This window comes from Muntiacus reevesi, chromosome 2 (assembly GCF_963930625.1).
Source record: "Muntiacus reevesi chromosome 2, mMunRee1.1, whole genome shotgun sequence".
Taxonomy (NCBI): domain Eukaryota; kingdom Metazoa; phylum Chordata; class Mammalia; order Artiodactyla; family Cervidae; genus Muntiacus; species Muntiacus reevesi.
The window spans coordinates 1-71,465 of record NC_089250.1 but is presented as its reverse complement, the minus strand read 5'-3'; the positions used below and the strand labels follow the sequence as shown (position 1 = coordinate 71,465).

Sequence of the window (71,465 nt, the reverse complement as noted above, 5' to 3'; positions counted from 1 at the left end):
GTGGTCCCATCTCAGGCCTTTGCCCATGAGCCTGGGAGACAGCTAGGGGCTCCACACACACAGGCCAAGGCAGAACCACATGCACACGTCTCTTCCGGCCCTCTGTACCGTCAGAGAGCTCGGGTGAGCAAGAGTCTGTCAGTCAGCTCCTGGGCAAGCCCAGCAGGAGCGCCTGTGTGTGAAGGGGCAGGGCTGACCTAGGGGCACAGTTGGTCACTTGCTTCTCCTGCTGCCCTGAGGCTGCTGGGCCAAAGAGGCCTTGGGCATCGACCCCCTTTCTGGCCTCTTCACTCTGACCAGGCCGTCCAGGCTCCAGTCCCTTGCAGTTTGGAGAGAGGCCCTGCCAGGTACCTCCCTTCCAAGTAGGCCTCAAATGAGGCCTAGGAATCATGGGAAAGGCGCTAAGGAAAAGAGACTGGGGAGGCGCCTTGTCATGTCTGGACACACTCCCCGCCGCCTGCCCATTCGTGACGCTGTACCCCCGGAGGCCAGAAAGGTCTGGTCAAGGCTGGCCTGGGGAAGGGTCCGTGCTGGGACCTGCCCCTGGTCTGTGGGGCCTCTGAGCAGAACCAGCACTGTGGTGATGGAAGACCTCCCCGGCAGCCTCCAAAGGCCGGTTTGCAAGCACTCTCGCCGGCAGTCCACCTCTCCCTCACCGAGGGATGACTGCGATTCCCGCAAGCCATGCACTCTGTTCCCAAGCCCAGGAAAAAAGCTCTTGTGTGGTCCCCTCTCAGGGCCTTACCCCTGAAACTGGGGTCAGCTAGGGGCTCCAAACTCCCAGGCCAAGACAGAACCACGTGCACACAATTCTTCCTGTCCCCTGTACCGTCAGAGAGGTCGGGTGAGCCAGAGTCTGTCAGGCAGCTCCTGGGCAAGCCAAGCAGCAGCGCCTGTGTGTGAAGGGTCAGGACCAACCTAGGGGCACAGTGGGCCACTTGCTCACCCTGCTGCCCTGAGGCTCCTGGGACAAAGAGGCCTTGGGCATCGACCCCCTTGCTGGCCTCTTCCCTCTGACCAGGCCGTCCGGGCCCTAGGCCCTTGCATTGTGGAGAGAGCCCCTGCCACAAACCTCCCCTCCAAGTAGCCCTCAAATGAGGCCTATGAACCATGGGAAAGGCGCGAAGGGAATGAGACTGGGGAGGCTTCTGGGCATGTCTTGACACACTCCCTGCGACCTGCCCCTTCGTGGGGCAGTTCCTGCGGAATCCAGGAAGGTCTGGTCAAGGCTGGCCTTGGCAGGGTCCATGCTGGGACCTGCCCCTGGCCGGTGGGTACTCTCAGCAGAATCAACATTGTGCCACTGGAAGACCTCACCGGCCGCCTCCAAAGGCTGGTTTGCAAGCAGTCTTACCAGCTGGCCTCCTCTCCCTCACCAAGGGAGGCCCGTCTTTCCCGCAAGCCGCGCACTCTGTTCCCAAGCCTGCGAGAAAAGCACTTCGGGGTGTTCCTCTCTCAGGCATTTGCCCTGGAGCCTGGGGACAGCTAGGTGTTCCACTCACCCAGGCCAAGGCAGAACCACATGCACACGTCTCTTCTGGCCCTCTGCACCATCAGAGAGCTCGGCAGAGCCAGAGTCTGTCAGGCTGCCCCTGGGCAAGCCCAGCAGCAGCACCTGTGTGTGAAGGGGCAGGGCCTACCTAGGGGCACATTGCGCCACTTGCTCTTCCTGCTGCCCTGAGGCTGCTGGGACAAAGAGGCCTTGGGAAACGACCCCCTTGCTGTCCTCTTTCCTCTGACCAGGCCATCCGTCCTCCAAACCCTTGCAGTGTGGAGAGAGCCACTGCCACAAACCTCCCCTGCAAGTAGGCCTCAAAAGGCCTAGGCAAGGGAAAAGGCGCTAATGGAATGAGCCTAGCAAGACGCCTGGGCATGTATGGACACACATTCCACAGCCTGCTCCTTCATGGGGCAGTACCCCCAGAGGCCGGGAAGATCTGGGCATGGCTGGGCTGGAGCAGGGTCCATGCTGGGACCTGCCCCTGGCCTGGGGGGCCACAGAGTAAATCCAGCACTCTGCCGCTGGAAGACCTCACCGGCCGCCTCCAAAGGCCGGTTTGAAAGTACTCTCCCCGAGGGAGACCCGTGTTTCCCGCAAGCAACGCACTCTGCTCCCAAGCCCAGGAGAAAAACGCTTGTGTGGTCCCCTCTCAGGGCCTTGCCCCTGAGACTGGGGGCAGCTAGGGGCTCCAAACTCCCAGGTCAAGGCAGAACCACATGCACACGAGTCTTCCTGCCCCCTGCACTATCAGAGTGCTCGGGTGAGCCAGAGTCTTTAGGCAGCTCCTGGGCAAGCCCAGCAGCAGTGCCTCTGTTTGAAGGTGCAGGGCGGAGCTAGGGGCACAGTGGGCCACTTGCTCACCCTGCTGCCTTAAGGCTGCTGGAAAAAAGAGGCCTTGGGCATCGATCCCCTTGATGCCCTTTTCCCTCTGACCAGGCCGTCCGGCTCCAGTCCCTGGCAGTGTGGAGAGAGGCCCTGCCAGAAACCTCCCCTCCAAGTAGGCCTCACATTAGACCTAGGAACCATGGGAAAGGCGTTAAGGGAATGAGAATGGGGAGGCGGATGGGCATATCTGGACACACTCCCCGCTGCCTGCCCCTTCATTGTGCAGTACCCCCGGAGGCCAGGAAAGTCTGGTCAAGGCTGGCCTCGGGCAAGGTCCATGCTGTGACCTGCCCCTGGCCTGTGGGACCTCTGAGCACAACCAGCACTGTGCCGCTGGAAGACCTCACCAGCAGCCTCCAAAGGCCGATTTGCAAGCACTCTCGCCGGCTGGCTGCATCTCCCTCACCGAGGTAGGCCCGCGTTTCCCGCAAGCCGCGCACTCTACCCTCAAGACTTGGAGAAAAGTGCTTCGGGGTGTTCCTCACTCAGGCCTTTGCCACTGAGCCTGGGAGACAGCTAGGGGCTCCACACACCCAGGCCAAGGCAGAACCACATGCACACGTCTCTTCCGGCCCTCTGCACCGTCCAAGAGCTCGGGTGAGCCAGAGTCTTTCAGGCAGCTCCTGGGCAAGACCAGCAGCAGCGCCTGTGTGTGAAGGGGCAGGCCGACCGTGGCGCACAGTGGGCCACTTGCTCTCCCTGCTGCCCTGAGGCTGCTGGGCCAAAGAGGTCTTGGGCATCAACCCCCTTGCTTGCTCTTCCCTCTGACCCTGCCGTCCGGGCTCCAGGCCCTTGCAGTGTGGAGAGAGCCCCTGCCAGAAACCTCCCCTCCAAGTAGCACTCAGATTAGGCCTAGACACCAGGGGAAAAGCACTCAGGGAATGAGCCTGGGGAGGTGCCTGAGCATGTCTGGACACACTCCCCGCTCCCTGCCCCTTTGTGGGGCAGCACCCCCAGAGGCCCAGAAGGTCTGTTCAAGGCTGGCCTGGTTCAGGGTCCTTGCTGGGAGTGTCCCCTGGCCTGTGGGTCCTCTGAGCAGGTCCAGCACTGTGCTGCTGGAAGACCTCACCAGCAGCCTCCAAAGGGTGGTTTGCAAGCACTCTCGAAGGCTGGCCGCCTCTCACTCACCGAGGGAGGCCAACATTTATCACAAGCAGCGCATTCTGCTCCCAAGCCTGGGAGAAAAGCGCTTCGGGGTATTCCTCTCTCAGGCCTTTGCCCCTGAGCCTTAGGGACATCTAGAGGTTCCACTAACCCAGGCCAAGGCAGAACCACATGCACACGTCTCTTCCGCCCCTCTGCACCATCAGAATGCTCGGGTGAGCCAGAGAATGTCAGGCTGCTCCTGGCAAACCCAGCAGCAGCGCCTGTGTGTGAATGGGCCTGACCGACCTAAGGGCACAGTGGGCCCATTGCTCTTCCTGCTGCCCTGAGGCTCCTGGGCCAAAGAGGCCTTGGGCATAGACCCCCTTGCTGGCCTCTTCCCTCTGACCAGGCCATCCGTGCTCCAGACCATTGGAGTGTGGAGAGAGCCCCTTCCAGAAACCTCCCCTCCAAGTAGGCCTCTAATGAGGCCTATGCACCAGGGAATAGGCGCTAATGCAATGAGCCTGTGGAGGCTACTGGGCATGTATGGACACACACCCCGCAGCCTGCCCCTTCGTGGGGCAGTTCCCCCGGAGGTCAGGAAGGTCTGGACAAGGCTGGCCTAGGGCAGGGTCCATGCTGGAACCTGCCCATGACCTGTGAGGCCTTTGAGCAGAACCAAGACTCTGCCGCTGGAAAACCTCCCCGGCTGCCTCCAAAGGCCAGTTTGCAAGCACTCTCCCCGAGGGAGGCCCGCGATTCCCACAAGCCCCGCACTCTGCTCCCAAGCCAGGAGAAAAGTGCTTCGAGGTGGTCCTCTCTCAGGGCCATTGCCCCTGAGCCTGGGGGCCAGCTAGGGGCTCAGCACACCCATGCCATGGCAGAACCACATGAGCACGTCTTTTCCTGCCCCCTGCACCGTCAGAGAACTTGGGTGAGCAAGAGTCTGTCAGGCAGCTCCTGGGCAAGTCCAGCAGGAGCGCCTGTGTGTGAAGGGGCAGGGCCGACCTACGGGCACAGTAGGCCACTTGCTTCTCCTGCTGCCCTGAGGCTGCTGGGACAAAGAGGCCTTGGGCATCGACCCCCTTGCTGGCCTCTTTCCTCTGACCAGGCCTTCCAGGCTCCAGGCCCTTGCAGTGTGGAGAGAGCCCCTGCCGGAAACCTCCCCTCCAATTAGGCCTCAAATGCGGCCTAGGCACCAGGGAAAAGCGCTCACGGAATGAGCTTGGGGAGGTGCCTGGGCATGTCTGGACACACTCCCCACCGCCTGCCCCTTCATGAGGCAGTATCCTCGGAGGCCAAGTAGGTCTGGACAAGGCTGGCCTGGGGCAGGGTCCGTGCTGGGACCTGCCGCGGACCTGTGGATCCTCTGTGCAGAACCAGCACTGTGCCACTGGAAGTCATCACCGGCAGCCTCCAAAGGCCGGTTTGCAAGTACTCTCTCCAGCTGGCAACCTCTCCCTCACCGAGGGATGCCCGCGATTCCCGCAAGCCACCCACTCTGCTTCCAAGCCCAGGGCAATAGCGCTTGGGTGGTCCCCTCTCAGGGCCTTGCCCCTGAGCCTGGGAGACATCTAGGGGCTCCAAACTCCCAGGCCAAGGCAGAACCACATGCACACGAGTCTTCCTGCCCCCTGCACCATCAGAGAGCTCGGGTGAGCCAGAGTATGTCAGGCAGCTCCTGGGCAAACCCAGCAGGAGGGCCTGTGTGTGAAGGGGCAGGGCCAACCTATGGGAACAGTGGGCCACTTGCTCTTCCTGCTGCCCTGAGGCTGCTGGGCCAAAGAGGCCTTGGGCATCGACCCCCTTGCTGGCCTCTTCCCTCTGACCATGCCGTCTGTGCTCATGGCCCTAGCACTGTGGAGAGAGCCCCTGCCAGAAACCTCCCCTCTAAGTAGGCCTCAAATGCGGCCTAGGAACCAGGGGAAAAGTGCTCAGGGAATGAGCCTGGGGAGGTGCCTGAGCATGTCTGGACACACTTCCCACAGCCTGCCACTTCGTGGGGCACTACCCTCAAAGGACAGGAAGGTCTGGTAAAGACTGGCCTGGGGCAGTGTCCATGCTGGGACCTGTCCCTGGAATGTGGGGCCTCTGAGCACAACCAGCACTCTGCTGCCGGAATACCTCACCGGCAGCCTCCAAAGGCCGGTTTGCAAGCACTCTCACAGGCTGGCGTCCTGTCCCTCACCGAGGGAGGCCCGCGTTTCCCGCAAGCCACGCACTCTGTTCCCAAGACCAGGAAAATAGCGCATCGGGTTCGTCCGCTCTCAGGCCCTTGCCCCAGTGCCTGGGGGACAGCTACGGGCTCCACACACCCAGGCCAAGGCAGAACCACATACACACGTCTCTTCCTGCCCCCTGCACCGTCAGAGAGCTTGGGTGAGCAAGAATCTGTCTGTCAGCACCTGGGCAAGACCAGCAGCAGCGCCTGTGTGTGATGGGGCAGGGCCGACCTAGAGGCAGTGAGAGCCAGTTGCTCACCCTGGTGCTCAGTGTCTGCTGGGCCAAAGAAGCCTTGGACATCTACCCCATTGCTGGCCTCTTCCCTCTGACCAGGCCGTCCAGGCTCCGGTCCCTTGTATTGTGGAGAGAGTCCCTGCCAGAAAGCTCCCCTCCAAATAGACCTCAAATGAGGCTAGGTATTTTGAGAAAGATGTTAAGGGAATGAGACAGGGTAGGTGCCTGAGCATGTCTGGACACACTCCCTGCTGCCTGCATCTTCGTGGGACAGTACACCCAGAGGCTAGGAAGGTCTGCGCAAGGCTGGCCTGGGGCAGGGTCCATGTTGGGGCCTGCCCCTGTCCTGTGGGCATCTGAGCAGAACCAGTATTATGCCACTGGAACACCTCACTGGCAGCCTCCAAATGCCAGTTTGCAGGGACTCTCGACGGTTAGGCACCTCTCCCTCACCGAGGGAGGCCCACGATTCCAGCAAGCCACGCACCTGCTCCCAAGCCCAGGAGAAAAGCGCTTGTGTGGTCCCATCTCAGGGCCTTGCCCCTGAGCCTGGGGGAGAGCTAGGGGCTCCAAACTCCCAGGCCAAGGCAGAACCACATGCACACGAGTCTCCCTGCCCCCTGCAACGTCAGAGAGCTCGGGTGAGCCAGAGTCTGTCAGGCAGCTCCTGGGCAATCCCAGAAGCAGCGCCTGTGTGTGATGGGGCAGGGCTGACCTAGGGGCACTGAAGGCCACTTGCTCACCCTGCTGCCCTGAGGCTGCTGGGATAAAGAGGCCTTGGGCATCGAACCCGTTCCTGGCCTCTTCACTCTGACCAGGCCGTCTGGGCTCCAGTCCCTTGCAGTGTGGGGAGAGGCCCTGCCAGAAACCGCCCCTCCAAGTAGGCCTCAAATGAGGCCTATGAACCAAGGGAAAGGCGCTCAGGGAATGAGCCTGTGGAGGACCCTGGGCATGTTATGACACATACCCCGCCGCCTGCCCCTTTGTGAGGAAGTATCTCCGGAGGCCAGGAAGGTCCAGTCAAGGTTGGCCTGGGGCAGGGTCCGTGCTGGGACCTGCCACTGGCCTGTGGAGCCTCTGAGCAGAAACAGCACTGTGGCCATGGAAGACCTCATCGGCAGCCTCCAAAGGCCTGTTTGCAAGCACTCTCGCTGTCTGGCAACCTCTCCCTCACCGAGGGAGGCCCGCGATTCCCGCAAGCCACGCACTCTGCTCCTAAGCCCAGGAGGAAAGTGCTTGAGTGGTCCCCTCTAATGGATTTGCCCCTAGGCGTGGGGGACAGCTAGGGGCTCCAAACACCCAGGCCAAGGCAGAACCACATGCACACGAGTCTTCCTGCTCCCTGCACCATCAGAGAGCTCAGGTGAGCCAGAGTCTGTCAGGCAGCTCCTGGGCAAGCCCAACAGCAGAGCCTGTGTGTGAAGGGGCAGGGCCGACCTAGGGGCACAGTGGGCCACTTGCTTACCCTGCTGCCCTGAGGCTGCTGGGACCAAGAGGCATTGGGTATCGACCCCCTTGCTGGCCTCTTTCCTCTGACCAGGCCGTCCAGGCCCCAGTCTCTTGCAGTTTGGAGAGAGGCCCTGCCAGGAACCTCCCTTCCAAGTAGGCCTCAAATGAGGCCTAGGAATCATGGGAAAGGAGCTAAGGAAATGAGACTGGGGAGGCGCCTGGTCATGTCTGTAGACACTCCCCGCCGCCTGCCCATTCGTGAGGCTGTACCCCCGGAGGCCAGAAAGATCTGGTCAAGGCTGGCCTGGGGGAGGGTCCGTGCTGGGACCTGCCCCTGGCCTGTGGGGCCTCTGATCAGATACAGCACTGTGCCGCTGGAAGACCTCACTGGCAGCCTCCAAAGGTCGGTTTGCAAGCACTGTCCCCAAGGGAGACCCGCGTTTCTCGCAAGCCACGCACTCTGCTCCCAACCCAGGACAATAGCACATTAGGTTCGTCCGCTCTCATGCTCTTGACCCAGTGCCTTGGTTACAGCTAGGGGATCCCCACACCCAGGTCAAGGCAGAACCATATGCACACGTCTCTTCTGGCCCTCTGCCCTGTGAGAGAGCTCGGGTGAGCCAGTCTGTTTGGCAGCTCCTGGGCAAGCCAGCAGCAGCGCCTGTGTGTGAAGGGGCAGGGCTGACCTAGGGGCACAATGGACCACTTGCTCTTCCTGCTGCCCTAAGGCTGCTGGGCCAAGGAGGCCTTGGGCATCGACCCCCTTGCTGGCCTCTTCCCTCTGACCAGGCCTTCTGGGCTCCAGGCCCTTGCAATGTGGAGAGAGCCCCCTGCCAGAAACCTCCCCTCCAAGTAGGCCTCAAATGAGGCCTAGGCACCAGGGAAAAGGCATAATGGAATGAGCCTGGGGAGGTGCCTGGGCATGTCTTGACACTGTCCCCGCTGCCTGCCCCATCGTGAGGCAGTAGACCCAGAGGCCAGGAATGTCTGGTCAAGGCTGGTCTGAGGCAGGGTCCGTGCTGGGACCTGCCCCTGGCCTGTGGGGCCTCTGAGCAGAACCAGCACTGTGGCGATGGAAGACCTCCCCGGCAGCCTCCAAAGGCCGCTTTGCAAGCACTCTCGCCGGCAGTCCACCTCTCCCTCACCGAGGGATGATTGCGATTCCCGCAAGCCATGCATTCTGTTCCCAAGCCCAGGATAAAAGCTCTTGTGTGGTCCCCTCTCAGGGCCTTGCCCCTGAAACTGGGGTCAGCTAGGGGCTCCAAACTCCCAGGCCAAGGCAGAACCACGTGCACAAGAGTCTTCCTGTCCCCTGCACCGTCAGAGAGCTTGGGTGAGCCAGAGTCTGTCAGGCCGCTCCTGGGCAAGCCCAGCAGCAGCGCCTGTTTGTGATGGTGCAGGGGGACCTAGGGGCACTGAGGGCCACTTGCTCACCCTGCTGCCCTGAGGCTGCTTGGCCAAAGAGGCCTTGGACATCGACCCCCTTGCTGGCCTTTTCCCTCTGACCAGGCCATCCGGGCTCCAGTCCTTTGCAGTGTGGAGAGAGGCCCTGCCAGAATCCTCCCCTAAAAGTAGGCCTCAAATGAGGCCTAGGAATCATGGGAAAGGCGCTAAGGGAATGAAACTGGGGAGGCTCAGGGGCATGTCTGGACACACTCCCCTCCGCCTGCCCCTTCGTGGGGCAGTACCCCCAGAGGCCAGGCAGGTCTGATCAAGGCTGGCCTGGGGCAGGGCCCTTGCTGGGACCTGGCCCTGGCCGGTGGGTACTCTCAGCAGAACCAGCATTGTGCCGCTTGAAGACCTCACAAGCAGCCTTCAAAGGCCGCTTTGCAAGCAGTCTCACCGGGTGGCCACCTCTCCCTCACTGAGGGAGGCCCGTCTTTTCCGGAAGCCACGCACTCTCTTCCCAAGCCTGGGAGAAAAGCGCTTCGGGGTGTTCCTCTCTCAGGCCTTTGCCCCGGAGCTTGGGGGACAGCTAGGGGTTCCACTCACCCAGGCCAAGGCAGAAACACATGTACACGTCACTTCTGGCCCTATGCACCATCAGAGATCTCGGGTGAGCCAGAGTCTGTCAGGCTGTCCCTGGGCAAGCCCAGCAGCAGCGCCTGTGAGTGAAGAGGCAGGACCAACCTAGGGGCACAGTGCGCCTCTTGCTCTTCCTGATGCCCTTAGGCTGCTGGGCCAAAGATGCCTTGGGAAACGACCCCCTTGCTGGCCTCTTTCGTCTGACCAGGCCATCCGTCCTCCAGACCCTTGAAGTGTGGAGAGACCCTGTGCCAGAAACCTCCCCTGCAAGTAGGCCTCAAATGAGGCCTAGGCACCAGGGAAAATGTGCTAATAAAATGAGCCTGGGGAGGCGCCTGGGCATGTATGGACACACACCCCACAGCCTGCTACTTCATGGGGCAGTAACTCCGGAGGCCAGGAAGGTCTGGGCAAGTCTGGTCTGGAGCAGTATCCATGCTGGGACCTGCACCAGGCCTGTGGGGCCACAGAGCAAATCCAGCACTCTGGCGCTGGAAGACCCCCCAGCTGCGTCCAAAGGCCAGTTTGCAAGCACTCTACCCGAGGGAGACCCGCATTTCCCGCAAGCCACGCACTCTGCTCCCAAGCCCACGACAATTGCGCATCGGGTTCGTCCGCTCTCAGGCCCTTGGCCATTTGCCTTGGGGACAAGTAGGGGATCCACACACCCAGGAAGAGGCAGAACCACATGAACACGTCTCTTCCTGCCCCTTGCACCGTCAGAGAGCTCGGGTGAGCCAGAGTGTGTCAGTCAGCGCCTGGGCAATCCCAGCAGCAGCGCCTGTGTGTGATGGGGCAGGGCCGACCTAGGGGCACTGAGGGCCAGTTGCTCACCCTGCTGCCCTGAGGCTGCTTGGCCAAAGAGGCCTTGGACATCGACCCCATTACTGGCCTCTTCCCTCTGATGAGGCCGTCCGGGCTCCAGTCCCTTGCAGTGTGGAGAGAGGCCCTGCCAGAAACCTCCCCTCCAAGTAGGCCTCAAATGAGGCCTAGGCACGAGGAAAAAGGCATAATGGAATGAGCCTGGGGAGGTGCCTGGGCAGGTCTCGACATTGTCCCCGCCGCCTGCCTCTTCGTGAGGCAGTACCCCCGGAGGCAAGGAAGGTCAGGTCAAGGCTGGCCTGGGGCAGGGTGCGTGCTGGGACCTGCCACTGCCCTGTGGGGCCTCTGAGCAGAACCAGCACTGTGGCGATGGAAGACCTCCCCGGCAGCCTCCAAAGGCCGCTTTGCAAGCACTCTCGCCGGCAGTCCACCTCTCCCTCACCAAGGGATGACTGAGATTCCCGCAAGCCATGCACTCTGTTCCCAAGCCCAGGAAAAAAGCTCTTGTGTGGTCCCCTCTCAGGGCCTTGCCCCTGAAACTGGGGTCAGCTAGGGGCTCCAAACTCCGAGGCCAAGGCAGAACCACGTGCACACGAGTCTTCCTGTCCTCTGCACCGTCAGAGAGGTTGGGTGAGCCAGAGTCTGTCAGGGAGCTCCTGGGCAAACCAAGCAGCAGCGCCAGTGTGTGAAGGGTCAGGACCGACCTAGGGGCACAGTGGGCCACTTGCTCACCCTGCTGCCCTGAGGCTCCTGGGACAAAGAGGCCTTGGGCATCGACCCCCTAGCTGGCCTCTTCCCTCTGACCAGGCCGTCCTGGCTCTAGGCCCTTGCAGTGTGGAGAGAGCCCCTGCCACAAACCTCCCCTCCAAGTAGCCCTCAAATGAGGCCTAGGAACCATGGGAAAGGCGCTAAGGGAATAAGATTGGGGAGGCTTCTGGGCATGTCTTGACACACTCCCCGCCACCTGCCCGTTCGTGCGGCAGTTCCCGTGGAAGCCAGGAAGGTCTGGTCAAGGCTGGCCTTGGGCAGGGTCCATGCTGGGACCTGCCCCTGGCCGGTGGGTACTCTGAGCAGAATCAACATTGTGCCACTGGAAGACCTCACAGGCCGCCCCCAAAGGCAGGTTTGCAAGCAGTCTCACCAGCTGGCCGCCTCTCCCTCACTGAGGGAGGCCCGTCTTTCCCGCAAGCCACGCACTCTGTTCCCAAGTCTGGGACAAAAGCGCTTCGGTGTGTTCCTCTCTCAGGCATTTGCCCCGGAGCCTGGGGACAGCTAGGTGTTCCACTCACCCAGGCCAAGGCAGAACCACATGCACACGTCTCTTCTGGCCCTCTGCACCATCAGAGACCTCGGGTGAGCCAGAGAATGTCAGGCTGCTCCTGGGCAAGCCCAGCAGGAGCACCTGTGTGTGAATGGGCAGGACCGACCTAGGGGCACAGTGGGCCACTTGCTCTTCCTGCTGCCCTGCGGCTGCTGTGCCAAAGAGGCCTTGGTATTCGACCCCCTTGCTGGCCTCATTCCTCTGACCAGGCCATCCATGTTCCAGACCCTTGAAGTGTGGAGAGAGCCCCTGCCAGAAACCTCCCCTCCAAGTAGGCCTCAAATGAGGCCTAGGCACCAGGGAAAAGGCGCTAATTGAAAGAGTCTGTGGAGGCGCCTGGGCATGTATGGACACACACCCCACAGCTTGCTCCTTCATGGGGCAGTAACCCCGGAGGCCAGGAAGGTCTGAGCAAGGCTGGTCTGGAGCAGTATCCATTCTGGGACCTGCCTCAGGCCTGTGGGGCCACAGAGCAAATCCAGCACTCTGGCGCTGGAAGACCTCCCCGGCTGCGTCCAAAGGCCAGTTTGCAAGCACTCTACCCGAGGGAGACCCGCATTTCCCGCAAGCCACGCCCTCTGCTCCTAAGCCCAGGACAATAGCACATCGGGTTCATCCGGTCTCAGGCCCTTGGCCAATTGCCTTGGGGACAAGTAGGGGATCCACACACCCAGGCAGAGGCAGAACCACATGCACATGTCTCTTTCGGCCCTCTATACCGTCAGAGAGCTCGGGTGAGCAAGAGTCTGTCAGGCAGCTCCTGGGCAAGCCCAGCAGGAGCGCCTGTGTGTGAAAGGGCAGGGCTGACCTAGGGGCACAGTTTGTCACTTGCTCACCCTGCTGCCCTGAGGCTGCTGGGACAAAGAGGCCTTGGACATCAACTCACTTGCTGGCCTCTTCACTCTGAACACGCCATCCGGGCTCCAGTCCGTTGCAGTTGGAGAGAGGCCATGCCAGAAACCTCCCCTCCAAGTAGGCCTCAAATGTGGCCTATGAAGCATGGGAAAGGCGCGAATGGAATTAGACTGGGGAGGCGCCTCGGCATGTCTGGACACACTGCCCGCCACCTGCCCCTTTGTGGGGCAGTACCCCCAGAGGCCAGGAATGTCTGGTCAAGGCTGACCTGGTGCAGGGTCCTTGCTGGGACCTGCCCATGGCCTGTGGGTCCTCTGAGCAGAACCAGCACTGTGCCGCTGGAAGACCTCACCGGCAACCTCCAACAGCTGGTTTGCAAGCACTCTCGCCGCATGGTTGCCTCTCCCTCACCGAGGGACGCCTGCGTTTCCCGCAAGCCGCGCACTCTGCTCCGAAGCCTGGGAGAAAAGCGCTTCAGGGTGATCCTCCCTCAGGTCATTGCCCCTGAACCTGGGAGAAAGCTAGCCCCTAGAAAGCTAGGGGCTCCACACACCCAGGCCAAGGCAGAACCACATGCACACGGCTCTTCTGGCCCTCTGCACCGTCAGAGAGCTCGGGTGAGCCACAGTCTGTTAGGCAGCTCCTGGGCAAGCCCAGCAGCAGCGCCTGTGTTTGAAGGGTCAGGGCCGACCTAGGGGCACAGTGGGCCACTTGCTCTCCCTGCTGCCCTGAGGCTCCTGGGTCAAAGAGGCCTTGGGCATTGACCCCCAAAGGGCCAATGGTTAGCGGGCCTCTTCCCTCTGACCAAGCCGTCCGGGCTCCAGGCCCTTGCAGTGTGGATAGAGCCCTTGCCAGAAACCTCCACTCCTAGTAGGACTCAAATGAGGCATAGGCACCAGGGAAAAGGTGCTAATGGAATGAGCCTGGGGAGGTCCCTGAGCATGTCTCGACACGCGCCCTGCCGCCTGCACCTTCGTGGGACAGTACGCCCCAGAGGCCAGGAAGGTCTAGGCAAGGCTGGCCTGGGGCAGGGCACATGCTGGAACCTGCCCGTGGCCTGTGGGGCCTCTGACCAGAGACAGGACTCTGCTGCTGGAAGACCTCCCCGGCTGCCTCCAAAGGCTGGTTTGCAAGCACCCTTCCCAAAGGAGGCCCGCACTTCCCGCAAGCTGGGCACTCTGCTCCCAAGCCCGGGAGAAAAGCGCTTCAGGGTGGTCCTCTCTCAGGGCCCTTTCCATTGAGCCTGGGGGCCAGCTAGGGGCTCCACACTCCCAGGCCAAGGCAGAACCAAATGCACACGAGTCTTCCTGCCCCCTGCACTATCAGAGAGCTCAGGTGAGCCAGAGTCTGTCAGGCAGCTCCTGGACAAGCCCAACAGCAGAGCCTGTGTGTGAAGGGGCAGGGCCGACCTAGGGGCACAGTGGGCCACTTGCTTACCCTGCTGCCCTGAGGCTGCTGGGACCAAGAGGCCTTGGGCATCGACCCCCTTCCTGGCCTCTTTCCTCTGACCAGGCCATCCGTCCTCCAGACACTTGCAGTGTGGAGAGAGCCCGTGCCAGAAACCTCCCCTGCAAGTAGGCCTCAAATGAGACCTAGGCACCAGGAAAAAGGCGCTAATAAAATGAGCCTGGGGAGGCGCCTGGGCATGTATGGACACACACCCCACAGCCTGCTCCTTCATGGGGCAGTACCCCCCAGAGGCCAGGAAGGTCTGGGCCAATCTGGTCTGGAGCAGGATCCATGCTGGGACCTGCCCCAGGCCTGTGGGGCCACAGAGCAATTCCAGCACTCTGGCACTGGAAGACCTCCCCGGCTGCCTCCAAAGGCCAGTTTGCAATCACACTATCCGAGGGAGACCCGCATTTCCCGCAAGCCACGCACTCTGCTCCCAAGCCAACGACAATAGCGCATCGGGTTCATCTGCTCTCAGGTTCTTGGCCAATTGCCTTGGGGACGACTGGGGATCCACACACCCAGGCCGAGGCAGAACCACATGAACACGTCTCTTCCTGCCCCTTGCACCGTCAGAGAGCTCAGGTGAGCCAGAGTGTGTCAGTCAGCGCCTGGGCAAGCCCAGCAACAGCGCCTGTGTGTGATGGGGCAGGGCCGACCTGGGGGAACTGACGGCCAGTTGCTCAGCCTGCTGCCCTGAGGCTGCTTGGCCAAAGAGGCCTTGGACATCGACCCCATTGCTGGCCTCTTCCCTCTGATGAGGCCGTCCGGGCTCCAGTCCCTTGCAGTGTGGAGAGAGGCCCTGCCAGACTCCTCCCCTCCAAGTAGGCCTCAAATGAGGCCTAGGTATCATGGGAAAGGTGCTCAGGGAATGAGACTGGGGAGGCGCCGGGGCATGTCTGGAGACACTCCCTGCAGCCTGCCTCTTCGTGGGGCAGTACACCCAGAGGCCAGGCAGGTCTCGTCAAGGCCGTTCTGGGGCAGGGTCCTTGCTGGGGCCTGCCCCTGTCCTGTGGGGCCTCTGAGCAGAAACAACACTGTGCCGTTGGAAGACGTCACCAGCAGCCTCCAAAGGCTGGTTTGCAAGCACTCTCGCAGGCTGGCTGCCTCTCCCTCACCGACGGAGGCCCACGTTTCCCGCAAGCCGCGCACTCTGCTCCCATGCCTGGGAGAAAAGCGCTTGTGTGGTCCCATCTCAGGCCTTTGCCCATGAGCCTGGGAGACAGCTAGGGGCTCCACACACACAGGCCAAGGCAGAACCACATGTACACATCTCTTCCGGCCCTCTGTTCTGTCAGAGAGCTCGGGTGAGCAAGAGTCTGTCAGGCAGCTCCTGGGCAAGCCCAGCAGGAGTGCCTGTGTGTGAAGGGGCAGGGCTGACCTGGGGGCACAGTTGGTCACTTGCTCACCCTGCTGCCCTGAGGCTGCTGGGTCAAAGAGGCCTTGGAAATCAACCCACTTGCTGGCCTCTTCACTCTGACCAGGCCGCCCAGACTCCAGTCCGTTGCAGTTGGAGAGAGGCCATGCCAGAAACCTCCCCTCCAAGTAGGCCTCAAATGTGGCCTATGAAGCATGGGAAAGGAGCGAAAGGAATTAGACTGGGGAGGTGCCTGGGCATGTCTGGACACACTCTCTGCCACCTGCCCATTTGTGGGGCAGTACCCCCAGAGGCCAGGAATTTCTGCTCAAGGCTGACCTGGTGCAGGGTCCTTCCTGGGACCTGCCCCTGGCCTGTGGGTCCTCTGAGCAGAACCAGCACTGTGCCGCTGGAAGACCTCACCGGCAACCTCCAAAGGCCGGTTTGCAAGCACTCTCGCCACATGGTTGCCTCTCCCTCACCAAGGGACGCCTGCGTTTCCCGCAAGCCGCGCACTCTGCTCCGAAGCCTGGGAGAAAACTGCTTCAGGGTGATCCACTCTCAGGCCATTGCCCCTGAACCTGGGAGACAGCCAGGGGCTCCACACACCCAGGCCAAGGCAGAACCACATGCACATGGCTCTTCCTGCCCTCTGTCCCGACAGAGAGCTCGGGTGAGCCACAGTCTTTTAGGCAGCTCCTAGGCAAGCCCAGCAGCAGCGCCTGTGTGTGAAGGGGCAGGGCCGACCTAGGGGCACAGTGGGCCACTTGCTCTCCCTGCTGCCCTGAGGCTCCTGGGTCAAAGAGGCCTTGGGCATTGACCCCGTTGCGGGCCTCTTCCCTCTGACCAAGCCGTCCGGGCTCCAGGCCCTTGCAGTGTGGAGAGAGCCTTGCCAGAAACCTCCACTCCTAGTAGGACTCAAATGAGGCATAGGCACCAGGGAAAAGGCGCTAATGGAATGAGCCTGGGGAGGTGCCTGAGCATGTCTGGACTCATGCCCTGCTGCCTGCACCTTCCTGGGGCAGTACCCCCCAGAGGCCAGGAAGGTCTGGTCAAGGCTGGCCTGGGGCAGGGCACATGCTGGAACCTGCCCGTGGCCTGTGGGGCCTCTGAGCAGAATCAGGACTCTGCCGCTGGAAGACCTCCCCGGCTGCCTCCAAAGGCCGCTTTGCAAGCAGCCTCCTCAAAGGAGGCCCGCGCTTCCCGCAAGCTGTGCACTCTGTTCCCAAGCCCGGGAGATAAGCGCTTCGGGGTGGTCCTCTCTAAGGGCCCTTTCCATTGACCCTGGGGTCCAGCTAGGGGCTCAACACTCCCAGGCCAAGGCAGAACCACATGCACACGAGTCTTCCTGCCCCCTGCACCATCAGAGAGCTCAGGTGAGCCAGAGTCTGTCAGGCAGCTCCTGGGCAAGCCCAACAGCAGAGCCTGTGTGTGAAGGGGCAGGGCCGACCTAGGGGCAAAGTAAGCCACTTGCTTACCCTGCTGCCCTGAGGCTGTTGGGACCAAGAGGCCTTGGGCATCGACCCCCTTGCAGGCCTCTTCCCTCTGACCAGGTCTTCTGTGCTCCAGGCCCTTGAAATGTGGAGAGAGCCCGTGCCAGAAACCTCCCCTGCAAGTAGGCCTCAAATGAGGCCTAGGCACCAGGAAAAAGGCATAATGGTATGAGCCTGGGGAGGTGCCTGGGCAGGTCTCGACACTTTCCCCGCCGCCTGCCCCTTCGTGAGGCAGTACCCCCGGAGGCCAGGAATGTCTGGTCAAGGCTGGCCTGGGCAGGGTCCGTGCTGGGACCTGCCCCTGGCCTGTGGGGCCTCTGAGTAGAACCAGCACTGTGGCGATGGAAGACCTCCCCGGCAGCCTCCGAAGGCCGGTTTGCAAGCTCTCTCGCCGGCAGTCCACCTCTCCCTCACCGAGGGATGACTGCGATTCCCGCAAGCCATGCACTCTGTTCCCAAGCCCAGGAAAAAAGCTCTTGTGTGGTCCCCTCTCAGGGCCTTGCCCCTGAAACTGGGGTCAGCTAGGGCTTCCAAACTCCCAGGCCAAGGCAGAACCATGTGCACAGGACTCTTTCTGTCCCCTGCACCATCAGAGAGGTCGGGTGAGCCAGAGTCTGTCAGGGAGCTCCTGGGCAAGCCAAGCAGCAGCGCCAGTGTGTGAAGGGTCAGGACCGACCAAGGGGCACAGTGGGCCACTTGCTCACCCTGCTGCCCTGAGGCTGCTGGGACAAAGAGGCCTTGGGCATCGACCCCCTTGCTGACCTCTTCCCTCTGACCAGGCCGTCCGGGCTCCAGGCCCTTGCAGTGTGGAGAGAGCCCCTGCCACAAACCTCCCCTCCAAGTAGCCCTCAAATGAGGCCTCTGAACCATGGGAAAGGCGCTAAGGGAATGAGACTGGGGAGGCTTTTGTGCATGTCTTGACACACTCCCTGCCACCTGCCCCTTCGTGGGTCTGTTCCCGCGGAAGCCAGGAAGGTCTGGTCAAGGCTGGCCTTGGCAGGGTCCATGCTGGGACCTGCCCCTGGCCGGTGGGTACTCTGAGCAGAATCAACATTGTGCCGCTGGAAGACCTCACCGGCCGCCTCCAAAGGCCGGTTTGCATGCAGTCTCACCAGCTGGCCGCTTCTCCTCACTGAGTGAGGCCCGTCTTTCCCACAAGCCGCGCACTCTGTTCCCAAGCCTGGGAGAAAAGCGCTTCGGTGTGTTCCTCTCTCAGGCATTTGCCCCGGAGCCTGGGGACAGCTAGGTGTTCCACTCACCCAGGCCAAGGCAGAACCACATGCACACGTCTCTTCTGGCCCTCTGCACCATCAGAGAGCTCGGGTGAGCCAGATCCTGTCAGGCTGCCCCTGGGCAAGTCCAGCAGCAGCGCCTCTGTGGGAAGGGGCAGGGCCTACCTAGGGGCACAGTGCGCCACTTGCTCTTCCTGCTGCCCTGAGGCTGCTGGGACAAAGAGGCCTTGGGAAACGACCCCCTTGCTGGCCTCTTTCCTCTGACCAGGCCATCTGTCCTCCAGACCCTTGCAGTGTGGAGAGAGCCCCTGCCAGAAACTTCCCCTGCAGTAGGCCTCAAAAGGCCTAGGCAGCAGGGAAAAGGAGCTAATGGAATGAGCCTAGCGAGGCGCCTGGGCATGTTTGGACACACATTCCACAGCCTGCTCCTTCATGGGGCAGTACCCCCAGAGGCCAGGAAGGTCTGAGCATGGCTTGGCTGGAGCAGAGTCCATGCTGGTACCTGCCCCTGGCCTGTGGGGCCACAGAGCAAATCCAGCACTCTGCCACTGGAAGACCTCCCGGCTGCCTCCAAAGGCCGGTTTGCAAGCACTCTCCCCGAGGGAGACCCGCTTTTCCCGCAAGTCACCCACTCTGGTCCCAAGCCCAGGACAGTAGCGCATCGGGTTTGTCCGCTGTCAGGCGCTTGGCCTGGTGCTTGGGGACAACTAGGGGCTCCACACACCCAGGCCAAGGCAGAACCACATGCACACATATCTTCCTGCCCCTTGCACCATCAGAGAGCTCGGGTGAGCCAGAGTGTGTCAGGCAGCTACTGGGCAAGCCCAGCAGCCACGCCTGTGTGTGACGGGACAGGACCGACCTAGGGGCACAGTTGGCCACTTGCTTCCCCTGCTGCCCTGAGGCTGCTGGGCCAAACAGTCCTTGGGCATCGACTCCCTTGCTGACCTCTTCCCTCTGACCTGGCCATCAGAGCTCCAGGCCCTTGTAGTGTGGAGAGAGGCCCTGCCAGAAACCTCCCCTCCAATTAGGCCTCAAATGCGGCCTAGGCACCAGGGAAAAGCGCTCACGGAATGAGCTTGGGGAGGTGACTGAGCATGTCTGGACTCAGTTCCCGCAGCCTGCTCCTTCGTGGGGCAGTTCCCCCGTAGGCCAGAAAGGTCTGGACAAGGCTCTCCTGGGGCAGTGTCCATGCTGGCACCTCCCTGTCGCCTGTGGGGCCTCTGAGCAGAACCAGCACTCTGCCACTGGAAGACCTCCCCAGCTGCCTCCAAAGGCCAGTTTGCAAGCACCCTCCCCGAGGGTGGCCCGCAATTCCCGTAAGCTGCGCACTCTGCCCCCAAGCCCGGGAGAAAAGCGCTTCGGGGTTGCGCTCTCTCAGGGACCTTGCCCCAAGCCTGGGCGCCAGCTAGGGGCTCCACACACCCAGCCAAGGAAGAACCACATGCACAAGTATTTTCCTACCCCTGCACCGTCAGAGAGCTTGGGTGAGCAAGAGTCTGTCAGGCAGCTCCTGGGTAGGCCCAGCAGCAATGCCTGTGTGATGGGGCAGGGCCGACCTAGGGGCACTGAGGGCCACTTGCTCACAATGCTGCACTGACGCTTCTGGGACAAAGAGGCCTTGGGCATCGACCCCCTTGCTGGCCTCTTCCCTCTGACCAGGCCGTCCGGGCTCCAGTCCCTTGCAGTTTGGAGTGAGGCCCTGCCAGAAACCTCCCCTCCAAGCAGGCCTCAAATGAGGCCTAGGAACCATGGGAAAGGCGCTCAGGGAATGAGCCTGGGGAGGTGCCTGGGCATGTCTGGACACACTCCCCACCGCCTGCCCCTTCGTGAGGCAGTACCCCCGGAGGCCAGGAAGGTCTGGTCATGGCTGTCCTGGTTCAGGGTCCATGCTGTAACCTGACCATGGCCTTGGGGCCTTTGAGCAGAACCAGGACTCTGCCGTTGGAAGACCTCACCAGCAGCCTCCAAAGGCCTGTTTGCAAGACCTCTCATCTGCTGGCCACAACTCCGTCACAAAGGTCCACTCTGCCCCTAGGTCGGCTCTGCCCCTTGACACACAGGCAGTCCTGCTCGGGCTGCGGAGTACGTGTCTGACAGACTCTGGCTCAAACAATCCCGCGGAAGGTGCAGGGGGCAGGAACAAATGTATGCATGTGATTCTGCCTCTTCCTGTCAATGTGGATGTCCAAGCTTGACTCCAGGCTCAGGGGCAAGGGCCCAGAGAGAGGACCACCCCGAAGCGCTTTTCTCCCGGGCTTCGGAGCAGAGTGTGCGACTGGCGGGAAAAGCAGGCCCCCCTCGTGCAGGGAGCGGCAGCAGTCTGGCGAGAATGTTTGCAAACCGGCCTTTGGAGGCCGTCGGGGAGGTCTTCCTGCGGGAGAGGGCTGGTTCTCCTCAGAGTCCCCACAGGCCAGGGGAAACACCCAGCAAGTTTCCTGCCCTTGGTCAGCCTTGCCCAGGCCTTCCTGGCCTCTGGGGCTGCTGCCCCATGAAGGGGCAGGCTGCGGGATGTGTGTCTAGACATGCCCGGTCATCTCCCTAGTCTCTTACCCAAAGCGCATTTCCCCTGGATCTAGGCCTCTTTTGAGTCCTACTCGGAGGGGAGGTGCTGGCAGAGGCTGTCTCCACACTGCAAGGGCTTGGAGCTCAGACGGCCTGCTGAGAGGGAAGTGGGGAGCAAGGGGGTGGATGCCCAAGGCCTCTTTAGACCAGCAGCCTCAGGGCAGCTGGGAGAGCAAGAGGCCCACTCTGCCCCTTGGTCGGCTCTGCCCCTTGACACACAGGCTGTGCTGCTGGGGTGGCCGAGGAGCTGCCTGACAGACTCTGGCTCACTCGAGCTCTCGGAAGGTTCAGGGCGCAGTAACAGACATGTGCATGTGGTTCTGCCTCAGCCTGGGAGTGTGGACTTCCATGCTTGACTCCAGGCTCAGGGGCAAGGGCCCAGAGAAAGGACAACCCCGATGTGCTTTTCTCCCGGCTTGGGAGCGGATTGCGCGACTTGCGGGCAAAACAAGCCTCCCTTGGGGTGGGAGGTGCGGCATCCGGCGAGAATGCTTGCAACCGGCCCTTGGAGGCAGCCGGGGAGGTCCTCATGCGGGAAAGGGGTGGTTCTGCTGAGAGGACCCACAGGCCAGGGGCAGCACCCAGCATGGTCTCTGCCCTTGGCCAGGGTTGCCCAGACCTTCCGGGCCTCCAGGGCTGCTGCCCCATGAAGGGCAGGCTGCGGGGAGTGTGTCCAGACATGCCTGGTCGCCTCCCCAGTCTCTTACCCCCTAGCGCATTTCCCCTGTGCTTGGCCTAATTTAAGGCCTACTCGGAGGGCAGGTGCTGGCATGGGCTGTTTTCACACAGCAAGAGCCTGGAGCTCAGACGGCCTGGTCACAGGGAAGTGCGGAGCAAGTGTGTGGATGCCCAAGGCCTCTTTGGCCCAGCAGACTCAGGGCAGCTGGGAGAGCAAGAGGCCCACTCTGCCCCTAGATCAGCTCTGCCCCTTGACACACAGGCAGTCCTGCTGGGGCTGCGGAGGACATGTCTGACAGACTCTGGCTCAACCAAGTCCTTGGAAGGTGCAGGGGACAGGAACAAACATATGCTTGTGATTCTACCTCTTCCTGGCAATGTGGATGTCCAAGCTTGACTCCAGGCTCAGGGGCAAGGGCCCAGAGAAAGGACCACCCCGAAGCACTTTTCTCCCGGGCTTAAGAGCAGAGTGCGTGACTTGCGGGAAAAGCAGGCCTCCCTCGGCAGGGAGCGGCAGCAGTCTGGCGAGAATGCTTGCAAACCGGCCTTTGGAGGCAGTTGGGGAGGTCTTCCTGCGGGAAAGAGCAGGTTCTGCTCAGAGTCCCCACAGGCCATGGGAAGGACCCAGCAAGACCCGTGTCCTTGGCCAGCCTTGCCCAGACCTCCCTGGCTTCTGGGGCTGCTGCCCCTTGAAGGGGCAGGCTGCGGGGTGTGTGTCTAGACATACCTGGTCGCCTCCCCAGTCTCTCATCCCCTAGCATATTTCCCCTGGCCTAGGCCTCTTTTGAAACCAACTCGGAGGGGAGGTGCTGGCAGAGGCTGTCTCCACACTGCAAGTGCTTGGAGCTCAGACGGCCTGGTGAGAGGGAAGTGGGGAGCAACGGGTTGGATGCCCAAAGCCTTTTTCTCCAGCAGCTTCACGGCAGCAATGAGAGCAATAGGCCCACTGAGCCACTAGGTCACAAGCGCAGATGAGCCTGGGTTTCGCCTGGGTATGTCTGGCCACAATCCCCGCAGCCTGCCCCTTCGTGGGGCAGTTTGCCCGGAGGCCAGGAAAGTCTCCGAAAGTCTGGCCTGGTGCAGGGACCATGCTGGGACCTGACCCTTGCTTGTGGGGCCTCTGAGCAGAACCGGCATTCTGTCGCTGGAAGACCTCCCCGCCTGCTTCCAAAGGCCTGGTTGCAAGCACTCTCGCCGGCTGGCTACTGCTCCCTCCCCAAGGGAGGTCCGCGTTTCCCTCAAGCCAGGCACTCTGCTCCCAAGCCCAGGAGAAAAACACTTCGTGGTGATCCTGTCTCAGGGCCCTTGCCCCTGAGCCTAGTGGCCAACTAGGGGCTCCACACTCCCAGGACAAGGCAGAACCACATGCACCCGTCTGTTCCTGCCCCTTGCACCGTCAGAGAGCTCGGATGAGCCAGAGTCTTTCAGGCAGCTCCTGGGCAAGCCCACCATCACCCCCTGTGTTTGAAGAGGCAGTTCCTACCTAGGGACACAGTGGGCCTCTTTCTCTCCCTGCTGAGCTGAGGCTGCTGGGCCAAAGAGGCTTTGGGCATCGACCCCCTTGCTGGCCTCTTCCCTCTGACCAGGCCGTCCGGGCTCCAGGCCCTTGCAGTGTGGAGAGAGCCCCTGCCAGAAACCTCCCCTCCAAGTAGGCCTCAAATGAGGCCTATGCTCCAGGGGAAAGGCGCTAAGGGAATGAGCCTGGGGAGGCGCCTGGGCATGTCTGGACACACTCCCCACAGCCTGCCCCTTCGTGGGGCTGTACCCCCGGAGGCCAGGAAAGTCTGGTCAAGGCTGGCCTGGGGCAGGGTCCATGCTGTGACCTGCCCCTGGCCTGTGGGTCCTCTGAGCAGAACCGGCCCTCTGCCGCTGGAAGACCTCCCCGGCTGCCTCCAAAGGCTGGTTTGCAAGCCCTCTCGCCGGCAGGCCACCGCTCCCTCCCCGAGGGAGGCCCGCGTTATCTGCAAGCCTCGCACTCTGCCTCCAAGCATGGGAGAAAAGTGCTTCGCAGTGGTCCTCTCTCAGGGCCCTTGCCCCTGAGCCTGGGGGCCAGCTAGGGGCTCCACACTCCCAGGCTAAGAACAGAACCACATGCACACGTCTGTTCCTTCCCCCTACACCGTCAGAGAGCTCGGGTGAGCCAGAGTCTGTCAGGCAGCTCCTGGGCAAGCCCAGCTGCACCGGCTGTGTGGGAAGGGGCAGGGCCAACCTAGGGGAACAGTGGGCCTCTTGCTCTCACTGCTGCCCTCAGGCTGCTGGACCAAAGAGGCCTTGGGCATCGACCCCCTTGCTGGCCCCTTCCCTCTGACCAGGCTGTTCGGGCTCCAGGCCCTTGCAATGTGAAGACAGCATATGTAACTCCTGTAACTCATTCATATGTAACTCCTGTGAGTTAATTTATGAAATGAGATTTTGGTCCTAAGCACATTTCTTAGAAGTAAATAAGAAATTTAGGTAAAGATTATGAAAGTTTGTTTGAAGCTACGACTGTACTTCCTCATCTATCAATTTTAGTAGCTGTTTTTCAAACACCATTGTTTGAAGGGAGCTTTGTTTTTCTCAGCTCCATCTCCCATCTGCTACATTTATTAACAAAGCCATAATCTGGGATTTATGATATTAGTTGCTGTCGAAATTAATGTAATGCTATGCTCTCAATGTTTTACTGAGACAGCATGGATCAGTAAAAGGGTTTGAAACATAAACTATAGTAAGCATTTGAGAAAAGTGAAACATTCAATGAATGGAATCAATTTTAGAATTAATATGTGCTCACCTTTGTACTCACATACTGTTTGGTTGCAGGTACAATTTAAAGGATTAGGTGAAAGAAAATTCTGTTAAAAAGGAAACAACCTATTACTTGGGAAATGAAATTGCCAACAAAAGAAAAGATGAAGCTATTGTATTTTAAAGTGGCCTCCAATCTATGTCCCAGGATAAAATGTTTTGACAAAGATAATTAATCTCTCTTCTGCCTCAGAATACTAGATTATTAATACTTGTTTGTGTGTGTGTGTGTGTGTGTGTGTGTGTTAGTTTAGTATTCAGCACTAAAGGAAATAAACTACCAAATCATTAAAAGAGGGGAGGGTGAACTAGTATAGGAGGAAAGACAGAGTCCTGTTATAGAAGACTTTTCTTGCTTTAATAGTTTTCTTAAAGCCTTTTATTCCTGCAACTAGAGTGAAAGGAAGCAACGCCTCTCTTCCTTGGCATCATTCCCTTAGCCTGCCTTCCCATTCCCTCTAGTTCAAGTCGAACAAGACTGGACCTGAGCCTTCCTCCAAGCTTCTTGCCTCACGAATTTACTAAACCCTGGAAAGCAGTGAGTAGTTTACAACATTCATGTCGAATAACAATAACAAAAAAGGAAAGTCTACTCTTCTCTTGTCCTATAAGCAAAAATAGATGGTAGACATAAATGTATTATACAACTTATAAACTATAAAACTTCTAGAAGAATTCATAGGAAAACCATTTTGTGACCTTGAGTGAGGCAAGCTTTTTTATTTTTTAAATTAATTTATTTATTTTAATTGGAGGCTAATTACTTTACATTATTGTGGTGGTTTTGCCATACATTGACATGAATCAGCCTTGGGTGTACATGTGTCCCCCATCCTGAACTCCCCTCACACCTCCCTCCCCATCCCTCAGGGTCATCCCAGGGCACCAGCACTGAGCACCTTGTCTCATGCATTCATTGAACCTGGACTGGCGATCTGTTTCACGCTTGATAATATACATGTTTCAATGCTATTCTCTCAAATCATCCCACCCTCGCCCTCTCCCACAGAGTCCAAAAGACTGTTCTATACATCTCTGTCTCTTTTGCTGTCTCATATACAAGTTTATCATTACCATCTTTCTAAATTCCATATATATGCATTAATATCCTGTATTTGGTGTTTTTCTTTCTAACTTCACTCTGTATAATAGGCTCCAGTATCATCCACCTCATTAGAGCTGATTCAAATGCATTCTTTTTAATGGCTGAGTAATATTCCATTGTGTATATGTACCATAGCTTTCTTATCCTATCATCTGCTGATGGACATCTAGGTTGCTTCATGTCCTAGCTATTATAAACAGTGCTGTGATGAATATTGGGGTACATGTGTCTCTTTCAATTCTGGTTTCCTTGGTGTGTATGCCCAGGAATGGGATTGCTGGGTCATATGGCAGTCCTATTTCCAGTTTTTTAAGGAATCTCCACACTGTTATCCATAGTGGCTGTACTAGTTTGCATTCCCACCAACAGTGTAAGAGGGTTCCTTTTCTCCACACCCTCTCCAGCATTTATTGCTTGTAGACCTTTGGATAGCAGCCATCCTGATTGGTGTGTAATGATACCCCATTGTGGTTTTGATTTGCATTTCTCTGATAATGAGTGATGTTGAGCATCTTTTCATGTGTTTGTTAGCCATCTGTATGTCTTCTTTAGAGAAATGCCTGTTTAGTTCTTTGGCCCATTTTTTGATTGGGTCGTTTATTTTTCTGGAATTGAGCTGCAGGAGCTGCTTGTATATTTTTGAGATTAATTCTTTCTGAGTTGCTTCATTTGCTATTATATTCTCCCATTCTGAAGGCTGTCATTTCACCGGCAAGTTTTTTTTAGATAGAGCACCAAAAACATATTTTATTAAAAAAAAAAACCAACATCTGATCATTTAGACTTCAAAATGTTAAACTTCTCTTCAAAAGAGACTGTTAAAATGAAAATACAAGATACGGACTGGGAGAAAGTATTTGTTAAATGCACATCAATTAAAAGATTTGTATCCAGGATATGTAAAGAATTCTCTAAACTTAAAAACAAAAGATACAAGTGCCACCATATAGTTATTAAAAGGACCAAATCTGGAGCACTGAAAACCCCAAATTTTGGCAAGGATGTAGAACAATAGGAACTGTCATTTATTCTTGATGGGAATACAAAATGGTGCAGCCACTTTGGAAGACAGCTTGGCAGGTTCCTACAAAGCTTAACATACTCTTACTATACAATCCATCAGTCATATTGGTATTTACTCAGCAGAGTTAAAAACTTAAATCCACAGAAAAACCTGCACACAGATGTTTATAGCAGTTTTATTCATAGTTGCCAAAACTTGGAAGAAACCAAGAAGTACTTCAGTAAATGAATGAATAAATTAATTGTAATAATTCATATAAAGGAATACTATTCAGCACTAAAAGAAACAAACTACCAAATCATTAACAGACACGAAAGAAACATTATGCTTATAACTAAGTAAGAGATGAGATGGTTGGATGGCATCACCAACTCAATGGACATGGGTTTGGGTGGACTCTGGCAGTTGGTGATGTACAGGGAGGCCTGGCATGCTGCGGTTCCTGGGGTTGCAAAAACTAGGACACAACTGAGAGACTGAACTGAACTGAAGTAAAAGAAGACAATCTGGAAGAGCTTCATACTATATAATTCCAGCTATATGACATTCTAGAAAAGGCAACTCTGTTGAGAAACATCATTGTTTCTTGAGGGACGGTGAGGGTGTGTGTGTGTGTGAGTCACTCAGTCATGTCCGAGTCTTTTCGACTCCATGGACTGTATAGTCTGTTTGGTTCTTCTGCCCATGGAATTTCCGAGGTGTGAATACTGGAGTGGGTAGCCAATTCCTCCTCCTGGGGATCTTCCTAACTCAGGAGTCAAACCCAGGTCTCCCACATTACAGGCAGATTCTTTACCAGCTGAGCCACCAGGACAGCCCCTGGTGGAGGTGCAACCAAAGCACTGAGTTTTAATGTCCATGAAAATCCTCCGTATGATCTTCTAGTTATGGCTGTATGTCACTATACATTGATCCAAACCCACAGAATGTACAGTACCAAGAATGACCCCTAAGGTAAATGCCAACTTTGGGTGGCTGTGCTGTGTCACTGGAGATTCATACTTGGTAACAAACTTATGTAACATTTTCATGAGTGATGGTAATAATGGGCAAGATGATTCATGTAGGGAGTACTTGAGGTTATATGGGAAATCTCTGTACTGTCCTCTTAATTTTGTTGTGAGCTTAACTCTGCTCTCTAATACACCGTGTTAAGTGAAAGTAGCTAGCCTCAAAAGGCTACATACTGTATGAGTCCGTCTTAGTGTCATTCTGGAAAACAAAACAAGAGGGTAGGAAAGTGGCTAGAGATGGGGAGAGGGGTTGGTCACAAACAGGCTCAAGTGAATTTGGGGAGATGATGGAAATGTTCTATGTCTTGATTGCAGTGGTAGTTGTGTGACTGTATGCATTTATCAAAACTCATAGAACTGTACTCTATGGTGACTTTTACTGTATATAAATTATACCTTTATTTTTTTTTTAATGTGAAAAACAAGCTAAAAACCCTAAAATGACCTCTGACCGAGTGTTAGCATGGTCACTGTTGCTGAAGACTTCTGGCTCCTTAGCTCTCTAAAAATAGGGTCACCAGCTAATCCCATGAATATTTGTGACTCCAGGTCACAATAGTTGTGCAATGGTTTGTCTCTTATCTTGTAGAGAGCTGCTGACTGATGATGAAAGACAAGACAGGGAGAACTTTCTTTTTTTCTTTCTTTCTCTTCTTGTTCTTCCTCCATTTTCTGCTTTCCACTAGCTCTTTTCCTTCACTTCTTTTCCCTATTTATCAGTCTGTGTGTAGCTGAAAGGGATCTGCTAGAGGCTATGGTGAGTGGGACAAATGGAAGCATTTGCTCTGGTCAAAAGTGTATTAGTAAATGATTAACAACCAGCTTTGTGAAGCACACATATTAACACACATGCAGATTTATTTTAAACTCTACTGATATAAAGGGTATAGAACACATAGTTTGCAAATCCTAATAAAATTTACATCATTCTTTAGTGTCAATTCCATATAACCAGTTGATTTCCATCAAATGTTTCACTGAGTTTTGCTGAACTTTGGTATCTGTAGGTTTCCCTAGTAGCTCACTTGGTAAAGAATCTGCCTGCAATGCAAGAGACCCTGGTTTGATTGCTGGGTCGGGAAGATCTGCTGGAGAAGGGATAGGTACCCAGTCCAGTATTCTGGCCTGGAGAATCCCATGGGGGAAATCCACGGGGCCGCAAAGAGCTGGACACGACTGAGCAACTTTCCCTTTCTTGTCTGTAGCCAACATGCCATTGTAAATAATAAACAAATGTGGTTTTGCAAGAATCTTGGCTGATATTTTCATTAACATTAATGATTGAGATGAAAGTGAAACAACAAGAGATATGTGTTGGATCCTGACTTAATCAGGTCATTAATCAGTGACCTGAGTGACTTGGATTCATTTGATGATAGTTTTTGAGTACTGGAGGAATAGTTCCTTGAACTTTGTGCTGGTCACAGTGCAACAGTTATAGACACAACATTTTAAGAATTTTATTCTACATTGTTAACATTTTCTCTGTCATTATACAATCAACAAAAATATGTGAGCCCAAATTTGGAGCTTTCTTCTGTTTCCATGATTTAAATACTCTCACCCTGAAGGATTCCAGACTACCAAGGTGAAAACACTGGATGAAGAGACGTCCTCCAGCACACCATTATACCCCATTTCTGCAATGTAGATGCAGTAGACAGAAACAGCATCAGGAACACAGACGCCAGCAAAATGTAAATGATTAAAAATGATGACTTGTATGTATTTATGGCCTTAGCTTTGAATAGAATTTATTTAACTGAAAGCATACATCCTTTAATTTTTAATAATGACTTTGTTTTAGAGCTAGCTCACAAAACTCCTGAAATTTAACAATCAGTTCTCTGGCACTTCTTTGAGTTGGCTCCAGTTCATTAAGGATTCAAGTGCAAGGCCACGAGCCCCCCGCCACCCCCCTACCACACACACACAGATTCCACAGCAGCAGAGGCAGCGTGAAGGGAGAGCGCGTGCAGACATATGTTGCTTCTCTGAGCCCTGCTACCCTCAATGTGCTGCCAGGGCTGCTCCAGCCTTATGTGATATTTTCCTGAGCTACTCAGACTGATTGTCAGGGCTAAAATATCCATTGTCATAAGCTACACTTTATATGAAAAATGGATATGAATTTCAGTGGAATAATGGTTTGACATTCTTCATTAAATTTCATCCATTAAAATATTGTGTCCTTAATGAGAACTTGTTGTTGAAGGAAAATATTGTTATTCTGAAATTCCTCTTATTTTTAAAGCCAAATCTGAAAAGATTTTCATCAAAATGTGAACAGTTATCTTGGATGGTGAGATTTTATTTTTCCTTCTTGTAATTTTCTGTAGTTTACAAATTTTCTACAATAAATATGCAACACGATGGTAATATGTAAAAAGAACTGAGACAAATCTTTGTTCACTTGATATGCTAAAGTGCATTGATGTTATCCTTTTAAAGACCAAAACAATAAGTCGCATTTTCAGTAAAAAGAATGCCCTGGGAAACAGACATTACTATGTTCAGTTTCATTTGAAAGCCAGATGTCCAGGAATTGGATATGGCTAATTATCAAATTCTACCCAGATGGAGTGTTTTCTTTTCTTTTTTTCTATCATCAGATGGAAAAGCAAGTATCTCTAGCTGCTTACTTTATTACATTTAATCACTTTAGTTGGAAAACTTTAAAGAATAGATGCAGCTTAGAAAAAGGGCAGTTTATTCTATCATGAATGAAAAGTTGAAATGGGTACAAGAAATAGAAGAAAAAGAATTAAAATGTGTAATTAGCTATGTGATAAAGAATTTTAAGCTTGTTCTTTGGCCAATTCCAGCAGTGTTAGAAATGAAATTGATCCCATCTCTTTGGGGGTTGGTCTTCCTGAATTAATCTATTGCTGTGTAACAAATTACTCTAAGACTTATCAGCTAAAAACAATAGCGATTATTTCACAACTTCTGTAGGTCAGGAAAATTATGACCAACCTAGATAGCATATTTAAAAGCAGAGACATTACTTTGCCAACAAAGGTCCGTCTAGTCAATGCTATGGTTATTCCAGTGGTCATGTACAGATGTGAGAGTTGGACAGTGAAGAAAGCTGAGCGCTGAAGAACTGATGCTTTTGAACTGTGGTGTTGGAGAAGACTCTTGAGAGTCCCTTGGACTGCAAGGAGATCCAACCAGTCCATCCTAAAGGAGATCAGTCCTGGATGTTCATTGGAAGGACTGATGCTGAAGCTGAAACTCCAGTACTTTAGCCACCTCATGCAAAGAGTTGGTTCATTGGAAAGGACCCTGATGCTGGGAGGGATTGGGGGCAGGAGGAGAAGGGGATGACAGAGGATGAGATGGCTGGATGGCATCACCAACTCGATGGACATAGGTTTGGGTAGACTCCGGGTGTTGGTGATGGACAGGGAGGCCTGGCATGCTGCGATTCATGTGGTTGCAAAGAGTTGGACATGACTGAGTGACCAAACTGAACTGAATGGAACTGATAGGTTGGGAAGTTGAGCATGGTTTATGAATTAGTTGGCTGCCTATGACTCAGGGGGCTTCCCTTGTGGCTCAGCTGGTGAAGAATCTGCCTGCAATGCAGGAGACCAGGTTCGATCCCTGGGTTGGGAAAATCCCCTGGAGAAGGAAAAGGCTACCCACTCCAGTATTCTGGCCTGGAAAATTCCATGGACTGTATAGTCTATAGGGTCCCAAATAGTCAGACACGACTGAACGACTTTACTTTCACTATTATTCAGGGTCTTTCTGTGAAGACCAGGGCTGTGGTAGCATCTGAAGGCTTGATGGGAGAAGATCCATTTCCAGGCTCACTCACATGATTGCTGGAGGGATTACATTCCCTGTGACCTGTTGCACTAAGAGCCTCAGTTCTTTGCTGGCTTTGGCCAGGAGCCTCCTCTGTTCTTCGCTATACAGACCCCTGCATAGAGCCTCTCGCAGCGTGGCAGCTGGCCTCCTTGGAGCAAACAAGCCAGAGAAACGTCTAAGGCACTTGCTTCCTACCTTTCAGGCTCATTGTCCTCCACCGCCAGGTGTCCAGCACCTCAAAACAAGCGAAAGGCCAAAACCATCGCTTCACACACTTTCCCAGCTCGGGGCTGTTTAAAGCTGGAGGGTGTGCCTGCTACTTGCTACTTCATCTTATCCAGAAGTGGAAGCGTCTGAAAATCACGGATAATTCTATCATAGTTCTCCGCTAGAAACAAAGTTAATGTCTCATACTTTTATTTTCATAAGCATAAGGTAATGTTTTAAAATTATTCTTATTGATTAAAGAAAAATTATTAGCACAAAAAGTCACATTTGTTAGAAATCAATGTTGAAATGAGACAGACTGGGGACATTAATAGAGCATTAATAAATGTTAAATTATTCTTTTGCTTGGCATTCAGGGCAATGAATCTCTGAGAAATGCTTGTTCCTCTTTGGTAAAGTGGTGAGAGAGCTATTGTGAAAATAAAGTTGACCAAGAACCAGTATGTATAAGTCAGGATGCCTTCTCAGGTAAATCAGTTTTAGAGAGAAAGTCATGAAATTTGGTGATCTGAGAATCAGTTTCTTAAAACCATGCCTTACATATACTATTATTTCCCACATGTGCCATGACATAAAAATGGTTGGGGAAAAAAAAAATGGTTGGGAAACACTAGTGTTGACAGTGCTGCATCTCCCATTTCTTGTAACTATGACTAGCAAACCTGTATCTTTGCTAGACTTCTCCAGGAAGCACTAGCAACTACCTCTGCTGTGATCCTTCACCGCAGTCTTCCTGTCTTTCTGTTCTGGGCTGGAGTGTTTGCTCCACCTTGTTCTTCTCTCACTTCTTGTCTTACAGGTATCTGTCAACATCTCTCACAAACTGATGGAACACTCTCCCATTCTTAACATTCATGGATGTACTCCCTTTTATGAACACTTATTGGCCCCAGGCTTTATCTAGTTGCAGTGAGCAGGGGCTCCTCTTCACGATGGTTTCTCTCTTTGCAGAGCACAGGCTCTAGGGGTCACAGGCTTCAGTAGTTCTGGCACGCAGGCTTAGTTTCTCCATACATGTGGGATCTTCCTGGACCAGGGATCGAACCTGTGTCCTCTGCATTGGCAGGCAGATTCTTAACTACTGGACCACCAAAGAAGTCTTCTCCCTTTCTTTTCCCAGGGAATTACAGTGACAAGTTCAATTTCTTCAATGGTTATAGGGCTACTCTATTTCATCTTGTTTGAGCTTTGGTAGTTTGTAGAATTGGTCTATTCTAAGTTGTTGAATTATAAGTTTATGGTATTCCCTTATTAAAGATTGCAGAAATTATAATGATAAGCCATTTCATTACTGATATTGATGATTTATGTCTTTTTATTTTCTATTTTGCAGTCTTGCTAGAAGTCTATTAACTAGTGTTTTATTGCATTTGTTTGTTTTATTTTGTTTTCTAATGTCATTGATTTCTGCTCTTTTTCCCTAACTTCTTGAGGTTATTGATATGAGACTTTCCTAATGTAATATGTCACATTTTTCTGAGCAATATTTAATGTGTAAATTACCTTCTTAGTACTACTTTAGCAACAACCCAGAAATTTTGATATGTTGTATTTTTGTTTTCATTCAGTTCTGTGGGTTTTTATTTTTTGTTTATTTTTAAAAATTTTCTTTCGGTCTTCTTTGACAAGGTATATGTGTGTGTGTGTGTGTGTGTGTGTGTGTGTGTGTGTGTGTGTGTGTTTCAGTGTGGTTTGTGGGATCTTAATTCCCCAACCAAGGATTGCACCTAGGCCCTTGGCAGTGAAAGTGGAGTCCTAACCAAGAGACTGCCAGGAAATTCAAACAAGGTATGATTTTAAAGTGTGGTGTTTAATTTCCAAGTATTTGGAAAATTTCCAGTTGCCTTTCATTGATTTTTAATTCAATTCCATAAGGGTCAGAGAACATACTTATGTCAATTCTTAAATGTGTTAACATTTATTTTCTGACCTAGCATTTGGTCTATTATTGGTGCTTGAAGAAAAAACATGTGCATTCTGCTGTTGTGGGTAGAGTGTTCTATAAATGTCCTTTAGATCCTACTGTTTGATTGTACTGCTTAGGTCTTCTATATCTTTGCTCATTTTATGATTTTTAGTTCTATCAGTTGCTGAGAGAGGGATTTTGAAGTCCCCAGTTATAATTTCAGGGGTCCATGCCTTATGGGAGATGAATTTTTCTGTCCCTATTAAGAGAAAAAATATAAAATGTGAATACAAATTTAAGTATGAAAGTTAAGTATTTATTTAGAATGAGGAAAGAACCACAACAAATTACACATCTTGGAATGCTAACAGAAAATCAACAAACATCACAAAACCCAAGAAAGAACATAATAGGTTTATTATTTTACTACCTGATACAATTTCTATAATACTTTTTTCTTACACTTTTTGTCTAGATGCTCTTTTCTTTTCTTTGCATGTGACAGTTATTTTATCGTATTTGTATCAACTGAACAGATCATTCAGTTTTTCTTCAACTATGGTTGATCAAAAAAATTTTTATTGCTGATAGTTTTCATTTTTCCCCCCAGCTTGACAACTTGTAATTTTTTTTTAAGATTGTAGTCACATTTGGGGATGCTTCTATTAGGTTTCATTTATAGGAATTATAAAATTTGGAATAATTTCCCACAAATAGCTTCTGGCTCTATACATACTTCTGGTACAGATAACATAGGCTGTGTTCGTATTGCCACAGAACCTCTGGCCCTGCACCTTGGTGTTACAATCCTGGGAGAGCAGACAGTGGGCTGGAGGCAGATAGCTGGAAGCTATTCTTCTACAGCAATGGTTAACAATAAAATGCTACTTACATAAGTGACTGTGAATCATATAAATATCCTCCTACTCAATTCTAACAACTTGTATTTCAAACTAAACTTCCCTTTAACTGGAACCTCAAAATTACTCCAACCACTCTAATACTATCAGACACAAGGAGAACTGTGATAAAGGAGAACAATACAAACACATGAACATATTACTAAGGCACCTTCCAGGGCCTTGGAAAGGGCGTGTGTAAATGGGGGGCTTTGAAGCTTAACCCTCATTAGTTTCATTGAAAATTAAGCCCTGCTGCTGACATTTTACTGGGATGCATAGAGAAGGATGTAAACACTTGTACTTAGTTGGCTATCTTGAAGCAGAAGTTTCTTGGATGTCCTTTATAACACTTTTTATTATGAAAATTTCCAATTATACACCAAAGCAGTGAGAATGGTATAACAGATATTCATGGTTTACATCAAGTTCTAAAATGATCAGATTTTGCTGATCTTGTTTACTTGGGTGTGTCCAGTTCCAGAAATTTTTAGGGGATAGATACAAAGAAGAATGAGTCACAGGCTCTGCCCTCATGTATGTATCTGATGAGGAAGATGTGGCATGAGTCCAGCAAACCCTGTCACTGCCCAAGGGAGACCTCGGATCTGGGAAGGAGAGAACACCCTCAACCAGGAATGACCAGTAATGGATTTGAGGAGGAAATAAGCTACTTAGCAAACAAGTACCAAGCTGAAACAGAATTGAAATATCTGAAATACATATTCTGGTTTTCACTCTAGAATCTTCCTCTCAGCTTTGGAGAAAAAGTTCAATCTCTTTGCTATTTACCTAAATCTTTAATACTCAAATTTATTCAGATGTAGAACTTCCCTTTCACTTTCATCAAGAGGCTCTTAAGTTCTTCTTTGCTTTCTGCCATAAGGGTAGTGTCAACTGCATGTCTGATGTTATTGATATTTCTCCCAGCAATCTTGATTCCAGCTTGTGCTTCATCCAGCCCAGTGTTTCTCATGATGTACTGTGCATATAAGTTAAATAAGTGCAGTGACAATGTATAGCCTTGATGTATTCGTTTCACTATTTGGAATCAGTCTGTTGTTCCATGTCCAGTTCTAACTGTTGCTTCCTGACCTGCATACAGATTTCTCAACAGGCAGGTCAGGTGGTCTGGTATTCCGGTCTCTTTCAGAATTTTCCACAGTTTGTTGTGATCCACAGAGTGGAACACTTTGTCATAGTTAATAAAGCAGAAGTAGACAATTTTCTGGTATTCTCTTGCTTTTTCGATGATCCAGTGGATGTTGGCAATTTGATCTCTGGTTCCTCTGCCGGTTCTAAAACCAGCTTGAACATCTGGAAGTTCACAGTTCACATATTGTTGAAGCCTGGCTTGGAGAATTTTGAGCATTACTTTACTAACGTGTGAGATGAGTGCAATTGTGCAGTACTTTGAGCATTCTTTGGCATTGCCTTTCTTAGGGATTGGAATGAAAACTGACCTTTTCCAGTCCTGTGGCCAATGTTGAGTTTTCCAAATTTGCTGGCATATTGAGGGCAGCACTTTGACAGCATCATCTCTTAGGATTTGAAATAGCTCAACTGGAATTCCATCACCTCCACTAGCTTTGTTTGTAGTGATGCTTCCTAAGGCCCTCTTGACTTCACATTCCAGGATGTCTGGCTCTAGGTGAGTAAGCATACCATCCTGATTATCTGGGTTGTGAAAATCTTTTTTGTACAGTTCTTCTGTGTATTCTTTTTTTTTCCTTCTGTGTATTCTTGCCACCTCTTCTTAATATCTTCTGCTTCTGTTAGGTCCATACAATTTTTCCTTTATTGTGCCCATCTTTGCAAGAAATGTTCCCTTGGTATCTCTGATTTTCTTGAACAGATTTCTCGTCTTTCCCATTCTTTTGTTTTCCTCTATTTCTTTGCACTGGTCACTGAAGAAGGCTTTCTTATCTCTCCTTGCTATTCTTTGGAACTCTGCATTCAAATGGGTATCTCTTTCTTCTTCTTCTTTGCCTTTAGCTTCTGTTCTAGTCACAGGTATTTGTAAGGCCTCCTTGGACAACCATTTTGCCTTTTTGCATTTCTTTTTCTTGGGAATGGTCTTGCTCCCTGCCTCCTGTACAATGTCATGAACCTGTGTCCATAGTTCTTCAGGCACTCTATTAGATCTAATGCCTAGAATCTATTTCTCACTTCCACTGTATAATCGTAAGAGATTTGATTTAGGTCACAGGAGTGGCTGCAAGGAGATACACCACGTCCAGGGTCAGAGAAACCCCCATAAGACAGTAGGCGCTGGAGCAGCTATGAGGAGATACCTCACGTCGAAGGGCAAAGGAGAAGCCCTAGCAAGACAGTAGGAGGGGCAAATTCACGTTTAGAATCAAACCCCGTTCCTGCCAGAGATGCTCAGAGGGCTCAAACAAACCTTGTGCACACCAGGATACCGGGATCCCACAGAGACTGAGCCAGAACTGTGTTTGGGCGTCTCCTGTGGAGGTACGGGTCGGCAGTGGTCTGCCGCAGGGACAGGGGCTCTGGGTGTGGGTGTGGTGTAAGCCCTCTTGGAGGAGGTCAGCATTGACCCCACCACAGAGCTGTCAGAACTCACACAGGACTGGGAAACAGACTCTTGGCGGGCAAAATAGAGCCTTGTGCACTAGAAACCAGGAGGAGGGAACAGTAACCCCACAGGAGACTCTCCTCTGGGTGTCCCGGAGTCTCTGACAGAGGCATGGGTTGGTGGTGGCCTGCTGCAGGGCTAGGGGCATGGACTGCAGCAGTGCATGCATGAGATTTTTTGAGGGAGGTCACCATTATCTTCATTACCTCCACCATAGTTTGGCCCCAGGTAAATAGCAGGGAGGGAACACAGCTCCACCCATCAACAGAAAATTGGATTAAAGATCTATTGAGCATGGCCCTGGCCATCAGAACAAGACCTAGCACCCTCTCAGTCAGTCTATCCCATCAGGAAGTGTTCATAAGCCTCTTATCCTTCTCCATCAGAGGGCAGAGACTGAAAACCACAATCACAGAAAACTAACTAATTTAATCACATGGACCACAGCCTTGTCTAACTCAATGAAACTATGAGCCATGCAGGACCATTCATGATGGAGAGTTCTGACAAAACGTGGTCCACTGGAGAAAGGAATGACAAACCATTTCCGTATTCCTGCCTCGAGAACCCCATGAACAGTGTGAAAAGGCAAAAAGATAGGACACTGAAAGATGTAGTCACTGAGTTGGTAGGTGCCCAATATGCTCCTGGAGATCAGTGGAGAAATAACTTCAGAAAGAATGAAGAGACGGAGCTAAAACAAAAACAACACCCTGTTATGGATGTGACTGGTGATGGAAGCAAGGTCCGATGCTGTAAAGAGCAATATTGCATAGGAACCTGGAATCTTAGGTCCATGAATCAAGGCAAATTGGAAGTAGTCAAACAGGAGATGGCAAAACTGAACATCGACATTTTAAGAATCAGCAAACTAAAATGGACTGGAATGGGTGAATTTAACTCAGATGCCCATGATATCTACTACTGTGGGCAGGAATCCCTTAGAAGAAATGTCATAGTCAACAAAAGCACCCGAAATGTTTGGGTGCAGTCTCAAAAATGACAGAATGATCTCTGTTCATTTCCAAGGCAAACCATTCAACATCACAGTAATCCAAGTCTATACCCCAACCAGGAATGCTGAAGAAGCTGAAGGTGAACGGCTCTATGAAGACCTACAAGACCTTCTAGAACTAACACCCAAAAAAGATGTCCATTTCATTATAGGGGACTGGAATGCAAAAGGAGCAAGTTACTCCAAGTTACACCTGGAGTAACAGGCAAATTTGGCCTTGGAGTACAGAATGAAGCAGGGCAAAGGTTAATAGAGATCTGCCAAGAGAAAGCACTGGTCATAGCAAACACCCTCTTCCAACAACACAAGAGGAGACTCTACACATGGACATCACCAGATAGTAAACACCGAAATCAGATTGATTATATTCTTGGCAACCAAACATGGAGAAGCTCTATACAGTTAGCAAAAACAAGACTGGGAGCTGACTGTGGCTCAGATCATGATCTCCTTATTGCCAAATTCAGACTTAAGTTGAAGGAAGTAGGGAAAATCATTAGACCATTCAGGTATGACCTAAATCAAATCGCTTATGACTATAGAGGGGAAGTGAGAAATAGATTTAAGGAGCTAGATCTGACAGACAGAGTGCCTCATGAACTATGGACGGAAGTTCATGACATTGTACAGAAGACAGGGATCAAGACCATCCCCAAGAAAAAGAAATGCAAAAAGGCAAAATAGCTGTCTGAGGAGGCCTTACAAATAGCTGAGAAAAGAAGAGAAGCCACAAGGAAACAAGAAAAGGAAAGATACACCAATTTGAATGCAGAGTTCCAAAGAATAGCAAAGAGAGATAAGGCAGTCTTCCTCAATGATCAGTGCACAGAAACGGAGGGAAACAATAGAATGGGAAAGACTAGAGATGACTTCAAGAAAATCAGAGATACAAAGGGAATATTTCTTGCAAAGATGGGCTCAATAAAGGACAGAAATGGTATGGACTTAACAGAAGCAGAAGATGTTAAGAAGAGGTGGCAAGAATACACAGAAGAATTGTACAAAAAAAGATCTTCACAACACAGATAACCACCTTGGTGTGCTCACTCACCTAGAGCCAGACATCCTGGAATGTGAAGTCAAGTGGGCCTTAGGAAGCATCACTATGAACAGAGCTAGTGGAGGTGATGGAATTCCAGCTGAGCTACTTCAAATCCTAAAAGATGATGCTGTCAAAGTGTTGCACTCAGTAGGCCAGCAAATTGAGTGGCCACAGGACTGAAGAAGGTCAGTTTTCATTCCAATCCTTAAGAAAGGCAATGCCAAAGAATGCTCAAAGTACTGCACAATTGCACTCATCTCACACACTAGTAAAGTAATGCTCAAAATTCTCCAAGCCAGGCTTCAACAATATGTGAACCATGAACTTCCAGATGTTCAAGCTGGTTTTAGAAACGGCAGAGGAACCAGAGATCAAATTGCCAACATCTGCTGGATCGTCACAAAAGCAAGAGGGTTCCAGAAAAACATCTATTTCTGCTCTACTGACTATGCCAAAGCCTCTGACAGTGTGGACCACAACAAACTGGAAAATTCTGAAAGAGACGGGAATGCCAGACCACTTGACTTGCCTGTTGAGAAACCTGTATGCAGGTCAGGAAGCAACAGTTAGAACTGGACATGGAACAACAGACTGGTTCCAAATAGGAATAGGAGTACGTCAAGGCTGTATCTTGTCACCCTCCTTATTTAACTTATATGCAGAGTACATCATGAGAAACCCTGGGCTGGATGAAGCATAAGCTGGAATCCAGATTCCTGGGAGAAATATCAATAACATCAGATATGCAGATGACACCCTCCTTGTGGCAGAAAGTGAAGAAGAACTAAAGAGCCTCTTGATGAAAGTGAAAGAGGAGAGTGAAAAAGGTGGCTTAATGCTCAACACTCAGAAAACAAAGTTCATGGCATCTGGTCCCATCATTTCATGGCAAACAAATGGGGAAACAGTGGAATCAGTGGTAGACTATTTTTCTGGGCTCCAAAATCACTGCAGATGGTGACTACAGCCAAGAAATTAAAAGATGCTTACTCCTTGGATGAAAATTATGACCAAGCTAGACAGCATATTAAAAAACAGAGACATTACTTTGCCAGCAAAGGTCTGTCTAGTCAAGGCTATGGTTTTCCCAGTAGTCATGTATGGATGTGAGAGTTGGACTATAAAGAAAGTTTAGCACCAAAGAATTGATGCTTTGGAACTGTGATGTTGGAGAAGACTCTCGAGAGTCACTTGGACTGCAAGGAGATCCAACTAGTCCATCCTAAAGGAAATCAGTCCTGAATATTCATTGGAAGGGCTGATGTTGAAGCTCAAACTCCAATACTTTGGCCACCTGATGTGAAGAGCTGACTTATTTGAAAAGACCCTGGTGCTGGCAAAGGTTGAAGGCAGGAAGAGAAGGGGATAACAGAGTATGAGATGGTTGGATGACATCACCGACTCAGTGGACATGAGTTTGAGAAAACTGCAGGACTTGTTGATGGACAAGCATGCTGCAGTCCATGGGGTAGCAAAGATTCAGACATGACTGAGTAACTGAATTGAACTGAACTGAGTGCTTCCTTGGTGGCTCAGATGGTAAAGAATCCGCCTGTAATGCAAGAGACCTGGGTTTGATCCCTGGGTTGGGAAGATCCCTTGGAGGACGGCATGGCAACCCACTCCAGTAATGCATCACTAGCTGCATTTCAGCGCCACAGGCTTAAATGATATTTTGGATGCAAGTGTACCTGTTAAGTCATCACTTAGCAGACATCTCAGACTCTTTTGTACGCCATGGGCTATTGCCCATCACGCTCCTTTACCCATGGGGTTTTGCCAGAAAAAATACTGGAGTGGGCAGCCCATCCTCATCTCTTTCCTCTGCTTCAAGCACTGACAGTTTCTTTCCTTTACTTCACGGCCTCACACACACACACACACACACACACACACACACACACACAGACACGAAGAGAGAGTGGGGTGTATTAGACTTTAAGGACGCTATAACAAATTGCCATGAACTGGGTAGCTTAAAACAATGGATATTTATTGTCTCACAGTTTTGGAGCCTCTACATCTGATATCAAGTTGTTGACACGACTGTGTTTCCCCTCAAATCTGTAGAGAAATCCTCAATTGCCTCTTCCTCAGTTTTGGTGGCTGGCCAGCAGTCTTTGTTGTTCCTTGGCTTGCAGGTGCACGACACCAATCTTTGCCTTTGCCAACAAACAGCCTTCTCCCCGTGTGTCTCTTCCTCCATTTGGCTGTCTTCTTATAAGGACACTAGTTATTGGATTAGGGGTCCACCTACTCCAGTATGGCCTCATTTGAACTTAATTACATCGGCAATGATCCTATTCCCAAATAAGCTCATATTGTTGAGTACTTGAGGTTAGGAATTCAACATATCTTTTGAAGAGTGGGTGAATATTCAACCAACAACAGATGGTATCCATGAGGAGAGCATCCCACAGAAACCAAAGACATTGCCTTGATTCCAGAATTTATTCCAAGAAGGAGTCCTACTACAGTGGTGGTAGAAGATCGAAGAATCTTTTGAAGTATGTATTCCCACCTACTATGTGGTTTGCTTAGGGACTAACTGGGTTTGATCGACAGGTGTATGCTATCATGAGTTAATGATATTAAAAAATCTGAATGCCTTCATGTAAAGGCTGAATGGCCCTGGATACAGGATAGCGGCCCTATCCTTTCTCGTAGGTTCCCCGAGCTATCCCGTTTGGAGGGAAATGATGGTGTATAATTTTGATGAGCAAATGGGATAAGTGATTGATGTGATGAGGCTGTCACTCTTTGCCAGAGAACTGTCTTTGATGTCTAAAGTATTACTTGGGACCTAGATGAAAGAGTCATAAAATAACAAGCCTAACCAAGAGGATGCAGCTAGCATTTAGGAAATGCACCCATTTTTCTGTACCTCCTCTTTTCCTTTGATCAAACGTGTACACATTATTAATAAAAAGAAATACAAATTTTAAAAAGACATGAAGAGGGAATGGTAAAATGAACCCTGCCATAGTCCAAAAGAGAAAAAAAATCACAGCAATTTCACATCAGGCCCTTTGTTGAGATCCTATACAAGAACAGCAGTATGATTGGGATTCTTAAATGGCAGTGGCTGAAATGTCTAATAAAAGCCTGCTAATGACACAGAATCAAATCACCAAACAAACCCATCTCAAAATCCAGTTTCTCTCGAAGGGAAGGGCATCAACTTTATGGTTGGCACTGTCTCTTAATGTAGGACCTTAGGCAAGTTACTTAATCTCTCTCAAGTTTGCTATGTAGAAAACTAAGGATAACTACCTAGCAAGGCTGTAGTGACAATTAAGCCAAACGCAGGACACATGTAACAGGTGCTTCACTAAATCGAAGCCTTCCACCTCCCAGCCCTGCAATTATATGCAAAATACAATCTTTGCCCACTACCCGTCACCTACTCTTCATCTCATTCTCTTCCTCTCTCTCTCTCTCTGCCAAAGTTCTTATTTATAGTCTAGCAGAGGGTATATAAACAGGAGATGACTTGCATTTATTTTTAAAAACCAGTGTAAAACAATGTAGTATACCACTGACTACTTAAGTGCTGACAAACTCGACATTCCTAAAAACAGCAAACACATATTGAGTGATCATTCATGCCAGGCATGGTGCTAGGCAAGAAGTATTCACTAGTAAGAGAAACAAATTCCCTCCCTGGTGGAGTTCAGTTTAGTGAACTGAATGGTGAAGAAGCAATGAATATATAATTGAAAAATATGTTCAGTGCCCATAAAGAAATGATCAGGTGCAATGATGGAGACTAATGAAAGGGCAGGTGGGATACTTAGTTTAGGAAGGATGGCCTTTCTGAGGTGACATTTAAACTGAAACCTGAAAGATGAGAAGCTAGATGTGTAAAGAACAAGAGCAAGTGTCTTCAAGACAGTGGAATCAGCATGTCCAGCGAGGCAGTCAGGAGATAAAAGTGTTTGAGGAGGAGTTCTGGCAGTGTCAGCAAGATGGAGGGTCTGCCATGAGGTAAAAATCCAGTTCTTACCATGGCCTCAATGTCCCACCTAAACTGCCCCTGACCCCACCCCGCCCCCCCACATATCCTCCCCAGGTGTCCACATCACCTAGTCTTTCTGTCCTTTATGTGCTGGTCTCACTCCCACCTCAAGAATGAGAGGTTTGCTGCATTTGCTGTTCTTCTGTCTAGAATGCTCTGCCTGGATGACTCTCATAGCTTCTGGCCCCAGTGGTCAGTCAGGCCTCAGATCAAGTGTCATCTCTGGAGAGAGATCGCTAATTACCACCCCTCACCCAACATTAACTTTTGGTGTTTTTTTCCTCTTCCCATCCCTCACCACTATCAAACGTTATTTCGCTGATTTTTTGAAGTTTGCTTTTTTTGTTTGTTTGTTTTATACTCTCCCCTAAAATAGAAGTCCCATGAGTTTATTTTCCTTATTGCTATAACCTAGAAGCATATCTAGAATATAAATGAAACTCAAATATTACTTGTTGAATTTACAATGAATGAAATAAAGCTCAAAGAGGTAAGGCGAGGTATTAGAAAAAAACTAACCAAATTGTGTGAGAGTAAGGACTTCCTGGAAGAGGTATGTTTTCAGTTATTAAAATCAAAGGGGCAAGAGAGCGAAGGTGGTGTGCAGGTAACAAACAAGAATTGTGGAAATCACTCGTTCATCCCCGTCCTTTTTCACTAAATTAGGAACACCTTTAGCACTGGACGGAGAAGGCGATGGCACCCCACTCCAATACTCTCATCTGGAAAATCCCATGGACGGAGGAACCTGGCGGGCTGCATTCCATGGGGTTGCTAAGAGTCGGACATGACTGAGCGAGTTCACTTTCAGTTTCATGCATTGGAGAAGGAAATGGCAACCCACTCCAGTGTTCTTTCGTGGAGTATCACAGGGACCGGGGAGCCTGGTGAGCTGCCATCTATGGGGTGGTACAGAGTCGGACACATCTGAAGCGATTTAGCAGCAGTGGCAGTTAGCGCTGAATCCGCGTTTTACTAATCTTTCAACAGCGCCTGTCCCGGGACCTGGCACACAGATAGGGTTTTACACAATGACTGACTGTGAGGTGCGCAGAAGGGTCTATTAACTCGGCTGCGGTGCAGTTTGTGGCTGGCCACTAAGCTTGGCAGCACCCGTGCGAGGGAGCAGACGGCTTTGCGGAAGACGGCCTCGGCGGGTGGGGGTGGAGGGTGGGGGTGGGAAGCGCCCCCCGCGCCTGCGCGTTATGGCGGGGAGCCGGCAGCGTCGGCGCGCGCCTGCGCAGTGCGGTCTTTCCCGCCTCCGACAAGATGGCGGCGGCCGAGTAGCGCGGGGGCGGGTTGTGGCCGCAGGAAGCCCGGCCGCTGCAGCGGGCCGAGGCGGGATGCTGTTCCCAGGGAGCGCCGTTGGCCACCGGTGAGGAAGGTCAAGCACAGAGCTGCCTTCCCGAGCCCCCCGGCGCCCCCTACGTACACCCCCGTCTGCTCGAGTGTGGTCGCCGCTTTGCCTACTTCGCTACCGCCCTGTGCTGTCGGGCCCGGAGCTCCGGCGGCGGCAGGGGCTGTGTCCGGCAGGAGAGGAAGCGCCCGGGCTGCGTCCGTGCTTCTGTCCGCGGGGCGAGCGTCTGGCAGGTGGGTGAAGCTGCAAGCTTCGGTGTCTCCTCTTGGGGCAAAGCTTTCTCGGCTTTGCCCCGCCGTGGCTCAGACCCTGGTGGTGTTCAGCCGGAGTCCACCGCTGCTTTGTCTCCACGTCCCGCCCCCTCTCCGCGCCCCGCTCCAGGCCTCCGGCTGGCCCCTGACTTTGCGTGCCCTCCATTCCCACGCAGGGGCCGGGGGTCGCAGCGCCGGCCGCCCTCCGCAACCTTTCCTGCCTCCTGCTGAAGCGTCAGCCCTTGCAAGCGGTCCCTCCTTTGCGTTAGGTGGGTGGGTCGTCTGCCTGTTTTAGTCACCTCCCCATCTTCCTGGTCTCGACCTTTTGCTTCCTTGAGAAGTCTTTTTAACTGTCTGGAAAGCTTTCCCAGGCTTATAGACTTACAGAGAAAAGCTTGCTATCCAGACGCCAGTGGATTTTGTTCATCTTGTCGGGGGGATCCAGCCCCCAGGAGACTTTGATGGTTTTGAGGAATGGTGCCAGTGACGGCAAGTGATTCTTCATCTAAATTAATCCTTTTCTGATTACAGCGAGTCTTTGGTCTCTAACCTTTTTTTGGAGGGGGGGGGGGGCGGACGGAGGGACATATGTATACTAGATCCAGGGAAAGAATTGAGAAGTGGTCCTGGTTTTAAAAGAAGGCTTTGTGAGGGTAAGAAATGTAATAGCCCAAGAAAGGATAAGCGATTTTAGTGATTCTTTTATTCACTGTTAGGCTAAATCGTCCGTTGAAGCTTCACAATCTTGTGTTGTCCAAGCCCTTTGTTTTATTTGGAAAGGACTGAAATGGAGAAAACGCTTTTTAAACTTGAAACTTCTCAAATTTCTTGGGTTCTCAATTGTTACTAGTACTACTTGGCAATCTTTCTTGTACTTGATATTTTCTGCAAAATTTAGATTGTGCCAGTGTCATTTCTTCTTCATTTATTACTAGGGCAAGAGTAGTCAGAATTAATGGTGTAAAAAGTGCAAACTGAAGGAGGGATGTGGTAGTGGAGGTTGCCATGTCTGATTTTTCCCAATTTTTTCCTGTAATTGGATAATGTGTCAAGAGCAGCAGAATGGTGAAAAATGAAGCTATGAGTATAAATGGTAGTGTATCCACTGAGATTGCAATGGGTGGAGCTTTTAAAATTAAATTGAGTGATATCCTTTTTTTGAAGCCATGCTAGGTGCTCTCCAGAGTTTCTAAAGCACAGACTGTTGTTGCCTTATTGGAAATTTATGCTAAAAGTCTTTTAACAGGTGGGTTACAATTGGCCTGACAGATTTAACTTTTTGTTCTACCTCCTGACACACATCTGCCTTAACCTTTATTGTAGACTTTTAGCCTCTTGATGAATTTCTTAAATTTGGAGATAGAATTGTTCATTTTAAAAGGAGAGGAGATATTTTAAGTGTTTGATTCCTGTACGGGCAGATTCATTCACTTGTTTGTTGCTGTGCTATGCTAAGTCGCTTCAGTCACGTCCATCTCCTTGCAGTCTCCACAGGACAGCCAGACTCCTCTGTCCATGGGACTTCTCCAGGCACGAATATTGGAGCAGGTTGCCATTTCCTCCTCCACAGGACCTTCCCGACCTAGGGATCAGAGCCACATCTCTTCTGTCTCCTGCGTTGGCAGGTGGGTTCTTTACCACTAGCGCCACCAGGTAAGCCTGTTTGTTTCCTGCACCCGAGGACTGCGTGTTTTTACAGGCACTTGTCTCTCAATTCTGTGCTTTTAGCTGACGGGGTAGTGCTCAGCCCTAGGCAGTAGCTCATTGCCTGAGGCATTGTGTCAAGACCTGTCTGACCACAAACAAGCACTCTTCCACACTTATGGAACCCGTTTTCTCTCTCTCTTTCTTCCCCTCTTCCTGTCTTTAGGAACCCTCCCATCTTTGTGTCTATTCATTCAATTCTTTAGCCTACTGCTCTTTTCATTTGCCTCCCCTAGTCACCAGGATCCCATGGTCATCAGTTTTTACCAGCCCATCATTGATACCTTAGAATACTTAACTTTATGTCAATTTATCTTTCTAGTGCCCAGTTCTGAACAGGCCTAATCACTATCTTGATCCCTGAAGGATACAAGAGACAGTTGTGTGAGGATTTTGGATTGTTTTCATACCAGTTAGTGTTCTGTTATCCTCCAGATCTATAATGTCGATTGTGAGGGGTTTTTTTTGGTCTTACTTCATGAAAGTGTTTATAGCAAATAACTTGATCTTTTCCTTTCCTGAGAAAAATCTCAAGCATCTGAGGTATAATCTTTTCTATCCTGATATCATTTCTTTATTTACTCTTCTCTGAAAAGAAGGAATTGTCCTTCCTTTTCTTCAAGAGCAACCTTCTCCAGATGTGTCCATGATCATCCCTCTTTATCTTTCTTTCTCAGTAATTATCCATGATCACTCCTTTTTAAGTTTTGCCCTCTCTAGCCTCCATGCATGCTTAAATATACCTTTGCCAGGGCTGCCAAACACCGTGCTGTGTGCCGTGCAGCTCACAGAAGCCAGTCTGAATTTTGAGCCTGCTGTGCCACTGTATTTTTATTCTTTAATCCTAGGAGCCTGGTGTAGTTGTTGTTCAGTCGCTCAGTTGTGTCCAACTCTTTGCAACACCAAGAACTGCAGCATGGCAGGCTCCTCTGTCCTCCATTACCTCCTGGGGTTTGCTCAAATTTATGTTCATTGAGTCGGTGACACTACCTAGCCATCTCATCCTCTACCACCTCCTTCTCCTTTTGCCTTCAGTCTTTCCTAGCATCAGGGTCTTTTCCAGTGAGTTGGCTTTTCGCATCAGGTGGCCAAAGTATTGGCGCTTCAGCTTCAGCATCAGTGCTTCCAGTGAATATTCAGGGTTGATTTCCTTTAGGATTGGTTGATCTTCTTGCAGTCCCAGGACGCTTAAGAGCCTTCCCCAGCACCACAATTCTCAATTCTTTGACACTCAGTCTTTATGGTCCAACTCTCACATCCATACATGACCACTGGAAAAACCATAGCCTCGACTCGACGGACCTTTGTCGGCAAAGTGATGTCTCTGCTTTTTAGTATGTTGTTGAGGTTTGTCATAGCATTTCTTCCAAGGAGCAAGCATCTTTTAATTCCATGGCTGCAGTCACCATCCACAGTGATTTTGGAGCCCCAAAAAATAAAGGTCTGACACTGTTTCCACTGTTTCCCCATCTATTTCCCATGAAGTGATGGGACCAGATGCCATGATCTTAGTTTTCTGAATGCTGAGTTTCAAGCCAACTTTGTCATGCTCTTCTTTAACCCTTATCAAAAGGCTCGTTAGTTTCTCTTCACTTTCTGCCCTTAGAGTGATATCATCTTCATATCTGAGGTTATTGATATTTCTCCCAGCAGTCTTGATTCCAGCTTGTGCTTCATCCAACCCAGTGTTTCTCATGATGTACTCTGCATAGAAGTTAAATAAGCAGGGTGACAAGATACAGCTTTATTATAACTCTTTCCCAGTCAGTTGTTCAATGTCCGATTCTAACTTGCTTCTTGACCTGCATACAGGTTTCTCAGGAGGCAGGTAAGGTGGTCTGGTACTGGTGTTTCTTTAAGAATTTTCCACAGTTTGTTATGATCCACACATTCAAAGGCTTTAGCGCAGTCAATGAAGCAGAAGCAGACGTTTTTCTGGAATTCTGTTGCTTTCTCTATAATCGAACAAATGTTGGCAGTTTGCTCCCTGGTTCCTCTGCATTTTCAAAACCTAGCTTGTACATCTGAAAGTTCTAGGTTCACATTCTTTTGAAGCCTAGCTTGAAGGATTTTGAGCGTAACCTTGTTAGCATGTGAAATGAGTGCCATTGTATGGTAGTTTGAACATTCTTTGACATTACCTTTCTTTGGGATTGAAATGAAAACTGTGACCTTTTTCAGTCTTGTAGCCACTACTGAGTTTTCCAAATTTGTTGACATATTGAGTGCAACACTTTAACAGCATCATCCTTTAGAATTTCAAATAGCTCAACTGGGATTCCGTCACCTCCACTAGCTTTGTTGGTAGTAATGTTTCCTAAGGCCCCCTTGACTTCACGCTCCAGGATGTCTGGCTCTGGGTGAGTGACCACAGTGACTGGTGTACTGTTCTCTGTATATTCATGCCACCTCTTCTTGATATCTTCTCCTTCTATTAGGTGTGTACCATTTCTGTCCTTTATGGTGTCCATCCTTGCATGAAATGTTCCCTTGATGCCTCCAGTTTTCTTGAAGAGATCTCTAGTCTTTCCCATTGTGTTATTTTCTTTGCATTGTTCACTTAAGAAGGGTTTCTTATCTCTTCTTGGTATTCTCTGGATCTCTGCACTCAGTTGAGTATATCTTTCCCTTTCTCCCTTGCCTTTCACTTCTCTCCTTTCCTCAGCTCTTTCTAATGTCTCCTCAGACAATCACTTAAGCTTCTTGCATTTCTTTTTCTTGGACTAGTTTGGTCACTGCCTCCTATACAATGTTACGAACCTCTTTCCAGTGATGAACCTCGTATATAAACTCATATAAAACATATGAATCTCTTTCAATAAACTCATATATGAACCTCTTTCAGTTTTACGAATCTGGTAGACACTTTCTCTACCAGATCTCATCTCGAATCCATTTGTCACCTCCACTGTATAATCATACGGGATTTAATTTAGGTCGTATCTAAATGACCTAGTCGTTTTCCCTACGTTCTTCACTTTAAACCTGAATTTTGCTATTAGGAGCTCACGACCTGAGCCACAGACAGCTCCAGGTCTTCTTTTTGCTGTCTGTGTAGAGCTTTTCCATCTTCAGCTGCAAAGAACATAATCTGATTTTGGTATTGACCATCTGGTGATGTCCGTGTGTATAGCTGTCTCTTGGTTGTTGGAAAAGGGTGTTTGCTATGACCAGCGTGTTCTTTTGACAAAACTCTGTTAGCCTTTGCCCTGCTTTTGCCCTCCAAGGCAAAACTTGCCTATTATTCTGGGTGTCTCTTGGCTTCCTATTTTGTATTCCAATCCCCTGTGATGAAAAGGACATCTTTTTTTTTTTTGGTGTTTGTTCTAGAAGGTGTAGTTCGAGAACTACAGCAGTTCTACTTCATAGAACTGTTCAGCTTCAGCTTCTTTGGCATTAGTGGTTGGGGCAGAGACTTAAGATAACACTGATATTGAACAGTCTGCCTTGGAAATGAACTTAGATTATTTTTTTTTTCCTGAGATTGCACCCAAGTACTGCATTTAGAACTCTTGTTGACTATTAAGGGCTACTTCCTTTCTCCTAAGGGATTCTAGGCCACAGTAGTAGACATAACAGTCATCTGAATTAAATTCGCCCATTCTCATCCATATTAGTTCAGTGATTCCTAAGACGTTCATTCTTGCCATCTGCTTCACCACATCCGATTTGCCTTGATTCACGGACCTGCCGTTCCAGGTTCCCATGCAAAAAAAGAGCAATAGCTCTTTACAGCGTCGGACTTAACTTTAACCATCAGACACATCCACATAACTGAGCGTCATATCCGCTTTGGTCCAGCCACTTCATTCTTTCTGGAACTAACGACTGCCCTCCACTCTTCCCCAGGAGCATATTGGACACCTTTTGATTGTGGTGCTCATCTTCGGTGTCTTATTTTTCTGCCTCATGCTGTTCGTGGGGTTCTCGCAGCAGGACTGCTGGAGTGGTTTGCCGTTCCCTCCTCCAGTGGGCCACGTTTTGTCGGAACTCTTCACCAGGACCCGTCTGTCTTGGCTGGCCCTGCACGGCATGGCCCATGGCTTCACTGAGTTACACAAGCCCCTTCACCACGACGAGTCTGTGATCCATGAAGGGGTATAGTAGGAAGGACATTTACTTTTAAGCTTCAAAGATCTGATTTTGAAGTCTACTGAAACCAGTTACTGTCTGTGTGGCTGTGGGCAACTTACTACTCAGGCTGTGTTCTTTGTCTGTAAAGTAGAATGTTATACGAGGAAGACATGGCAACCCAATGCAGTATTCTTGTTGGAGAGTCAGCATGGACAGAGAAGCTTGGTGGGCTGTAGTCCATGGGGTCACAAAGAGTCGGACAAGACTGAGCGACTAAGGACACCACAGAATGTTATACTTACCTCACAGAGTTGTAATCGACGGAGTTTAACACACGTTGCATGTCTTTCCAAGGGTTTGGTGCATTATGGAGTTCTTAAAAGTGTAAATTATTCTTTCCTTTGCACTCTGACTTCCCTTACCATCGCAGCACCGAAATTGGTTTTTAAAAAGTCATCTTGATGATCTAATTACCAAAGCTAACGGCCTTATCTCAATCATCCATGGTTTTCTTAGACCACTTCTGAAATATACTCCATAGGAATGAAATGATCTGATTTCTTGTTTCTTGGCTTTATAGTTCCTGATTCTCTTACGTCTGAAAGTTTCTTTACATTCCCTGCAGTGTCTCGATTTTGCTCTTTCCCCTAAACATAGCTGTTTCCTGTATCAGTTAGGATGCAAATAGGATTTAAAAACAGAAGAAGTGTATTAGCTCAGGTAATTGGCAAAGGCATAGGTAGGATTAGTTTAAAGGGCAGTTTGTGCATAAGCTTGGCTTTGCTCAGTCCTCAGTCCTCAGTCAGCACAGAGGTTCTGTGTTTCCGTTTCCTCTAAACTGCCCTCCCATTTGGGTTCCTGCTCAGACTGGCTTCCCCTCTAGATTGAATCCAAGTGCTTTCCATCTTTATCTGTAGTGTGGCGACCTTTGTGCTCAGGTTTATCCTTTCATAGTTGCATGTTTCTCTTTCTGCTCCAGGCATCACATTCTGACACAACCACCAAAGACGGGAGGAAGTTTGCCCTCTCATCTCTTGATGAAGCAAGTAAACCTTTTACAGAAAGCCTGTATCAGATTTCATTTTGGCCTTATTACTTATGCCCTAGTTGCAAGGGGACTAGAAAAACCAATATCTAGCATTTCAGTCTAGGAAGAAATTAAATGAATGGCTACAGGGAAGATAACCAACATTGTCAGTGACATATATTGATAATATTGTATGGAGAAGTAAGCTTAAATGAATGAGAATTTTCAGATAGTAGTGGCATTCTTAAAGCACTGCTTATCTCAAGAGCAGGTATAAGCTGTGCTTAGGACTGAATCAGTCATTTAGATAGTCATGAATGACTAATTAAAATGGATTACTATATAAAATTAGTATATTTGAGTGGTATATCCCAGTTCTTTTAAGGTTGTTGTTAAGAACATTTACGCGTGCACTGTGAGGAATGGATACAGGTAGCAACTAACAGGGAATAGACCTGTGGTTCTTCTTGAAGATGAGTGGTGTTTGGAAATCTGTGGGTCTGGTAGAGACGAGATATACCAAGTGTCCTGTGATGTTTGCCCGCAAAACAAGAATTGTCCCTTCCAGAATACCAATAGTGCCCCTGTACACTGAAAAAACAAATGCTTTGGTTTTTTCCAAAGAATTCGCTGAGATTCCTCTGTATACTTATATTGCAAGTGACAGAAAACCAAATTCAGACTGGCTACACAGTAAAGGGCATGATTAGGTCTTGTCCTTGAACTTCATCTGGGGCTTCATCCAGTCTGAAATCATCAAGGACTTGGCTTAGTTTCTCTGGTCCTGCTCTGGCATTCCTCTTGTTTTGGTTTCGCTCTCAAGCGAGCTTATCTCATGGTAGCAAATTACTGTAGCACTTTCAGACTTAATACTCTCATTTCATATGTAAAGTAAAATGAAGCATATCTTTTGTTATTTGGTTTTGCAAGTGTTTGTTGAATGTCATCACTGTTGAAACTTCCCTGAACACCTGCCCCTAAAAGTGGATTACTTCCTCTGTTATGTTACAACTTCACAGAACTCTGTTGCATGCCATGTTCTATGGTTATTATGCTCATATGTCTCATGCATTAACTTGCCTTAATTGTCTGTGTGTTCTTAATGTGTAGAATACTCTCTGACTTAGTGGTACACAGTAACCATTTATGGATGAATGAGAGGAAGGAAGGATATGGAAAGGGGCAGAGAAACATAAGAAGTCCCCATTCCTTCCTGTTACTGAACCCTGAATTGTGAACGTTGTACTCCTACCACCAAAGTATGTGTGTAATGCTCTTGTGATTGAGAATGAATTCATTTGAAAGCTTTACTGAATTCTAGTAGTGTTCCATCATTATTTTCTCAGCAAAACTAAAACCAGTTACCATCTTTTGTTCTTTCAACAAGTATTTTTGAAAGCCTGCTATTGGCAGTCATGTGACACAATGGTAAACAAAGTAGAGCTGTGCTTCCTGAGCTTAAATATCAGCGAGGGGCATAGACATTATTCATGTGTGCACACTCAGTCGCACACACACGTCAGGGAGCTCACAGGTTTTGAAGCAGAATAAGATAGATTCAGGGGATTAAAAAGTAACAGGATACTGTAATACTTCAGGTAGTTTGGTGAGAAAAGGCTTTTTGAGAAGCCCTTTTCTGAGTGAAGTGGATTAAGCCATGGAACTATCTGGAAGGAAATGTTCGGGTAGAGCAAGCAGCAGCTTCTAACGTGGAAATGTCCTTGGCATGTTGGAAGAGCAGCATGTGGGAGGCCGTGGCTGAAGCGGGGGTGGGGGGTGTGTGGCAGGGCAGGTCAGAGGGTAGGTGTGGGCAGGGTAGACCAAGGGGAGTTCTGAAGGTCATTTAAGGACTTGATTTTATTAGCTAGAAAGTCTGGAGAAGGCAATGGCACCCCACTCCATTACTCTTGCCTGGAAGATCCCATGGATGGAGGAGCCTGGTGGGCTGCAGTCCCTGGGGTCGTGAAGAGTCAGACACGACTGAGCGACTGCTCTTTCACTTTTCACTTTTGTGCTTTGGAGAAGGAAATGGTAACCCACTCCAGTGTTCTTGCCTGGAGAATCCCAGGGATGGGGGAGCCTGGTGGGCTGCCGTCTATGGGGTTGCACAGAGTTGGACACGACTGAAGCGACTTAGCAGCAGCAGCAGCTAGCTAGAAAGTCACTCAGTCGTGTCTGACCTTTGTGACCCCATGGACTGTACCAGGTCTCCCACATTGCAGGCGGATTCTTTATCAGCTGAGCCACAGGGAAGCCTCAAGGGAACTTCCCTGGTGGCTCAGATGGTAAAAGCATCTTCTTGCAATGCAGGAGACCCGGCTTTGATCCCTGGGTGGGGAAGATCCTCTGGAGAAAGAAACAGCAACTCTCTCCAGTACTCGTGCCTGGAAAATTCCGTGGATGGAGGAGCCTCGTAGGCTACAGTCCATGGGGTCGCAAAGAGCTGGACACAGCTGAGTGGCTTCACTTTCACTTTTCACTTTCTAGCCAGAAAATTGGAGATGATATATCTTTGGAAATCTAATTATTATTTTTAAGTTATATTATTTTAAGTACTAATTATGATTAAAGTTCTCTCTGTGCTAAGTAACTAGCATATGATAGACTTAACACAATTTAAATGTTAAATAATTTATCTGAATAAAATGGTACTGAGATAAAAGTTGAAATTTTAAAGTTACCCTTTGAAGGAACTTCTTAAAATATTTAGGATACTTTACTTAGGTTTGTGATTATTTTCTTCAGCTCTTATGTACCCCATTACTAAAGTTTTCTGTAGTCATTAAAGAAAATTCAGGAAATGCAGAAGTACAGATGACATTCATAAGCTCAACATATGAAGAAAACCAGTTGAGTTTTCGTCTCTCCCAACCCTTCCCTCCCGCTTTCAGTACCCTCTGTCCCTCTCTTCTTCCCTCTGTCTTTCACTTTCTTCTTTGTGCCTATGACTTTTTCCCCCTGTTACAGTGTAAACATGTGTATATGTCTAATTTTTTAAAAATTAGGTTATATTCATTTCTTGGAATATTTGATAAATCTTATTTTTATTGACTGTATAATCCCATTGTAAAAATTATTTTTCTTAATTGTTTCCTGGAGTTGGTTATTTAGTTTAGGTTTTCTATTTTATCATCATGTGGGCAGTGAATGTCTTAACACATGGATTTTTTTCTCTTTGTCTTTTTCCTTAGAATGGAATGATTGGCACTGGAGTAATGTAATGGAATAAGGTTTCATCTTAGACATTGTTAAGGTTCATGATACATGTTGCCACATTGTACCATGTCTTGTAAGCCCAATAAATGTTAACTGGTTTGAAAGTAACGGTAGCTGGGTGGTGGTGGGGAGGTGAGGACCTACGGAGTTGCCAAGCTTGAGTGATAGGCTAGGTTAGCCTTTTATTTCCAAATATTTCTTTCTTTTTTATCTTTAATATATATTTCAAGGTGTATATAAAAGCACCATGGAGAACTTTACATGTTACTGCAAACACACAAACACACATGAACTTATTGCTCAGGTCAAGACGCACAGCGCTGCCGCCACCCCAGAGCTCCTGCCCTTCTGGTTCCCGGTCTCCAAGAGGAAGCTTTCAGCATTTCCCTCCAGGCCTGTTTGCTCAAGTTCGTTTTGTTTTGTTTCTGTGAAACCCTTCATCATGTTTAAAGAAGTTCCCTTCTGTACCGGTTTACTAAGAATTTTGTGTTTTGTTCTGTTTGTTTGAATTTAATGCTTTTTTTGTTGTTGTTGCAGCTTTTCATTACTGTATGACTTTTCTCCTTCACTATGTTAATATATTGAATTACATATTATTTAAAATCTTAAACCTAACCTGATTTCTGAGGTAAACCTAATTTGGTTTTACAGTATTACTCTTTTTATGTATTTCTGGATTCAGTTTGATATTCTGTTAATAGTTTTGTATCAGTGAGGTGGCCTATATTGTCCTTGTCAGGATTTGAAATCAGCGGTTATCTCATACTAGCCTTATAAAATGAGCTGACCCTCATTTTCTATTCTGAAAAAGTTTAAGTAGGACTGAATTGTTCCATTAAATTTCTGTGAGAATCTGGCCGAGAAGCCATCTGGGCTGGTAATTTTCTTTGTGGAAAGATTTTTAATTACTCCTTTGATTTTTAATTTTTAACCTTCTCAGATTTTCTGTTGATTATTTTGGTAGTTTTCCCCCTAAGAAGTTGTCCTTTTCATCTAAACTTTTTAAATTTACTAGCATAAAATTATTTATAATAAATATTAGTATCCGTTTAATGGTTGCAGTAAAGAATTATCTTACTGTATCTGTTATAGGCTAAAACTACCTTCTGTTTTTCCTCATTCAGTCTCCCTGGGAATTTAGTAGTCATTCAAAGGAACCAAATTTTGAATCTTGCTGATTCCTTTTCTTTTTATTATATATTTGTTCTCTATTGCATTGATTTCCACTCTTTATTTCCTTCCTTCTACTTTTTGGGATTTACTTTTTTGTTCTTTTGCTAACTTCTTGTAGATCACTACTTTTCAGCATTTCTCCCTTTTAAATATATGCATTTAAGGCTGAGCATTTCCCTCTAAGTACTGTTTCAGCTAGCAACATTACTCAAATTTTAATATATAGTACTTTTATAATTCACTTTAAAATGGTTTCTAATTTTCACTGGTATCTACTTTAACACTTGGATAATTTGAATGTATTATATTTCTCGATTTCTGAACACATGGAGATTTTCTAGTTGTTTTCAAATGTCTTTTATTTCTAACAACATAAGGTATGTCATCAGAGAACGCTTAACAACATAGCAATGTCATCAGAGAACAATCTCAGTGTTTCAAAGGTCTGTGATTTCAGACCTTTAACATTTGAGATCTGCACTGTGGCCCCAGTATATTATTTTTTCCCTATAGCTATTGAATGTGGTGTTCTAATATATTTACATTGGATCTTGCTGGTTAATCCCGTATTTCAAATCTTCAGGGTCATAAGTGACCTTTTGTTTGCTTGTATCAATTACACAGACAAGAGTGTATTAAAATATCCCATTTACCACTGTAGATATTTCCCCTTGTATTCTCTCAGCTTTTGCTTTATTTATTTGAGACATTGCTAGTAGATGAACATATATATATACACTGTGCTTGGTTGCTCAGTCATGTCTGACGCTTTGCAACCCTTTAGACTGTAGCCCTCCGAACTCCCCTGTCCTTGTGATTTTTTAGGCAAGAATACTGGAGTGGGTTGCCATTTCCTTCTCCAGGGGATCTTCTCGACCCAGGGATTGAACCCACATCTCCTGTGTCTCATGCGTTGCCAGCAGATTCTTCCCCTGCTGAGCCATCAGGGAAGCCTAGTATTTGGATAGAAATGTGTAATAGTTATATCTGCTTAGTGACTTACTGTTACGAAGTATTCCACTTTTATTCTGAAAGTGCTTTTTGCATGAAGGTCTAGTTTGTCTGGGATGGATATAACAACACCAGTTTTCTTTTTATTGTTTTCTAAGGCTGATCTACATACGTGGTTTTAAAAAATCATATTCTGTGCTCGCTTCGGCAGCACATATACTAAAATTGGAACGATACAGAGAAGATTAGCATGGCCCCTGCGCAAGGATGACACGCAAATTCGTGAAGCGTTCCATATTTTTAACGGACCACCAGCCCAGGTGGGATGCATGAATCAGGTGCTCTTGCCTGGTGCACTGGGAGGACCCTGAGGAGTCGGGTGGGGAGGGAGGTGGGAGGGGGGATCGGGATGGGGAATACGTGTAACTATATGGCTGATTCATGTCAATGTATGACAAAACCCACTGAAATGTTGTAAAGTGATTGGCCTCCAACTAATAAAATAATATTTAAAAAAAAATAAAAAAAAAATAAAAAATCATATTCTGCTTTTATGTTATCAAAGCCTGATTGTTTCTTGTCGTATCATCTTGGGTGTTTCTAGCATTGTAACATGTAACTTGCTTCAAATGTAGGCACTAATAAGATACTGAGATAATGTCTTACTTGGTTGAATTTAAAAAGTAATGAGCATGATTTTGAATAAGTACTGAAGTTGTTTTAGGTTTCTCTTATTTTAAACGTTAAAAAATGTAGTTTTGTCAGGAAGAGACTTAAAGATTTATATTCTTGAGCAGATATTACCGGCGTGCAGTATACATATCAAAACCTGCAAGAGAAAACGAAATGAAAATAAATATGCTGTCCCTGTCTCTTCCCTGGTGGCTTAGACGGAAAAGAACCTGCCTGCAATGCAGGAGACCCTGCTTCAGTTCCTGGGTTGGGAAGACACCCTGGAAAAGGAATGGCAACCCACTCCAGTATTCTTGTCTGGAGAATTTCCTGCACAGAGGAGTCTGGTGGGCTATAGTCCATGGGGGTCACAGAATCAGACACAACTGAACGACTCACACTTTGACTTTTCATCCCTGTCTCTTAGTTACACATGTCCCCTCCACAGAAGCAATCACTGTGTGATTAACACAGGTAACAGTGTAATCACTGTGACCAGTTTCTTGATTAGCTTTTCACACTGTAGTCCACAGAAACCCAAATTTTGCAAATTCAGCTTGTTAGGTGGGCAAATATATACACTACTGTGGTAAACTCTAATTTGTGTCTTCATCACAAGGTAGCATTCTAGAACATGCATTTTAAATCATAATGATAACTCTCATTCAAGCTCCAGAACAGTTTTTTTTTTACTTCAAAAGTTACAAAGCAGATACTGGAAGAGGATAAACAGCTTTCTGCTTCAGTCTGATTAGCCAGTCCTTCAGTTTCGAAATCCTACTGGTTTGGGCTTTAACAGAAGTGGTCCCGTGGTTAAGATAATTGGGGAAATTCTGACAAGGATGGCTCATTTGCTAGTTATTCAAGGGGGTGGTTAGGAGGAATTTCTGTTATGGATTACAGTAAGGTGAAAGAATCTGTGTATTTTGCTTATTCTCTGTCTACATGAGCAACAAGTGCTGAGTAGGGCTAGAGGATCGGCTTCCGGGGTCATTCACTCACTCATCTGGCTGGCAAGTTGGTAGTCATTGTAAGGACACTCAGGTAACCTTATGGAAAGGCCATCCTGGGACCCAAATGTTGACCTTTCCATAAGGTTACCTGAGTGGCCTGAGTGTCCTGATAACCCAGAGGCTGGCTCCACAGTAAGCAATCCAAGGGACCAGGGTAGAAGCCACAGTGTCTTACAGTGATGTAGCCTCAGAAGTCACACGCTTCTGCAATGTTTTATTGGTCACTCATGTGTGCTTAGTCATGTTCAATTCTTTGTGACCCTGTGAACAGTAGCCCAGCAGGCTCCTTTGCTCTTGGGATTCTCCAGGCAAGAATACTGGAGTGGGTTGCCATGTCCTCTTCCAGGGGATCTTCTGACCCAGGGACCGAATTCGAGTCTCCTGCGTCTCCTGCATTGGCAGGTGGATTCTTCACCGCTGAGCCACTGGGAAGCCACTGGTCACTCAGGTCAGCTCTGTTCAGCATAGGTGAACACTGTGCTAAAGCTTGCATATCAGAATTTAAAGATTTTTAAGGATAGTCTTTGAAAGTGGCTCTGGTGCCACTCCCCATTTAAATAAGCATTGGATCAGCGATCTTACAACTGCTGTTTTTGGTAATCTCAAGGTGAATTTATTCAAAAAAGTAATGCTTTTAGGGTGCTGCATACTTTTCTATTATGCATTGCTCAGGAAAATGCCTGTTTGATTGCCAACGTTTTCACAGTGATTTATTTTTTGTTGTATTTGATGCCTGATAAGAACAACATTCACGTAATCTGGGAATATCTAAAGAATTAGTATTCTGGCTTCCTCTTAGAAATTGTAGAATACATCCTCGAGCTTTAATGTGGTGCTGAGATCTTGCCTGCCTTATCTATTGATGTTACTGCTTTAATCTAGCCATTGGATCCAGGTGTCATTCAGAACCCTCACTGTATATAGGGCGTTTTTATTCAGAAAATAATGAATTCTGACTATACTCTTCACAAAATAAGGTGGTGTGAGTGGTAAAGAACCCACCTGCCAGGGCAGGATATGTAAGATACGTAGGTTCAATCCCTGGGTTGGGAAGATCCCCTGGAGGAGGACATGGCAACCCACTCCAGCATTCTTGCCTGGAGAATCCAATGGGCAGAGGAGCCTGGTGGGTTACTGTCCATAGGGTCGAAAGAGTCAGACGCGACTGAAGTGACTTAGCACATACATACTCAGGCTGCTGTAATAGTGTGGAAGAGCAAGGCTGCCCCTGTAAGGGAAGAAAAAAAAAATTGTCCCTGTATTCTTTGTGACAGAAATCTTCAGAGGAGTAGGTATTTGAAGATTTAAGTCTCATAGGGAGAGGGCCAGGAAATTTGTGAATCAGGTATCTGTTTATTTTAAATGTATCCAAGTGAAATATCAGATAGATAGTTGGATATTCACAGAAGAGGGTTAGGATTTAAATTTGAGATTTAACATCATTCAGTTCAGTTCAGTCACTCAGTCGTGTCCGACTCTTTGCGACCCCATGAACTGCAGCACGCCAGGCCTCCCTGTCCATCGCCAACTCCTGGAGTCCACCCAAACCCATGTCCATCGAGTCAGTGATGCCATCCAACCATCCCATCCTCTGTCTTCCCCTTCTCCCCCTGCCCCCAATCCCTCCCAGCATCAGGGTCTTTTCCAATGAGTCAACTCTTTGCATGAGGTGGCCAAAGTACTGGAGTTTCAGCTTCAGCATCAGTCCTGCCAATGAACAGCCAGGGCTGATCTCCTTTAGGATGACCTGGTTGGATCTCCTTGCAGTCCAAGGGGCTCTTCAGGAGTCTTCTCCAACACCACAGTTCAAAAGCATCAATTTTTCGGCGCTCAGCTTGCTTTATAGTCCGACTCTCACATCCATACATGACCACTGGAAAAACCATAGCCTTGACTACGCGGACCTTTGTTGGCAAAATAATGTCTTCTTTTTAATAGGCTGTCTAGGTTGGCCATAACTTTCCTTCCAAGGCGCAAGCGTCTTTTAATTTCATGGCTGCAATCACCATCTGCAGTGATTTTGGAGCCCCCCAAAATAAAGTCAGCCACTGTTTCCACTGCTCCCCCATCTATTTGCCATGAAGTGATGGGACCAGATGCCATGATCTTAGTTTTCTGAATGTTGAGCTTTAAGCCAACTTTTTCACTTTCATCAAGAGGCTCTTTAGTTCTTCCTCACTTTCTGCCATAAGGGTGGTGTCATCTGCATGTCTGAGGTTATTGACGTTAAAGCCTTGGGAGTAGGTGAGAAAACAGGAGAGAAAGCAGTCCTGGTACAAGTCCTCAGGCACTCATGTTTTAGAAGACGCCTGAAGAGACAAAACAAACCAATAGAGGAAATCAGAGGGAGGAGGAAAGCCAGAAGAACAAGTAGAGGACAAGAGAAGACATCTACTTCAAGTAGAAGAGAGTGGTCTGCTTGGTCTAATGTTCCTGAAGAGGTTACTGTACTAAGATGAGGCAATGGAATTAGGCCACTGGGTAGTCATCACTGACCTTGACAATTGAGTTTCAGGAGATTGTTTAGGATTAGGGTGGGTTAAAGAGTAAATTAAAGGTGAGAAAATAGAGATAGGAAATGAAGGCCACTAGATGAAGAAGTTTTGCTGTGAGTAGAACAAAGAAATGGTCATATCTAATTGGTGGGGCGGGGGAGGTGAAGGGGAGCTGAGGTCAGGAGAGGAATTTCCTGGCCCAGAGATCGAAACCAGGTCTCCTGCATTGCAGTCAGATTCTTTACCATCTGAGCTATCGGGAAGTCCTGAGGAATTTCTTAAGATGTGTAATAATAGAGCACATTTGTTCATGATAGTGGTTCAGTAGAAGAGGAGAAACTGACTATACGGGAGAGAGAGAGGTTAGTCAGTGGTTTTCTTGCAAAGACAGGAGTAGTTGGACTCCATGCCCACGTTAGGGTATTGATCTTTGATAGAAGCAGTGCTGCTTTTTCTATTTTAATAGAAGAGAAGCAGTGTAGAAGCACTACAATTCTACCGATCTTACGGGACTTGGCAAAGAAAGTTTTTTTAAAGATTTATGAAGTAAATATAAGTTTCAGTTTTAAAAATATTTGTTAATGTGGTGTATTACGTTGATCGATTTGCGGATATTAAAGAATCCTTGCATTCCTGGGATAAAGCCCACTTGGTCATGGTGTATGATTTTTTTAATATGTTGTTGGATTCTGTTTGCTAGAATTTTGTTAAGGATTTTTGCATCTATGTTCATCAGTGATATTGGCCTGTAGTTTTCTTTTTTTGTGGCATCTTTGTCTGGTTTTGGAATTAGGGTGATGGTGGCCTCATAGAATGAGTTTGGAAGTTTACCTTCTTCTGCAATTTTCTGGAAGAGTTTGAGTAAGATAGGTGTTAGCTCTTCTCTAAATTTTTGGTAGAATTCAGCTGTGAAGCCATCTGGTCCTGGGCTTTTGTTTGCTGGAAGATTTCTGATTACAGTTTCGATTTCCTTGCTTGTGATGGCTCTGTTAAGATCTTCTATTTCTTCCTGGTTCAGTTTTGGAAATTTATACTTTTCTAAGAATTTGTCCATTTCATCCAAGTTGTCCATTTTATTGGCATAGAGCTGCTGGTAGTAGTCTCTTATGATCCTTTGTATTTCAGTGTTGTCTGTTGTGATCTCACCCTTTTCATTTCTTATTTTGTTAATTTGGTTCTTCTCTCTTTGTTTCTTAATGAGTCTTGCTAATGGTTTGTCAATTTTGTTTATTTTTTCAAAAAACCAGCTTTTAGCTTTGTTGATTTTTGCTATGGTCTCTTTAGTTTCTTTTGCATTTATTTCTGCCCTAATTTTTAAGATTTCTTTCCTTCTGCTAACCCTGGGGTTCTTCATTTCTTCCTTCTCTAATTGTTTTAGGTGTAGAGTTAGGTTATTTATTTGGCTTTTTTCTTGTTTCTTGATGTGTGCCTGTAATGCTATGAACCTTCCCCTTAGCACTGCTTTTACAGTGTCCCATAGGTTTTGGGTTGTTGTGTTTTCATTTTCATTTATTTCTATACATACTTTGATTTCTTTTTTGATTTCTTCTATGATTTGCTGGTTATTCAGAAGCGTGCTATTTAGCCTCCATATGTTGGAATTTTTAACAATTTTTTTCCTGTAATTGAGATCTAATCTTACTGCACTGTGGTCAGAAAAGATGACTGGAATGATTTCAATTTTTTTGAATTTTCCAAGACCAGATTTATGGCCCAGGATGTGATCTATTCTGGAGAAGGTTCCGTGTGCACTTGAGAAAAAGGAGAAGTTGATTGTTTTGGGGTGAAATGTCCTATAGATATCAATTAGGTCTAGCTGGTCCATTGTATCATTTAAGGTTTGTGTTTCCTTGTTGATTTTCTGTTTAGTTGATCTATCCATGGTTGTGAGTGGGGTATTAAAGTCTCCCACTATTATTGTGTTATTATTAATTTCCTCTTTCATACTCGTTAGTGTTTGCCGTACATATTGCGGTGCTCCTATGTTGGGTGCATATATATTTATAATTGTTATATCTTCTTCTTGGATTGATCCTTTGATCATTATGTAGTGACCTTCTTTGTATCTATATTGAAAGAAGGAATTAAATTTGTTAGTTTGCCTTGATTTTCCTTTCTCTCTTTCACTTTTATAGTGTTAAGTGTTCATGTTGAACTCTTACTGTGATTCATTCTCTCAATCCCTAAAATGAATCTGTGTATTAGATCTACTCTGAGTAGTGCAAGTGACCCAGAGGTTTCTGATTTGATTGACACAATCCAGTAATGCCAGGTAGATTTGGTTTTGTCATTTTACTTAAGAATAAATTTGGATTGTTTACCCTGTAATAGAAAACATTTATCTTCAGATACTCAGAAATGAAATAATTTCATAGGCTATACATTGCCTTACATGCTAAAATTCAGCATAAAGCAGGAGGGAGGGACGACATTAAAAAAAGCAGGAAAGGTTGTATTAGGCAATGCTATCTTCAGTATATCGGGTATTGAAAAGGTCATTGTTTTCTCATCCAAGGTAAGAACTTGAGGATACCGTGTAAGAATAAAAGTCTTGACCCAAGTATTTGGTTTGAGGTTCTAATAAATAAACATCATTGTTACGCCATAAATTTATTCTTGCATATACAGTAGATTTTGTCTTTAATGTCAATTTAAAAATTGGACTTTTTCTTATCAAATCAAATGTATTTCCAGGGCTCTTTTGTGTGCTATAAACTGATAAAATGATTGGCCAAGTGATCTAAGTATTTTAAATGTTAAGGTGATGGTAGTTTTAATTGTGTTTTGGAAAAAAGGCTATTTTTTAAAAACTCATTCTGTGTGCTCCTTTTTCTTGAATTCACAGTGATACCATAAACATTTGGTGCTGTTTTGGTAATTTAAGTCCCTGAACTCTTTAGTGTTGACATCTCATCTTTATGGAGGAGGGTTTCTAAGTTTGTATTGTAAATTGTACCTTTGGGAGCAGTGTTATAGCTGTTTTAGGTTTTTAGTAAAGATCAAAGCTGAAAGCATTAAACAAGACAACAAGACATGATTTTAAAAAGACACATGGGGAGACATAAAATTCTGCTTTAAACATTTATTAAAAAAAAATTAATCAGAATTTGATTTTTTTTTTCCCCAGACGAAAGATTGCTTAAAACATTGGATGACCAGAAAGTGGAATTTTATCAGATTAGAGCACATTAAGAATTTAGAAAAAACGTTTCCTTTACTAACGAGGAGATGTTTGAATATTTTTTAATTTGGTAAAATGATTGTCAGAGGTGATTTTTTAGTTCTTTGTCTTATTAAAAACATAAATTAGTAAGTATGCTGTCAAAATTGTCAAAATAAGACTAATTAAAACAATTAAGTTTATTATAGAGTGTAAAATTTTGTGTTTTTTTTTCCTGTTGTTATGTTTTTCAATTGAAAAAGTCTTTGGTCATTAGTTTTAACTATAAATTAGTAGTATATGCATATAATGCTTGGTTATTTCTTCTCTAAAGTAAGAAATATCAACTGGTTCTATTAACTTTTGTAAATCTTGCCATAATCATGTATCCTTCCTTATTTGAAATGTCTGTATTTTTCATTGCCTATAAGAAGATGTCTAAAGTTTTTAGCCTACCAGACAAAATGTAAAACTGCCCTAAAATTCCTAAATATCTTTAAAGGCTACTTCTCTTGCTACTTTCTCTCTGAACTCATTCTTGATTGCCTAGCCAGAAATTATCAAATCTCTCATCCTTTGGTACAGATGTTACCTCGTATTAAAACTTTTCTTGTGCACATTTGTAAGTTGATATCTTACTCCTCTTTGTATCATCTACATTCATACATTCAGCAGTGTTATTGGATGTCTGCTGTGCCCCAAACACTGTTGTAGGTGTGAAGGCAACAGCAGTGCATGAGAATCCAGGTCCCTATCCTCATGAAATTTATGTTCTAGTTTGGGAATGATAATGAGGGAGACAAAATTAAATAAACAGATAGATGCCTAGAGCCTTTTAGATGTTAAATGTTTTGAGGAGAAAACAGTGTATATGATAGAAGGTTTAAGGACAGTACCAGTGTTGATTTGATGGCGATGGAAGATCTCTTTGAAGATGTGACATTTATGCCAAAGCTGAACGATAACAGTGGAGCAGTCATTTGAAGATTTGGGAGCAGAGTTCTCGAACTGAAAGACACACAGTGCAAAGGCATTAGAGAGAGGAAAGAACGGGGGAGGTGGGGGAAGAGGGTGGGAATGGAAGCAGGAGGTAGGTTATACAGTCTTGTAAGCAGAGGTAAGGGATTTGAAATTTATTCTAATTTAATTTCGAAGCCTGAGAATTGTTGTTTAGTCGATAAGTTGTGTTTGACTTTGCAACCCCATAGACTGTAGCCCATCAGGCTCCTCTGTCTGTGGGATTTCCCAGGCAAGGCTACTGAAGTGGCTTGCCATTTCCTTCTCCAGGGCATCTTCCCCACACAGGGATCAAACCTGCATCTCCTACATTGGCAGGCGAGTTCTTTACTACTGAGCCACCAGGGAAGCCCCGCATTTACGGGTTCATGTGATTACATTGGGCCCACTCAGGGCCACCCTCCCCCTCCTTTATTGAGAGTGTACTATACAACCAGCACAGTACTAGGCACTGATGTGTATTGCTGAGCAAGCAAAGATTTTAATCCAAAAGCCACATAAAAACAAGACGGAAGTGACCTCCATTCTCAAGGAAAGTCCATGTCAAAATGTCCAGGACCATAGTGCTCTGGAATTGGCCTACTTGAATCATAGGAGTTTGACTGTGGTTGTAAGAGTTATTCCTTACAAGTTACAAGGTAACTTTCTCATGTCTCTCAGTTCAGCTCAGTTCAGTCACTCGGTCGTGTCTGACTCTGTGCGACCCCATGAACTGCAGCACACCAGGCCTTCCTGTCCATCCCCAAATCCCAGAGTCCATCCAAACCCATGTCCATCGAGTTGGTGATGCCATCCAACCATCTCATCCTCCATCGTCCCCTTCTCCTCCTGCCCTCAGTCTTTCCCAACATCAGGGTCTTTTCAAATGAGTCAGCTCTTCACATCAGGTGGCCAAAGTATTGGAGTTTCAGCTTCAGCATCAGTCCTTCCAATGAACACCCAGGACTGATCTCCTTTAGGATGGACTGGTTGGATCTCCTTGCAGTCCAAGGGACTCTCGAGTCTCCTCCAGTACCACAGTTCAAAAGCATCAATTCTTCGGTGCCCAGCTTGCTTTATAGTCCAACTCTCACATCCGTACATGACCACTGGAAAAACCATAGCCTTGACTAGACGGACCTTTGTTGACAAAGTAATGTCTCTGCTTTTTAATATGCTGTATAGGTTGGTCATAACTTTCCTCCCAAGGAGTGAGCGTCTTTCAATTTCATGGCTGCCATCACCATCTGCAGTGACTTTGGAGCCCAGAAAAATAAAGTCAGCCACTGTTTCCTCATCTGTTTGTCATGATGTGATGGGACCGGATGCCATGATCTTCGTTTTCTGAATGTTGAGCTTTAAGCCAGCTTTCTCACTCTCCTCTATTTCACTTTCATCAAGAGACTCTTTAGTTCTTCTTCACTTTCTGTCATAAGGGTGGTATCATCTGCATATCTGAGGTTATTGATATTTCTCCCGGCAGTCTTGATTCCAGCTTGTGCTTCCTCCAGCCCAGCATTTCTCATGATGTACTCTGCACATAAGTTAAATAAGCAGGGTGACAATGTACAGCTTTGACATACTCCTTTTCCTATTTGGAACCAGTCTGTTGTTCCATGTCCAGTTCATTTTTTGTTTGTTTGTTGTTTTTTGGTTTTTTCCATGTCCAGTTCTAACTGTTGCTTCCTGACCTGCATACAGGTTTCTCAACAGGAAGGTCAGGTGGTCTGGTATTCCCGTCTCTTTCAGAATTTTCCTGTTTGTTGTGATCCACACAGTCAAAGGCTTTGGCAAGTCAACAAAGCAGAAATAGATGTTTTTCTGGGACTCTCTTGCTTTTTCGGTGATCCAGCAGATGTTGGCAATTTGATCTCTGGTTCCTCTGCCTTTTCTAAAACCAGCTTGAACATCTGGAAGTTCACGGTTCACGTATTGCTGAAGCCTGGCTTGGAGAATTTTGAGCATTACTTTACTAGCGTGTGAGATGAGTGCAATTGTGTGGTCGTTTGAGCATTCTTTGGCATTGCCTTTCTTTGGGGTTGGAATGAAAACTGACCCTTTCCAGTCCTGTGGCCACTGCTGAGTTTTCCAAATTTGCTGGCATACTGAGTGCTGCACTTTGACAGCAAGCATCATCTCTTAGGATTTGGAACAGCTCAACTGGAATTCCATCACCTCCACTAGCTTTGTTCATAGTGAGACTTCCTCAGGCCCATTTGACTTCGGACTCCAGGATGTCTGGCTCTAGGTGAGTGATCACACCATCGTGATTATGTGGGTTATGAAGATCTTTTTTCTCATGTCACTACATGGTTCTTTATTGCATCCATACTGGTCTTAACTAAAGCAGATATTTTCAATGCCAGCATTGGATAAATGTCAGCCAAACAGAGCCAAAACAAACTTTGCCATTGTTCTGAGCTTTAGGGCAAGGGTCACAGTGCTCTGGGGCTCATCTTCCCCATGTAAGCTCATTCTTTAGAGTGTGTTCCTTCTTTAGGGTTGCAGGCTACCATATGGCATGCAGAGAAAGTGCCAAACGAGTGACAGTGAATCTTGTCTCCTTTTTTTTAAAGTCTGCTAATTAATAACTTTAGTTACATCTGCCAAGTCCTTCTTACCATGTAATATAGCGTATTCACTACCGTAACACCAGGGCATACATGTTTGACGTCTTTAATATCATATAAGAGCAGTGAAGCAGAATTAACTCTGACAGAGTTAATTTTTGAGTCATTCCAGTTTTTAAATTTCTTTTACCTTTACTTGTATGCCTACCTTCAAGGATTACCTTGATAGTGACGCCTGATAGATTAGCCATACTCCATAAGACAACCCGAAACTGTTTATCTTTAGTTTTAGTTATTTAACTAACTGAACATAAAAATGTGGAAATGCCTCTTGCATTTAAAGAGATTTTGTTCTAGATATCTTCCAGAGAAAGCTGTGGTTACTCATTGATAAAAAGTTGTGGGTCAAGAGAATTTATTGATACTGTCTAAGCTGTTTGAGATTTTTTGTTTTCACTTATTCTGATTATTTAAGAAATGTATTCACTCAATAAATGCTTATTGAGCAGCGCTAGGTGCTAGGATGATAATAACTGAACACGTAACTTCTTTTGGTAATTAATTAATTTATTTCAATTGGAAGCTAATTACTTTACAGTGTTGTAGTGTGTTTTGCAGCACATTGACATGAATCAGTCATGGGTGTACATGTGTCCCCCATCCTGAACCCCCCTCCCACCTCCCTCCCCATCCCATCCCTCTGGGTCATCCCAGTGCACCAGCCCTGAGCACCGTGCCTCATGCATCAAGCCTGTCCGGGTGATCTGTTTCACATATGATAATATACATGTTTCAATGCTATTCTCTCAAATCATCCCACCCTTGCCTTCTCCCCCAGAGTCCAAAAGTCTGTTCTTCACGCATGTGTCTCTTTGGCTGTCTCGCATATAGATAGGGTCATCGTTACCGTCTTTCTAAATTCCATGTATATGCGTTAGTACACTGTATTGGTGTTTTTCTATCTTCACTCTGTATAAATAGGCTCCAGTTTCATCCACCTCATTAGAACTGATTCAAATGCATTCTTTTTAATGGCTGAGTAACATTCCACTGTATATATGTACCACAGCTTTCTTATCCGTTCGTCTGCCGATGGACATCTAGGTTGCTTCCATGTCCTGGCTATTGTAAACAGTGCTGCGATGAACATTGGAGTACATATGTCTCCTTCAATTCTGGTTTCCTTGGTGTGTATGCCTAGCAGTGGGATTGCTCGGTCGTATGGCAGTTCTATTTCCAGTTTTTTAAGGAATCTCCACACTGTTCTCCACGGTGGCTGTACTAGTTTGCATTCCCACCAACAGTGAAAAGACAGCCTTCAGAATGAGAGAAAATAATAGCAAACAAAGCAACTCGCAAAGAATTAATCTCAAAAACATACAAGCAACTCCTGCAGCTCAGTTCCAGAACAATAAAAGACCCAATCAATAAATGGGCCAAAGAACTAAACAGACATTTCTCCAAAGAAGACATACAGATGGCTAACAGACACATGAAAAGATGCTCAACATCACTCATTATCAGAGAAATGCAAATCAAAACCACAATGAGGTACCATGTCACGCTAGTCAGAATGGGTGCTATCCAAGAGTCTGCAGGCAATAAGTGCTGGAGAGAGTGTGGAGGAAAGGGAACCCTCTTACACTGTTGGTGGGAATGCAAACTGATCACGTAACTTTTTAGGAATCATGAGACTCTGAAGGAGAAACAAGCTGCTCTGGGAGATAACACAGTCATCGTTTAGTAACTGTGAGTGGTTGGTTCTGAGACCTTGGAGGATATCAAAACCCAGAGATGCTCAAGTCCCTTTTATTAATATAAAACAGTATAGTATTTACATATAGTCTACATATATCCCTCCCATTATACTTTAAGTCGTCTCTAGGTTTGTTATAATAACCTTGTAAGTGCTATGTAAGTAGTTGCCAGGCTGCTTGGCAAATGCAAGTTTTGTCTTTTGGAACTTTCCCCAGATCTTTTCTGTATAGTTTTGACCCGTGGCTGGTTGAATCCACAGTGGTTGAATGGAGAACCCAAGGATACAGAGCACCTACTGTACGTATATCTAGGTAGGTGGTCTAGCATGATCTGCTCATGAGGATTTGACCAACACTGGCTTGCTACTTCACTGTGGGTGGACCTGAATTAACCTTGAAATTTCTTTGAGCGTCAGTTTTCTATGTATGTGAATAGTAATCTTTAATTGGAGTTCCTGTGCCCTTTTGCAGTAGCACTAGCAATTTTGAATTAATTTGTATTAAGAAAGGCTCCCCCACAATTTATATATGTACCTGAATCTGCCTTTGGCTCCCTTACTTTTCTTCTCCTTCAAATGTGATGATTTCAAATTGTGTCCAAACTAGAGGTACTTAACTTTTGGAGGAAAAAATACAGAAATAATGTGTGTTAGTTGGTAGAAGTGTTATAAAATTTAGAAAAATCACGATTTTTATCATTTCTACACCCAGGGAAGACCCTTGACATTTTAGTGATCTTTCAGTCTTCTCTGTGCACATACATAGTTCATTTAAAAAAAGACAAGGCTAGTTGGCTAGATAGTATCATATTACAAATACAGTATGTATTTAACTTTAATTCATAATTATTATGATCACTGTAATTTAATAAATTTATATAATTATTAGATTATATAAATTATACAACTATCATAATTTATATAATTTAACAAAATATTTATAATATATGTTATCTAGTTATAAATATTTGTGTATTAATAATTTGATAATTCTGCATTTTCACTTAATGCCACATGAATTACATAATACAATTGTATCTAATTATCTTCTATGACATAATTTAATTTTGTTAAGGTTGGAATGATGCATTTCTCAAATGTTTGGTAGAAGGTGTTTATAAAGCCATTTGAATCTGGTATTTTTGTGTGTGTTGGACAGAGGAAAGGGGAAACATTTAAACTCCTCTAGCTTTCAGTAGTTGTAGAACTATTAAGATTATCTATTTCTTTCTTGAGTCAATTCCCCCCACCTTTAAACTGTGTTCACTTTATATATTTGGGATCTTGTCTGTCTCTAATATTCAATCTTTTAAAGAAACTAACCTTTTGCTCTGATCTTCAAACTTTACAAAAACGTATACAATGAAAAGGAAGGCATCTTCTCAGCAGAGCTGAGACCTTTCCAGAGGCAGTCAGTGTACTTTTTCTCAATGACATTTTTATCTTTTTACAACCCTTTTATTTTTTACTAAAACAGGATGAACAGTATGAGACGTAGTGATCAGTACTCTCTTGTTTTCTCTCTTCTTTTTGTTTGTTTGTACATCAACCTCATTTTTAATGCCAGTGTAATATTCCACTTCATGGATGTATCCTGTTTAATTAAAAGTAGTTATGCTTTTTTCCCAGTAAAAACCTGTCCCATTTGTTTGATATAACCTAAGAACTTGATTTATTAACCCTATTGTAGTAACAGACATAATCATTTCAGAGGTCCAACAAGCCTTCCATGTGCCTTACCCTTTCACAAATAAGTTGAAATTAAAATGTTCGTTGCTCTATAATAGCCTCCTTGGAAGAGGGTATGTTCCATTTAAGTATTTTTAATTACAAACACAACTCTCTTCTGTAATTTAAATGCCATGTGATGTTGTTAGCACTTGAACCCCTGTTTCTTCTATAACTTACCCTAATGTGCAGTTTTAGAGATAGGTGCCGTCTTATGCTTCCTCATGGCTGCCCTTGCCACTTATTTATTTATTTATTTTTCATTTATTTTTATTAGTTGGAGGCTAATTACTTTACAGTATTGTAGTGGGTTTTGTCATACATTGACATGAATCAGCCATGGATACACATGTGTTCCCCATCTCGATCCCCCCTCCCACCTCCCTCTCCACCCGATCCCTCTGGGTCTTCCCAGTGCACCAGCCCCGAGCACTTGTCTCATGCATGCAACCTGGGCTGGTGATCTCTTTCACCATAGATAATATACATGTGTCGATGCTGTTCTCTCGAAACATCCCACCCTCGCCTTCTCCCACAGAGTCCAAAAGTCTGTTCTGTACATCTGTGTCTCTTTTTCTGTTTTGCGTATAGGGTTATCATTACCATCTTTCTAAATTCCATATATATGTGTTAGTATGCTGTAATGTTCTTTATCTCTCTGTCTTACTTCATTCTGTATAATGGGC

The 71,465-nt window shown here is 47.7% G+C and overlaps 1 long non-coding RNA gene and 1 other non-coding gene across 2 annotated transcripts; both read left to right on the top strand.

Moving 5' to 3' along the window:
• The first annotated feature begins 43,885 nt into the window (after positions 1-43,885).
• Positions 43,886-56,771, top strand: LOC136157752 (uncharacterized). The gene is made up of 3 exons (XR_010661274.1): positions 43,886-44,226; positions 45,730-45,897; positions 56,548-56,771. It is a non-coding gene; the product is annotated as an uncharacterized lncRNA (long non-coding RNA).
• Positions 56,585-56,691, top strand: LOC136161979 (U6 spliceosomal RNA). Its single transcript, XR_010661832.1, has one exon. It is a non-coding gene; the product is annotated as a U6 spliceosomal RNA (small nuclear RNA).
• Positions 56,772-71,465: the final 14,694 nt, after the last annotated feature.